Source organism: Pagrus major, chromosome 10 (assembly GCF_040436345.1).
Source record: "Pagrus major chromosome 10, Pma_NU_1.0".
Taxonomy (NCBI): Eukaryota; Metazoa; Chordata; class Actinopteri; order Spariformes; family Sparidae; genus Pagrus; species Pagrus major.
In genome coordinates, this window is record NC_133224.1 from 6821981 (window position 1) to 6890519 (window position 68539).

General features: G+C 41.1%; 9 protein-coding genes across 11 annotated transcripts in view; 1 reads left to right on the forward strand and 8 right to left on the reverse strand.

Annotated features, from left to right (window-relative positions):
* Positions 1-4285, reverse strand: part of LOC141003886 (protein mono-ADP-ribosyltransferase PARP14-like) — an 11151-nt gene extending 6866 nt beyond the window's left edge. The window contains exons 1-3 of the mRNA XM_073475360.1: positions 4077-4285; positions 2269-2402; positions 1-2117 (exon numbers count right to left, since the gene is read on the reverse strand). The exon at positions 1-2117 is cut by the window's left edge and continues 22 nt beyond it. Of these exons, the coding sequence (XP_073331461.1) occupies positions 1-2117; positions 2269-2402; positions 4077-4251 (2426 nt within the window). The 5' untranslated portion in view covers positions 4252-4285. The remainder of the gene's footprint in view (positions 2118-2268; positions 2403-4076) is intronic.
* An 8388-nt stretch (positions 4286-12673) lies between these two features.
* Positions 12674-23521, reverse strand: slc12a10.1 (solute carrier family 12 member 10, tandem duplicate 1). Its single transcript, XM_073475592.1, has 27 exons — positions 23340-23521; positions 22839-22995; positions 22558-22689; positions 22345-22420; positions 21904-21999; positions 21243-21382; positions 20987-21097; positions 20740-20851; positions 20262-20392; positions 20095-20179; positions 19436-19593; positions 19233-19340; positions 18857-18980; positions 18545-18646; positions 18253-18408; positions 18025-18124; positions 17702-17813; positions 17430-17564; positions 16697-16803; positions 16342-16424; positions 16155-16223; positions 15795-15899; positions 15524-15635; positions 14981-15067; positions 14371-14503; positions 14192-14259; positions 12674-12812 (listed from the first exon to the last, which is right to left on the reverse strand). Exons 1-27 carry the CDS (start codon positions 23519-23521, stop codon positions 12674-12676), a joined length of 3120 nt encoding a protein of 1039 aa, XP_073331693.1.
* A 3462-nt stretch (positions 23522-26983) lies between these two features.
* Positions 26984-31546, forward strand: LOC141004096 (kelch-like protein 22). The gene is made up of 6 exons (XM_073475593.1): positions 26984-27716; positions 28458-28900; positions 29586-29828; positions 29917-30167; positions 30759-30929; positions 31018-31546. Exons 1-6 carry the CDS (start codon positions 26984-26986, stop codon positions 31544-31546), a joined length of 2370 nt encoding a protein of 789 aa, XP_073331694.1.
* Positions 31547-34256: 2710 nt separating this feature from the next.
* On the reverse strand, positions 34257-38508 carry ltb4r (leukotriene B4 receptor). Of its 3 annotated transcripts, none has more exons than XM_073475083.1 (4): positions 38405-38508; positions 37081-37585; positions 36485-36761; positions 34257-35903 (listed from the first exon to the last, which is right to left on the reverse strand). In XM_073475083.1, exons 2-4 carry the CDS (start codon positions 37572-37574, stop codon positions 35517-35519), a joined length of 1158 nt encoding a protein of 385 aa, XP_073331184.1. In that variant the 5' UTR covers positions 37575-37585; positions 38405-38508; the 3' UTR covers positions 34257-35516. The 3 variants fall into 3 exon arrangements, with proteins under 3 accessions (XP_073331184.1, XP_073331183.1, XP_073331185.1); XM_073475082.1 differs by having other exon boundaries at positions 34260-35903; positions 37081-37613; XM_073475084.1 differs by having other exon boundaries at positions 34260-35903; positions 37081-37631; positions 38405-38444.
* Positions 38509-41964: 3456 nt separating this feature from the next.
* Positions 41965-43751, reverse strand: LOC141004169 (leukotriene B4 receptor 1-like). Its single transcript, XM_073475670.1, has 4 exons — positions 43272-43751; positions 42536-42736; positions 42334-42374; positions 41965-42208 (listed from the first exon to the last, which is right to left on the reverse strand). Exons 1-4 carry the CDS (start codon positions 43749-43751, stop codon positions 41965-41967), a joined length of 966 nt encoding a protein of 321 aa, XP_073331771.1.
* A 5180-nt stretch (positions 43752-48931) lies between these two features.
* On the reverse strand, positions 48932-53441 carry LOC141003960 (E3 ubiquitin-protein ligase TRIM47-like). The gene is made up of 7 exons (XM_073475456.1): positions 53164-53441; positions 52098-52463; positions 51929-52024; positions 50980-51213; positions 50239-50395; positions 50092-50151; positions 48932-49997 (listed from the first exon to the last, which is right to left on the reverse strand). The coding sequence occupies exons 1-7, from the start codon at positions 53386-53388 to the stop codon at positions 49468-49470; spliced, it is 1668 nt and encodes a 555-aa protein (XP_073331557.1). The 5' UTR covers positions 53389-53441; the 3' UTR covers positions 48932-49467.
* Positions 53442-54116: 675 nt separating this feature from the next.
* LOC141003665 (protein mono-ADP-ribosyltransferase PARP14-like) lies at positions 54117-61610 on the reverse strand. The gene is made up of 6 exons (XM_073475081.1): positions 61331-61610; positions 57704-59844; positions 57171-57407; positions 56856-57080; positions 56689-56758; positions 54117-55908 (listed from the first exon to the last, which is right to left on the reverse strand). Exons 1-6 carry the CDS (start codon positions 61503-61505, stop codon positions 54821-54823), a joined length of 3936 nt encoding a protein of 1311 aa, XP_073331182.1. The 5' UTR covers positions 61506-61610; the 3' UTR covers positions 54117-54820.
* A 210-nt stretch (positions 61611-61820) lies between these two features.
* Positions 61821-68539, reverse strand: part of LOC141004097 (E3 ubiquitin/ISG15 ligase TRIM25-like) — a 36963-nt gene continuing 30244 nt past the window's right edge. The window contains exons 5-7 of the mRNA XM_073475594.1: positions 63125-63287; positions 62972-63031; positions 61821-62860 (exon numbers count right to left, since the gene is read on the reverse strand). Of these exons, the coding sequence (XP_073331695.1) occupies positions 62319-62860; positions 62972-63031; positions 63125-63287 (765 nt within the window). The 3' untranslated portion in view covers positions 61821-62318. The remainder of the gene's footprint in view (positions 62861-62971; positions 63032-63124; positions 63288-68539) is intronic.
* Positions 64429-68375, reverse strand: LOC141003713 (tripartite motif-containing protein 16-like). The gene is made up of 7 exons (XM_073475145.1): positions 68117-68375; positions 67158-67532; positions 66920-67015; positions 66559-66792; positions 66180-66339; positions 66035-66094; positions 64429-65921 (listed from the first exon to the last, which is right to left on the reverse strand). The coding sequence occupies exons 1-7, from the start codon at positions 68351-68353 to the stop codon at positions 65749-65751; spliced, it is 1335 nt and encodes a 444-aa protein (XP_073331246.1). The 5' UTR covers positions 68354-68375; the 3' UTR covers positions 64429-65748.

Below are 68539 nucleotides of genomic sequence, written 5' to 3' on the forward strand. Positions count from 1 at the left end.
TGAATGATCTCTAGACGGACACCATCTCCAGGACCTCCAGCAGTGGCTCCTCTTGCTGTATTATCTTGGGCAGAAGCATCCATCTGGAAGCCCAAATCACTTGGTGTACTGTCTCTGGTATTTATCCTTTGGAGGAGCCGGTCACATGCCTCCTGCATGGCCCTCACCACCTCTCCTCTGTTATCAATCAGGATGATTCTGCTCAGACTTCGCCCTCCCTGACTACCAAACTTCTTAATAGCAGTCACAATAGCCTCTGAGCACACGTTGACAGGAACGCCAAACAAACCTGAGCTGATACAAGGCATAGCTATGGACTTGAGCTCAAATATTTCTGCTAAATCCAGAGCAGACTGGACAGTTTTTTCCAGTAAAGCCCTCTCTCTGCCACCTGATTTTCCACCTACAGGCCCAACAGCATGCAGCAGTTTCTTGCAGTTTAAGTTCCCCCCTGTGGTCACTACCACTTCACCTGTAGGTATTTTCCCAGTCTGCTTTACTAGAGCACGGCTCTCCTTCTGCACCTGAGGGCCACCTGCTTTACTCAGCGCAGCAGCAACACCTCCACCATGGTCAAGATCTTCATTGGCAGCGTTCACCAGGGCATCAGTATCCTGTTTGGTGATGTCACCCTGACACACCAGCACCTGGATGCCATCACGGAGGCTGTAGCTCGCAACTGTTGTACCTCCTTTAGCAAATGCTTCACCAGATGCCAGATTCTGTCGAGCACCATGAGGTTGGTCTTGAAACTGTATGAGACATTTCTGAGAATTAGCAACTCTCAAAATGTTCTCTTTTCCAGATGGATTTAAGAAATACCTTACTGCTCCGGGCAGGTCAATGGTGACTCTGTCCTGAACAAGGGAGTCCAGAAAAGGACCCAGCTTGTTCCTAACCTCAGTCACTTTGCTGGATGGACCTTCCAGTACCACCATGGGCCCAGAGGAAGATGTTAAAGCACGGAAGGTAACCCCTGAATGGTCAAACTTTTGCAGCTGCAACAATTCTGGTAAGGCTTGTACTAACTCTGGAAAAGGAAGATTGACTTTGCCTTCTATGCTACACTGGTCCAAAATAAACTGTGTGACAGCTTCACTCAGCTCTTCAACCTCATTCGTGTGGCCCAGTAAGGTAGCCATGTTGTCTGAGCCAAACACGACCTGAGCCCTGTATTGCCCTTGGTTCATCTCATTTGTCTTGGACTTGAGCTTTTCCTGAAGCTCAGATGGCACCGCAGAGCAGTTAGGAATATCAATCTTGACTTCCTTAAATTTTTCTTTCAGTTTTCTTTCTGTTTCATCCAGTTTATCATCAAAGAGGGTGAACAAACGTAGCTCTGTGTCTCGCAACTCTACTTCCACCTTGTCATCACCCCCTAAAAAGTCACCTAGCACCCCTGGACCTCCATAAGCTTTTCTTAGGAAGACCATAAAATGTGGACTCATGTCAGAAACTTTCCTTTCTAAAACCAGATTCTCCAGACCGGAGATCAACTCTCCAGCCTTCAAGATCTCCTCCACAGAACCTTCCAAAACTATCTGACCTGCATCTCCCTGTGTGACCTTCACCCCTGGAAAATCTCGTCCCAAACTGTGCTCAATCTCTTTCCAGAGCAGACGGAGTTTGGCTTCGCCAAGTCGACGGATCCTGGTTTTCTTCTCACTTAAACGTGACCCTCGTTTAACATGCGTATCCTCTAAATCTCTAGCCCTGGCCTTCACCTGAGAACGCTCCCCAACTACAACAGCCATGCCAAGCTCGCTGTACACCTTCACCTCGTCTGTGTTCTGAGGAGAGCTGCAGGACTGAAGCAAAGCTTTGATTTTGTGAGGGTCCAACTCATAGTGGCACAGGTAGCCATCAAAGAGTTGATCTACTTTGGCTTTCCGGTTTCGACCTTCATCTACAGAACCTGGTTGGGCTAAAGTCCTGACTAAAACCCGTCCCTCCTCTGGGTAAAGATGGGCAGAGCAGGACACCAAGGTGAGTTCTTTCACTAGTTCTTTCTCCGCCTTCGGACATTCCTTTAGATAACGAAGGAGGTAGGGATCAAGTTGTAGTTCATACTCTTCACCACCTGGTGGAGCTGTTGAGGCAGGAATGGACTGCTGTCTCTGTCAATGGAAAGATATAGATTATATCAATTTTGATTTTCAGTACATCAGAACAGTTTTAAAGAGTGGTGCAGACCCGGTGGTGAGCAGAGTCAGCTAACAGCATGTAAAGAAAGAGGAGACACTATTCAAGAAGACTTTCCACACTGACCTGTAATGAAGCTGAGTCCAGTTTTGGGCTAACTGACTGGCTTGTAGGTCCCGGGCTGCCTCTCACAGTCAGCACCAGAGGACCACCTGCAACCTCCAACACATGTTTAGATTTCTGCAGGACTCTTTGCTGAGCTGAAACAAAAACGGGGACATCTTAGGTCTCATCTTTATCAGCACTAGTTTGTTTCTTTCCCCAGGTTTTTTGCCCCTCCACCCTTCACCCTCTGTCCCTGCCTCTGTGTTCATATAAATGAAATGAAGAAAGTGAAAAAGTGTGTAAAATGTTCAATCCTGTATTCTTCCCTTATTGTGTTCCTGAAAACATATGCAACTGTATATTATGTGGTAATTAGAATTATATCTGTGTTTGTGTTTGTGTTAGTGTTAGCGTGGATCTCCTGGAGGCTTCCCGTCAGACAACCTCTCTCATATCCAATGTCAACTAAATACTAAATTTGTATGCTAGTTTTTGACACCTGAGAGTTCTGCTTTACCTGTAAATTTCACTAAAAGTGATGCAAAACTAAAAAGACATGCAAAATGTATGGAAGCCAGTTTCCTCCAGTTAAAGACATAAAATCTCTCATAATTCTGACTTTTATTGCCTAATTGCTACCTTTTATTCCATAATTTAGATTTTTAATCTGATCATTTTGATTTTTTTTGATAATTTTTACATTTTATTTGATAATTCTGACTTTTTATCTGATTATTTCGATTTTTTATCTGATTATTTCGATTTTTTATCTGATTATTTCGATTTTTTATCAGATTATTTCGATTTTTTATCTGATTATTTCGATTTTTTATCAGATTATTTCGATTTTTTATCCGATCATTGGTCCTTTTTATTTTATAATTTTTATTTTTATTTCATGATATCACCTTTTTTTCTATCTATTTTTTATTATTTATATATTTATCAAGGTTATGTCATTTAAAGTTTTTAACTGGCGGAAAGGGGAAATGTAAACAAAACAAAAGAGACATAATACAATAATTAAAAAAACTACAAAGAGTAACAAAATGACCGCATATATACGCAAAGGGACCACAAAGGGTCAGAAAATGAGCACAAGAAAACGCAAAACTAGAAATAGATTGAAAACCTCTCCAAAAATGACCAAAACAAAATCAGAGATGCAAAAGAATTACAGACAGTCTTGTCTTTAGGAGGTCTGGGGGTCTTTCACATGTGTGCTCAGGGATTTATCTTGTCATAATCCATACATGTTTTCAACCAGTGCGCAGATTTAATTTCAGCTAAAGAAACATGACAACAATTGTCATAACTGCCACACCCTGAATTTTTGTGAGTGCAGTGAATGGCTTTTTATTATGGAGTTCACAGACTGTTATCATGTCGCTTTGACATGTGCTTCTGTCACTCCAGCAGTCATGTACTGTACAGAACTACATGTTATTTAACAACCTATTATATAAATACAATGTTGCATCATCACGAAGAGTCCAAAGACTCACACAGGACTCTTTGTGACGTAATCTGATCTTTATGAAAGTGAAACTAGAATTGTATGTTTCTAAATTTAGATACAGGCCTCGATAGATTGGCTTAGTATACAAAAACACAAAAAAAACATCGACAGTGGAGTATTTTAGACGTGGGTGTGCAATAAAATGTGTCTAATTCATAAAAGAAAAAGAGAAATAATCGAATGAAATCAACCTTTTCTTTTTTTCTGTCCAGGCAAACTTTAACAAGACATTTTACCGTATATGTTTTCAAGAAATCAACAAGTCAAGGATCCAGTTCAACAGATACACATGTAAAACCAAGCGTCATACCCTCTCGATCTTTGAAAGCAATGCTGAAAACTTGATCATGTATGTGTGTCACCGAGCCGCAGTCTCCTCCTCCCGACTTTCGGCGGATGTGGAAGAAGTTTTCTATCCTTTTCTTTTGCTCTTCGTTCAAACCGGGACACTCGAAGAAAACGGGATACTGGTAAGTTTCCCCCATAGCACACAAACTTGACTCAATGATCAAATGTGCGAGCGAGGAGTCAGCTGAGCGGTGCTGGAACCGGTTGGAGCAGCAGTGCTGTGCGCTGTGCAGGCTGCAGGCTCTGGTGCACCCTCCTCCGGAATTGATGGGAGACGTCACAGAGCACCGTGACTTCCAGGAAGACCTCTTACTGTAAATTTCACATACACAACAGTCAATTTACCAACTTTTCCCACTTAACTCTGTAGGTTTCCTGTGCGAATTTAAAGAATATATCAAAAATGTGGCAGAAATTGACTGTAAAAAAATAAAAAAATAAAAAAAATAACAATAAAATTAAACAAAGAGGAATGTTTTTTTTTTTTTTTTACCTTTTATTTCTTCCTTCTTTCTTATTTTTCTGATCCATTATATGAAGTACATGTCTGATGTTTTTGTATATTTGATTGTTTTTCAATAAAGTTTTTTTTTTTTTTTTAAAAAAGAAAAAAGGAAGACTTCTTACTTCCTCAAAGCAAAATGGCAGCGAGCCAGGGCCTCTTTATCAGCGCTGAGGGTAGCCTTCATTTATGCAAATAAGCAACTGAACAGAGCAGAACAGGTTTACAAACTTTAATTTAAAAAAAAAAGAGTTATTTTTCTCATATGGTGCAGCAGGACATAGTGACGCACATAAGTTACACAAGTAACTGGCACAAGCTGAAGACCAGAATGGACTGTTGCTAGCGGTTAGCATCGCCAGCTGCTAATCAGGAGACACCGCTGACGAGGTTGGACATTGGACGTTGCCAGGTGCTGCTGCAGGACCAAGCATCGGGGACAGGACCGAGCCTCGGGACGGGTCTCTGGTCACGTCGCCGCCTCTGGGAAGAGGTCTTGGAGGAAATTGCTGGATTGCTTTTCCGTGGTTCGGGTGAGTATCCTGACCTGCGGTTTCAACGTGGATTTCTGTATGAGCTCCAACATGTGCGCCATCACTGGTACCAACTGAAACATGGGGTATGGGGTAAAACGAAGGAAAAAGATATGAGCCACAAGGTTTAGTCATTAAAACTGTTTATTATTGCTAAATCCTTGTTTGAAGGTGTTTTTCACGCTGATGATGTTTATATTGAATAAGAGTTATAGTTACGGTTAAAGTAAAGTAAATGCTCAATAACTGTATAGTTGCAATTAATAAACTAACCAGGCCTCCCTGCAATTTAGCCAGAGTCATTTTCAATGTGTGTTAATTGTTGTAAAACATCCCAAATTATACATTTTAGTAGCTCTCACCAAAAGACGAATCATAAATCATAATTGAGTGAGAGGGCTACAGTTATTCACTTCAAGCAAAAAGTCGGAATGTCGAGAATAAACTTGACATTTCGAGATTAAAGTCGAACTTTTGAGGCGACATCACACAGTGCATACGACTGCCTCATCAAAATGCCTTGTGTAGATGAAGTGGTGAAACTGTACTTCAGAATCGGCTTTAGTAACAAAGAAATGATTTCTGTTTAAGCTCTTAAACACAGTGAAGTTGTCAGTATTAGGATTTTGACGGGATTGCTGCACTACACACATCATCACACCATCAACATCAACAATCCTGGTACTTTTTTCACCACTGCAGTTTCTCGACTTGCATTTAAAGGGGCACCATGTAGTTTTGGAGAAGAAAGTGTATTTTTCTTTAACTTCAATGCAGGACTTTTACCTGTTATGCAATATTTTTATAAGTTGTATTGGTACTTTTACTTAGATAAAGTATCTGAGTACTGTCTCCTCCACTGTTCTTCATGCAGCCTGCAGGGGGAGACACATAACTGTCAGGAAGTGAAGCCAGGTCTCTGCAGTCGTGGGTCACATGGACAAAACAACAGTTTCAGTGTGAAAAAAGAGGAGCTCTCCACAGTTTAACACTTTATTTAGAATAAATGAAGCAAATTAAATGTTTACACAAAAATGAGATTGTAACAGAAATATGATTTTCCATATTATTACCATCACCAGATCTTAACTGAACTTTTAGCAATTAAAGATAACATATTCAACAGTGATTATACCACACAGATGGAAGTAAAAACATAACTATGATATACTTTACTAATGATTAATATGATATAATGATGCTAAAAGAGCCACACACAAAAGAGAAAAATCAACTTCAAGGAAAAACAAATGATCACTGCTTGTTGTTGGCTGTCATGTTCGGCATCCAGCAGTCAAGAGAGTCATTCACATGTTCCTGATTTTAGAAACAGCAAAGCATTTTTGTATCATAACTTCAGATTTTCACACTAGATAATAAACATCTTCAGCAATCCTGCAGCACTTTGTAACTGACTTCGTCTCAAGCTGAATAACCCCAGAGAACACACACAACGTAAGCTTGTTTAAGAGAAATACACCACCAGAAAACAGAGAGGCTTCACAACTTAGAGCAGATGAAATTAAACTCCCTCATATCATCCTCTTTGGACCACTTGTGTTTCCCTCCTGTGTCCATGGCTCCAGACATGTTGCAGTCGTCCATCTTTACACCTGAGGCCCAGTTCTTATAGTCGACTCTCTCGTCAGTGACCCAGAACCAGGCTTCCAGGATGCAGGTGAAGCGCAGTCCCAGCCAGACGTGGGAACTGGAGGCGTTCTTGGCTCTCTCCTGGACCCATCTCTGCTGCTTAGCGTCAGTAATGGAGATCAGGTCGTTGTAGTTCTCTCTGCAGTGATTTATGGCCTCCTCCCAGGTCTTGTTCTCTTTGATCAGGATCACATGGTCTGTCAGGGAAATTAAAACGCACACAAACACACAAATATGAATTCAGACAGATCCTCGGACTGTCTCTGGTGATATTCCTGTTGACCAAACTGGAAAACTCACCTTTGTAGCAGAAGAAGGGTTTTGTTGAGTTACAGTTGTCAGTCTTCCATGAGCCGTCTTTATCCAGCGCAGCACATGTTTTGTTGCCTTGCTGATCGTCACGAAAGATTTGGTTCCAGGGTCTGAAAAAGGAGCTATTCCCATCAGTCCACCTCCAGGTGTCTTTGAACAGGCCGATCCAATAACTATTGCCCTGAGGCTCACTGGTTAGTTGTAGCTCTTCCAACTGTTTTGTTCCACTGATCAGGTCTGTGTGATTATCTCTGCAGTACTTTCGGGCCTGTAGCCAGGTCTTCCCTTCTTCAATCACATAGAATTTGTGAGATGAGTTCTTTGCTGTGGAGTAAACAGAGGAACATGTTCACAGGTAATACTCTGCTTAGTTAAGAGAACAGATTGAATTTTCTTGGTTTCAGTGTAATTCAGAGAGATTCTTGAAGCAAATAAAAATATGTTAGAGTAAGGTACTGTATACATATAAAGGTGAATCATTTAAAAGAATAGTTTGACATTTTGGGAAAAAACACTTCATTCACTCTCATTTCTGTACAGTAAATCTAAAGCCACTAACAACTTCTCAAACTCATGAACACATTGTGTAATCTTTACTGACGTTGAAAATTGAAGGTTAAGCTTTAATACTTGTGACTTGGGAATCATTTCTGACCCTGACGACCCAGATAGTCACTTAGTTTTTAATGTTTTTTAATCTAAAAAGATACATCAACATATAGTGTTGTTACACAGGATGAAATCAGAATGTACAAAACTGGGTTATAGCAACATATTCTTACCATCGTAGCAGATAAATGGATAATCCAACGTACAAGGAAAGTCCTGCCATTTTTTTGAGGCAGTCTTCATCCCCACACAGTACTCATTACTGTCACCATTATTTGGTTCTCCAGAACTCCAATTTGCCTGATTTTCAGTGTACTCCATCTTTGCCTGAGACCAGCGCCACTTCAATTCAGTTGTGTTTCTTCCTGGTTCGTTGTACAGTCCAATCCAGGCTTCTTTGTCTTGTTTCTTTGTAGATTGACGGAGTTTGTTGATGTCTGTCTTTTCATACACTGTGGCCAGGTCTGTATAATTCTCTCTACAGTACTTCTGGGCTTCATACCAGCTCTTGTTCTCCTTAATGAAGTGGTATTTATAGAGTTGACATGTGAAGAGGGAACACTGACCTAAAACCAGAGAAAACACTGCAGTGATGGAGCAGAAGAGCAGCAAAATCACGAGTAGTCAGGACACCTGCTACTTACAGATGAGAGTCTGTGCTCAGACACTTGGATGTTTCACCTTTTTATGTGATAGTAACAGAGAACAGTGAAGCTGCTTTATGAATCCAGGTGAAGCTGTAGTGGTTTGTGCACTTGAGATCACAGACAGTCTTGGAAAGGACATTCAGACGTTCTTTTAGAGTATTCAGATTACATAATCACACTTGTATCGGTGCTGCACTGTTAATCATCTTTGTCTAACTTTAAAAACCGTTCTCTGCAGTGTCGCTTCTTATGAATGGAACCTGTCTGAGTCTTGTGTTTTGCTCAACTTTCAAAGGTTTACAGAGTAAAATATGAAGAGAGAGTGAAATAAGAGCCTGAAATAGCTTGTCAGTGAGAATAAACACTTAAACTGCAGTTCCAGCTCTTCAGTTGTGTTTGTGAGTGTGTCGTGCAGTAGAAGTACTGCAGTAGTACTGCAGTAGAGCTGGTACACTGATGCACTTACCCATCAGAATGAGCAGAAACAGACTCCACGGCATCTTTGCTCTGCGAGATGAAACTGATATGTGAGTGTGCAGTGAATAAAACACAAAGATTTTAGCAGCCGCTCTGAATGTGAGTAAACACACATCACTTACTGTCTGCTCAGGCTGAACAAACTGTAGAGCTGCTCTCACTCAAGGTTTGTGCTGCAGTCTAATAAGACACAGGAACACGAAGGTAAATATGCAAATCATAATCAAAGCAGACACAACAGTGGTTCAATGCACCGGGCATGGACAAAATAACAGAAACACCTGTACAGTAAAGTGTAACCCTGCTGGAAATACTTCATTTGGAAGCTTTGTTTGATCTTTGTTTTATTCTCGTGTAAGCAAAAGGAAAGAAAAACAGCCAGATTTTTCTGACTCTTCCTGTTGACACTCAACAGTTGACACTCTTCAACACCATCCAGTGTTACCGTTTGTCACCACCAGAGTGCAGTGCTGCACCTTGTCTTGTACTCTACAGGTGGATCACCCACACAACCCTGCAATGTGTAAATACGATTCTGTATTGTCTAAAAAAAAATCCAGACTAACACATTAAACAGTGAACACACAGTAAAGAAAAAGAAGAATGCTTTTCTTACAAATACATTTTACTCATGAGAGACACTACGGGTGAATTAGTATGAAACTATGATGTGTAATTATGCAGATGGTCCAATTAAATGTGTGCAAATTTGCATAAATTAAATGATCATAAATCTGAACTTTGGATATACATTCACAAGCCTTTGTCATTTCATTGACATGTCAGAGTCAAAGAGTTTTATAGAGTGATTTTTGGATATCTCTTATAATCACTCCATAACAATAAAATACATAAAATAATATATAAATCAGGCTGCTAATGAAATCAGAACAAACCTGTAAAAATGTAAAGACCTTCATAAGATAGGAATAAAACTTGACAGTTTGGTGTATGTACAGTAAGTGCGACTGAAGAGATTTCTGGCTCAGATTATGAGGAAAAAAACTCATTTTCAGAAAACAGCCTTTAAAGACATGTATTGTAAAATTCCATACAAAGTGAACAGGATAAACATTTTAACCTACAAATCACCACACTGTAAAGTCTGACAAAGTGACTTTACTTCAAAAAATCAAGATAACAGATTACCTCAAAATAAAGTAAAGTAGACGAATGATGTTAAGTTGTTAAAACTTTTTAGCTCGTACAACTTAAATGGATTAGTCTACTTTACTTGGTAATATTGAGTTAATTAGTTTCCTCAATCTTTGTAAGTTATGTCAACTTGATTTTTATTACATTTTCTTCTGCTTTAGCTCTGATTTTGGTCTTCTCCTACGCACCTGTCGATCCACAGCTGTGCAAAAGTTTTTGCTCTGCACTGCAAATTTTTAAAAACATAAAGAAACAGACTACCTCAGAATTACCATTTCTGAACTGTAACACCAGAAAAAAACCTAAGATTTTACAGTGTAGAAGACCCAGCGTCGACAAAGTCAACAACAACAACCCCAGCCTTTCAACAGTATTTTTTATTTTTCTTCAAAATAACCTGAGCAATAACCAAAACGTTATTATTTTGTTCTGACTGCAGGTGAAGTGGAGAGTGTGCAGAGTTTTGTGCTCCGATTAAGTCGACCATTGGTCTTCTCCTACACTTTACTTTAAAAGAAAATCGAGATAACTGATTACCTCAAAATTACCAAGTAAAGTAGACTAATAATAATTTCAAGTTGTAAAAACCTTTTAGCTCATCCAACATAAATTTTTACTTGGTTATTCTGAGGTAAAAGTGTTCCTGACTTTTTTAAAGTAGAGTCAACTTTTAAAATTTACAGTGTGAGTCCAAAAAGATTTTAAAAATGCAAACATGCTCATTCGGTATAAACTGAAAACACTCATTTCCTTATATGAATTACATTTCATACACTCTAACATCATATCTCAAATAATACAGCAGAGTTTTAACTTACCTCTTTTACGTCTCTGCTGCTCTCTTCAGCTTCACTCTGCTCTGGCGTCTTTCCCCTCTGTGCTGACTGAGACTGCTCACAGCACTATATTAAACCTTTTCACACGCCCTGGTTTCCATACTGACATCAATATTTGAATATTAAAATATGGAAGTTTCAGATCTCTATCGTTACCAGAGTAAAATGTCCGATGTCAACATAAATAGTCCACGTCTTCTGGTAAAGTTTAAATTGTATTTAATGATAAAGAAAACAAACATATTACAGTAAGCAGACAAAATGTACATTGCACAAAATGCAGCCTGTACAAATAAAGAACATTAATGAAGTTTAGTCACACGTGGGAAAAATATTGGATTTGCTTTACATATACTAATGTTTGAGCCCTGATGATACAGATGGAAATAAACGGACTCTTATTCAAAAGTAATCCTACCCACTGAGTTATTATTAATGCCAGCAATTATTTCAAGGGCAATTTGAAGAGTTGAATAAGTTAACAATGTAAAAATCATGAAAATATGAAACAGTGTTGTGTAAAAACAAACATTATATCGAGTTCATGTCCATTTAAGTTTAATCCAAATGACTTTAACTATTCCTCAGTAACATCCAAAGAAAAATCCTGATACACACAAACAAAATTCCCGAAGGTCAAAGGTACTCAGGCATCCATACTTAAGTACCTGAGGCTCCCTCCATCTCTTACTCAATCCCTACTACTCTTACAATAGACACTCACTAGTTTACTTCATAGTTTACTTCAGATTGATACTTGGTACATCATTATTTTACATCATCACAGACAGGTGTTGCGTGGCATGACTTTTCATTTGCGTGCATCTACAAAATCCGTTGGCAGAAAGCAGAGCACATGTTATGTGTGCTACCTTTCACTGATTTGTTGTGCTATTGAGATAAAAGGCATAAATTTCATACTTTTAACGAGGAGATTCAAATAAAATGGCAGTCATTTTTTTAATAAGCATCTCAAGCTTTGTAAATTGAGCGAATCTTACAAAAATACACTACTAAAGCTTGTTTCTAAAAGAATTAATAAAAAGAGGACCAAGAGACCCTTGTGGGATGCCAGTACAAACTTTGAATTTACAATACGTAACTTCTTTCAGTAGGGGGCTCTGTATCAAAACAGGACCGGGCGGAGCTGGGTGCAAGAGCTGCTGCTCAGCTGCTTGAAGCCGGCTTGAGAGTCTGGATTAGAGCAGGACCCTCTGGAGAGTGAACACCCGGAGTAACTCGGATTCTGCTCTGATCCGGAAACCTTACCGACGGGAGGAGAGCTCAGAGATTACTTTAAAACATTTGGGATTATAAAGTGGATTTATCTTCACTCCTGTCTATCAGCCTGACTGCTGCAGTTATCCTGCAGAGCTGATCCATTTTCAGATGTTTATGTTCTGTAATGTTGCCTGGAGCTGGAGGGGAAATGTACTTTACTTCATGAATGAGAGCTGGCTGTTTGGAGCAGATGAACACTCTATAAATAACTCTGGCTCAAATGTTCTCAGACGAGGTAATTAAAGCTTTAATCATTTTGAGTTTAGTCTCGTTCGCTGACTTCCCTATGCCAGAAGTAGCAGCTGCCACTTAATGAAATGCCGTTACCTTGAGTAAACTTGTGGATTTCTCTGGGTTTGAACATTGTTGTACACAATGCATTATCTCTCAAAAGACTGAAATTACCTGTTATAGTGATGTTTTACTTCTTTCCTTCAATAATGGCTATTTTAACACAAATTTTCTTTCACTGATTGGGTTTATGTGGCATTTTTCTCTTAGTTCCCAGGGTACTGTTTTCATTTACTGTCCCTGTATCCATCCCTGTAAGTCAACATTCACTGGCAGTAGTAAGTGAGGACGTTCTGCTGGTTTCCTCGTATCAGCACAGCAGGGCAGCGGAGGCCACAGGTCAGCGTGTCGAGCCAGGCCATGTACAGAGCACTGGGGCAGTCACTGTGTGGCACAGGAAGGCTCCTGGAAAATCCATCACATTTACATGAACATAGCAAAACGGTATACGACGAACAAACGCTGCTTATCCAAAAATGATACTAACAAAGTAGTGCCTCTGGAGTTTGCAGCCAACCTGAAAAAAACTTATCTCTCACATCTCTTCCTGTTATATCAATACGGCTGTTTTGGAAATAGCCATGGTCTGGTGGCGCCTTGCAAATAATTTGCATCCCAGTGGAAATCAGACAACAATTAGCTTTTCATCTCTGCCAGAGAGGCCTGTAAACATGTTTTCACCTACAACCCTGATCCCCAAGACAGTAAGTGGTGAACCACGCCCGATCCTTGCTTGTAAACCACTGAGCCTTTCAACAACATACCCAAAATTCATATACAAAAATCAATGTTTAGTACGTAAAACTTTAAATATATTGTAAATAAATCTTAATCAATCACATTCTGAATTATACACATCGTTTTTTTTCAAGTACTGATTATGGAAGTAGCTAAGGAGTGAGACATCCCGCTTCATCCTCATCTCTGTTGAGAGTTGTACATGCACAGTGCCGTATTTATGTATATAAAAAGGCATTATTTCCCTTTTTTTGCTGAAATCTTCACTCTAGCTGCTAAGCTAAATGCTTGAGCGTGCACTCGTTCTGAAGTGCACAAGCTGAAGTCCTTTCAAATCCATTTGAGATCTCGGGGCTTCCAAAGACTTGTATTATGCCTGACAAGCTAAATGGAGCCATTTAATGTGTTTTTGGTTGTTTTCTTTTTTTTGTTTTTTACATTTTAAAACAACTCTTCACCTGCTTCAGTTCACTGTTTTACTGTGAATCTCCAGAAATGTTTTGTGGACTACGAAACTTCACCTAACTATCCATCGGCGTTGGGGTAAGTATGGTAATGACTGACATTTCATTTTTGGGTGAACTTACCCTTTAAAGTTGCAGCATGTAAGAAGTGGTCACCTTTCAGATTCATATCCAAAACAAATAGGGGGCAACATATGACGTGAGTAACCGCTAACTGTAGCTGCCCTTAGCGAGTTAGCTCAGTTAGCTGTGCAGCTAGCAGTTTGGACTGGGAGCTCTGGGAGTGTTGGTGTTTTCACCGCTGGAACAGGAGCTTTGGACCACGATGAGCTGTGGCTAGCTGGTTAGCATGCTAATCTTCTGTTTATTCACATTCTGATAATTATTTTAGTTAACTTTTGACTGTACCTTTCAACACTTAACTTTTAGAGACATCCTACCGAAGTCAAAAGTGCAGGACGTCAACTATTCCACGTTCATTAAATTAGCTCTATTTGCTATGAATCTAATGAGCCTTTATATATCATGTTCGTTAAACTGTTATATCCTGACCTGAACAAATGATGTAAACGTGGTACTCACACAAGCACAAGAGCAGCGTGTTGTGAATTCCTCCTGATGATTTCATTCAGCCTCACTTTTCTCTCAGACTGTAGAGGGGGAAACAACAAATAAACTGATGGGCCTCAAATAAACATCGAGGTTATTCTCTGTGGAAGACATCTAATGGGACAGAATGTCATTGCACATGTGTGACAAACCTTAGGTTTGAAGGCCTCAAACTCTTTGTCTGATATTTTCCACGGGGTGCTTTGTCTCAGCTCCTGAAGTGAGACACCGTCCTGTTCATCATACAGCCTGAAGGGGGCGACACTGTCAACAAACCTGCTCAGGCTGAGAAGCAATAAAAACAAAGGGACAAAAGTCAGCGAGCCTTGAAGGACTGAAAAAAAAAAATCTATTGAAATTACAAAAAACTTGAGAAAGTTTAACAAAGTGTCTGTTGATCCTTTATAATGGACACGTTTTTGTGAAATAGGATCCACACAGCACAGACACAGGCAGGACTTTTGCATGAAAGCAACAAAAACAAACATGGAGGAGAGTTAATGTGACAGAACCATGACAAAATGAGGAGCTCATACCTAAAATGAGGTTTTTTTCTGTTACGTGAAGCTAGATATCAGAGGAAAATTGCCGCCGTGGGAATATTGATGGACAAAATCAAATGCCATTTTAAATGTTCTTCAACACCTAAAGCTTGTGTTTGTGCAAGGTGCTGGAAATGGCAACCTGTCATAATAGACTGATGCCTTCCTGTATCAGGAGCTGTTCAGTTGTAAGCACATAGTGTGAACTCTGCGGACATACTTCTTGTCATGTGGGCGCCTCTCGCTGTCCGTCATGACTGTAACATCATTAAAATCCAAACGAAACCTCTTCAGCAGAGCGATCATCCTACAAGAAACAACGAAATCTGAGCAAATCAGTTTCCATGAACCATCATGCACCAGATTGTGCTGCAACAGAAAAGTGTCCATGAACTGAAATTTTACGTATGGTGCAAAATAGTACAACATACAATCCAACAACCTGAAAAGTACATAGGATTCAATATAAACTACCTGGTTTAAAAAACAGACCCAACTGGGAAAAAGGAGATCATTATGGTCCAAATTAAGTATTAAGGACTCCTTACCTTTGCCCAAAATGAAATTACTTTGCTGTAGAGAGACGCACTATGAACAAATTTTGTCAATTAGGAAAAGAAAAGGTATATGACCAAGAACTTTTTATGATGTTCTCGGTGTGCTCTATCTTGTGCTCACAGGAAATGTGAGAAAAGTTAACTTATTATTTTTCCTGAGTACGTTATATTTACTACAATTACTTAAAGAAACAGAGCAAACCTACTCGTTGCGTCCTTCCTCCATGTTTTGTTCGTCACCCACGATGAAGACCCTGACCTTACTGCGGTGCCAGTGTTTCCTCCTGGTGAGCAGGTATGGCACCAGCAGAGTCAGACCTTAGAAGAGAAGAAGAAGAGGAACACTGCAGCTATGAAAGAGAGAAAATAAGAAGGGCACCAGCTCACACAGAGAGAACACTGGCAGGGCACCCGAGAGGGCACTTCATCACGTGTTCGGTGATTGTTTCGTCAGATTCAACCCCTCTTTTTGCTCACCTCCATCATCAGCTATCCAGTAGACATCGATGGTCTTCTTCCCCTGGTCATTCTGAAACACTGTTTTGATCTGATCACTGTCGCCTTTATCAGATAAGTCGTCAGCTGTAACAGAAGAAGAGCGAAGAGTCAGTAATGTTTTAATATCTATTATTAATTATTGACTACAGTAATTAGAATAATGTTTGAATGATATTTGATAATGGTGATAAAAGAGTGCACAGAAGCTAAAATGGATTTTTTTACAATGCAGATTGTATAAAATTTAACAGCACTACTAATTCACCAGGAGTGAATGCAAGTCGATACAAGGTCCTCAAAATATTGCACTTTGTATGTGTGCACACAGCAAGTGCTGACCTGATTCCCTCTCAGGAGATTGCTGGTCATCGTTTTCAACAGTCTCGTCATGCTCAAAGCCCTGGTTCACTGCAGGACAGACATCACATCCTTCAGCAGTGTTTTGCTTCAAGTTTAATTTTACATAAATATGGGATGTTATAGGTAGGTACACAGAGAAAATTCAAACAACATCTGGATTTCTCACCTTCAAAATGAAACTGGTCAGAGATGTCCAGCCCGTCCATCATCCTCAAGATACACAAACAAAAGTTGGAGTCGAAGGTGTCACTAGAGAAAAGAAGAGCAAGAGAAGAAGAGTAAGTTATGCATATTTTGTTAAGGAAGCATTAGCGTTATACACTCAGTTGCCAGTTTATTAGGTACACCTACCTAAAAAAAAATAGAATACAAAAGTGAATCAGCATAAAATAGTTAGCCAGTTAGCAAAGCAACGCTTAATTTTTAAAGTTTGCATTATTTCCTCACACTACAGAGAGCTGTGTAATACTTCAATGCTGGTAAAACTGAAAAAGCCTACAATTCTCTCTAACTACACTTACTATATGGTGTTGATATAATCTTCAATACTCTCGGGCGAACTGTCCCTCCAGTTTGCCTTAAAGCCCAGGACCAGGGTATTGGGCTTCAGCTTGCCAAGTCCAGAAGCCTCGAAAAAAAAGTGCCACATAGGAACAAAATCGTTAAGTCTTAGGTTAAAGGTGCAATATGTAAGACTTTTAATTGAAAACATTTAAAAAATATCAAGTATCCGTATGTAAATAACAGTTCTGACGTTATGACATCTATTTATTGTGTTGCAAAGATATATACTAACGTTAGCATGCTAACCAGCTAGCCTCGACCCATCCCGGACCAAAGCGCCTGTGCTAGCAGTGTAAACAACAACACTCCCGAGCTGTCCAAGTCCAGACTGCCAGCTCCACATCTAACTGAGCTAACTAGCGAACGGCAGCCACAGTTAGCGGCAGTTAGCGGTTATTCTGGTGATATGCTACCCCCTATTTATTTCTAATTCGACAGGTGGTCCATTCTTACATAAAGCACCTTTAATAAAATACAAATAAAGCACATTGTAAGTAAAAACAGAGAAGTGATACAAAAGGGGTGAAAAATTATCTGTGTGCATTAAAGCAAACTACAGTATTTACAATCAGCCAAAATTGCAAGGGTGAGATTGCATAACTTGTGTTAAAACCAGATAAATTCCCTTTAAATGAGCTTTGTACAACTGAAGCTTGAGATTAAAAACTGTTCAAATATGAGTTGTTTTACCTGTAGCAGGTGTCGGGCTCCAAGTCTGAGGCTGTCAGCAGTGAAAGGTGTATAAAAGGAGCGCACCTTTCTCTGGTTCAGCCACTTCAACAACCAATCCGTGGCATCCTGAGGCCGACTCTGCCTGTCCTCCGCCTATAGAGGAGTCATTCATTAACATCATTACATAACAAGGAGATTTATAAAAGAGTGTTAAGAATTATGATAGTTTCTTTAACACAACAATATAAATCCTCTCTCTTTAAGAGAATTATTGAGACTGATTGACTGACCATGATTATGTCTCCACAGATCATGAGGCTTATGTGTTTGGTGAAGGAGCCGACAAAATCCACCAGGGCTGGTCGCTGGTTTGGTGGCCCGGTTAGGACGAGACACTGCGGTCTGAAAGAGAGTTACTGCATAAATCAAAACTATCACCATTGATAATCCCTTAGCACTACTGAATGAGAAGAATAATATTAAATTGTAGTTGAAGGTGTAAATTGTGAAATGTGGCCAGAATTCGAAGGTAGCTAAAAAAATATTAGTGTGTTCTCGCACGTGTGATAGAGGGATTATTGATGCATAATATATCAGATTTTTGGTCACTCACCTGAAATTCTTGACATGATCCTCAACACCAGACAGAGCGACGGAGTATGACAGAGCCATGTTGTATGTACCTGCCTGGACTGATGAGCCCCAGTTTACCTCTGTGGATGTCAAGACACACACAAGTGAGGAAACTATGAAAGAACTAAGACAGGTAGAAAAATCACACAGTTCTGTCTTATTCTACTCTTTAATTCAGGCCATGTTACATCATTTGTCTTGGACCTACTTGGCTTGTTGTAGTTGACGTGTCCAAACAGGAAGAAGATGATACAGAAAGTGGTGAGAGCGGCCCACCAGGTAAACAGGAACATGAGCACCACAGAGATCACTGCTCCAAATAAAGCTGTCCATTTACTGTAGTAGTGAAATGACGGCCTCCAACCTAAAGGGGAGCAACAGTGAGAAATACAAGGCTTTCTGGTGGCATAACCGCAAAACTCACAATATGGCAGCTTGGCAAAAGGCCATCTTCCAGTAGTAGTGTTGGCTGTAGTGTAGTGTGTAAGCGGGTAACTCACCAGGGGAGTTGGTAATTGAAGCATGAAAGCAGCTGAAGTTGATGAGACTGTAGGAACACAGGAAGAAGTTGGAGATCAAGGCTGCGATGGTGTTCAGCTCAGCTGTAACAACGCAGGAGAGAGAAATCAAAAACACATCACAAAACCAGAGCAAACAAACTGAAGGAAACTGAAATGAAAACTGCTTGAACTGTTTTGTCTTTACATACAAATGAAATCATTCAAACAAGAAAACACAGTTGTTTGTAAAGAGAGATTAGTATAATTAAGCAAATATGTGAATCAATAATCCACGTATGAGATCACACCCACCAATGAGAATGAAGGCAACAGCAATGACGTAGCAGAGTAAATAGGCCCGCAGTGGCTCATCATTTTTCCCATACCCCTTTGCAAAGAATCCAATGTATGGGTATAAATTGTCTCTGCAAAGACACTGGCAGATAAGGCAGAAAATGTAAACTTATAAAACAAAAAATGTGCATCATGTTAGACTTTACTACATTTATACATCATGTTTTTCATCATGATACTCAGGAGGACTATCATGCATTCACAATGTTTAAAAACATTACCAAAAATTAACCATTCTTTTTACAAAAGAATGGTATATTTTTGTTAAAATAAAAGAATGATTTAGATAGATGTGACAAGAATCTTATCATCAGGGTGTGGCTGTGGTTCTCACCTGAAAGACTTTAGGGGCAGAGATGAGAAAGCCGAGGGCAGATGACAAGCTGGCTGCAAAGACGCCTGCAGTGATGAGGTAGTAGAAGCCTGAAATTTGGCCCAGGACCTGGTTGGAGTAGTCATCATTAATATATCTGTGTTCAGGTATATGAACACCGATTATACATATCAACATTTAAGGAACAATGAAAGACCTGGTACCTTTGAATTGTTGGCCAGACCGTATTTACAAGTCTGCGACTGGATGCACTCGGTGAAGTTCCAGCCAAGGTGACATCCCAAACCCACACAACCTTCTGTGATGTTTCCAGTCAGAATGTCAGTTATATTACCAGAGGCGTCCCGCAGCACACATGACGCTGGAGGAGAATAAAGATGAAAACATTACACTGTGCCCCATCTACAGATGCTGTGTCTGTGCAACAGCAGCCCAGGGTTTGAAGCTGATCTGTGGCCATTTCTCATCCTGCATCCTACCATCTCTCCGTCTTTCCTATCTAATAAAGCCACAAAAAAGTGGCTGTACAAGAAGCAAATATGTGCATGTTCATGTGCAAGTCATTCACTACTTGTTTATAAAATGAATGACAATTAAACTTCCTGTGTGATATCATGAACTGTTGATGTCACAAAGACAGTCACACCTCCCTTTTCTACCATTTCGAGCCCATCAACCTCTCCCACTCATCAAGTACGCTGATGACACTGCCCTTATCATGAGTCATAAATCCTCAGCCCCCATGCCTCCCGTCTGTCCTCCTGAAGTACTCAGCACCACAAATAATCCCTGCCAGTTCTAATAATTAAACCAATCAAATAAAAGCAAATAAATTCTAAACACAAGCTTGTTAAATGCTTACCAACAGTTACAGAAATAACGAGATAGCTGAATGTTGTCCAGAAAATGGCCATAAGGGTCCCTTTGGGAATAGCAGTAGCAGGGTCCTGCAACAGGAAATAATACACAAGTCATCATTCTTGTTGTCCTTTTAGGCAGCTGTGATATAAGAACTTTTTCTCCTCATACTTTAAGGTCTCCAGAGATGTTGGCTCCAGAAAGGATGCCGATGGCAGAGGGGAAGAAAATGGCAAACATCTGAAAAAAGTTGCCTTCTGGTCCTCTCCAGTCTGGTTTCAGGTTTGATACTAAGATCTCACCTGGTGACAGGGAACAAGTAGCAGTCAACTGTCCACTAAAGAATGTATTTTGTATTTTTTAAAACTGATAATAACATTAGTGACAATGACAATTAGTTAAACCATTGGCTTTAGAAAATAGTTTTCTGGTGACAAAGACAAAATAATTGGAAATGTGTAAACTTTTCTTTGCTCATGGCCTTGATTAAGTAAAACAGATGTCTGAATTTTCTAAATAATGTTGCTTTAAAATAATAATGATAATAATAATAATAATAATAATAATAATAATAATGATTTCTACATGAATTATTTACACAGCTGCTGAATTTAAAGGCGGTAGCTTATTCTGAGGAGCGTGAACTCACTTCTGTATCCAAAGATGCCTTGGGCCTGTTTTTCTACACTGGGAGGGATGATTGTTCCTGCCAAGTAGTTGGAAAAGGAGACCAGGAGAATGATAAAGAACAAAATCTGTGTCTGAGAGATGGAGACAAATAAGAGAGAAGAAAAAAACGAAACAAAGTAAGATATAAAGTACAAGTTAGTGAGCGGTAAGTAGATTTTTAGGCCAACTCCAAAAAATAAATTGATAATGTGGCAGGATGTGCCCACCTTGGACTCCCACTCCATTCCAGCCAATGAAATGAGCAGAAGAATAGTCACTGTGACCACGCCCACGATACGGACATCGTTGACTGCGTCGACCATGACAACGCCAAACTCCTACATTAGCACGGAATTATTCACACATATATAACAAACCAAATGCAAAAAATGTGTGTATACAATCTAAGTTCTGGGTAGACATTGGTTATGTAAAACAATATATCATATATATGTTTTTAGAGCGTTGAAGCCAAATAAACACCTGCAATAGATCACGGACCACCTCTGCAAAGCCAACGGTGTTGAGGGCGCATGCCAGAGCGTTGGCGAAGGAAAAGACCATCCCAATCGGTCCACCAATTTCAGGACCCAGGGAGCGGGAGATCAGGAAATATGCCCCACCTGGGATTGATGGTCAACCACAAAAAAGTGACACAGAGACAAGGTTGTCACCACAGAACACTGTAGATGGAGGAATAACTGAATAATTATCTTATTATATATTTGCATTTTTTTATTTCCTTTGTCCTTCTGAGTGCAACACCAATGTCGTAAATACAAACCCAGGTCTGTAACAATTTGTCAGACGTAATGTAGGTGCTAACTACAAACAAAACTCATAACGTCATAACAGTGTTATGTATATTGTATGTAACGCTGTGCTCCTACCCTCTCAGTGAAGTTACATAGTGCAGAAATAAGTGATAGGGGGCGGAGTGGCTGAGACAGAGACACCATTCACCCTATTACAAGACACTGTACTATCAAAAATGATTCTGAAGCTGTTATTTTAAAGTTAAAAGTTGCATAATATTGCTTTAAAGTTACATTTATAACGTATAAGGTAAGTCTAAATAAAATGTTAACACAGGAAATATTTTTCATTGGTAGATAATGATTGAGAGACACAGGAAGTGACTGACCTGACGTCACCCTCCCGTTGGTGGCTATGGCAGAGATGGAGAGTGCAGTTACTGAGGTCACCGTCACCGACATCAGGATAATAAGCCAGGTCAACACTGAGATGAGACAAATAAAGGTAGTCACCAGAACTATGATACCAATAGTCACATCACTGTTCATTGTACCCTGGAACAGGTGTCACCTGTTTAACTTTCTGTAGTTTAAGACATCCTTGGGTTACAACCACCTTATGTCTATGTGAATGTCATCACATAAATGGAAAATGTTCTATGCCTTTCACCTCCAGGATTATTTTTTTTCCAATGTTCCCCAAAGTCTTCAGGTTTTAAAGTCATGTAAGAGGGCAAAAGTGAGGCTTTGGCATGTTACACCCACAAGGAGCCACACAGAAGAATAAGAATGGTCTACTGGATGGATGAATGAGCGACGTGATAACTTACAAACCCCTGCTTGAGAAGTGATCAACGACAGGCGGAGGAAGAGGATGACTCCCCAAATATTCAGCATGCAGCGAACCTGTGTTGACAAAAGTTCAGTAAAAACCCGCTTAGTGAGTGTTTTTTTTTACTGTGATTTTTAAAACAATCTAATGAGGGTAATATGAAGATTTTTTTCCATGTTGTACACTCAAATACAAAAAAAGCCTTCCTCACCATGACTCCAGTCACCCAGCCAAATCTAACCGGAGCTTTCTCCTCATGAGCTTGTGGCTCTTCATTCCCAGTGTCTGTCACTGGCAGGCTGCAACCTCCAGAGTCTGTGGTGGTGTTTTCCACCTCCACCTCCTGAGAAAAACACATTTTATACACAGAAGAGGTAGACAAATTATAGATGATGTAAGATATAGGTACAGACTACATTAAAAACATGAGGTTTATACACAGTGTGATTTGCTAAGATCGATGATGCAAGTTTCTTTGAACTGTGAACTCACGTCAGATGCCCTGCGGAGAGCTTCGAGAGACGGTCGGCTCCTCGTCCGTTCGTGTGGCAGTGTGCTGGCGTAATGCTCCAGCTGTGGCACCAGGTCTAAAGTGCTGTAGAAGGAAGATCGCCGCACCTCCATCCTTGAGCCCTGGCACTCAGATACACTGTTCAGTAGGAGTTCAACAGCAAATATGAAGATAATCTGTAATTGTCATGGGCTGCAGTTCATTTCACTAGATGTCGCTAGAGTACAGTGCAATTAACCTGATCTTATTCCTGGAAATGTATGTAAAATTATCCTAAATGCCTTTCCCAGTCAAGGCCAAAGTAAATTTAAAGCTGGTGTTGAACCATTTAGAGTATAGGCATGGTTTTGAACACACTGAATTATATTTTTTTTTTCAGCAATCGCAGTTTTTTATGTAATAATGGGATACTGTGTTTTGAGCTAAATATGTTTGACAGAAATAAAATCTGATTTGGAAATGATCACTAGAACAATACAAACCTTGAATCCGCGTCAGATACAACAATGGTTGGAGGAACTTGGAGGTTGCCATCTTGTTGCTGGCTGTTGGCGTCCGAATGCTGTGAAGAGTATCTGGGAGGTCCTTCCTCACCGGTCGAGAAGCGAACACGAGGGAGAACGCCTGGGACCAACCCGTCACGCTTAGATGTGATCTGCCCCATCAGCAAATCGTACGGATTCCTGTTAATATGGGGTAAAGGGCTGATTAAATGTTAGCGTCTTTTAGGATTGTTTTCTTAATCTTTAAACTTAGTTTTAGAAAGCTTGCGGATACAGAAATGATGGTCACGACTCCTACAAAAACTGAAAAGGGACATTATGTGTATTGAGGTCAGTGCCATTTTTTATCTAGTGTTCAATTAAAGCTGCCTTCATTCATTTTTTGCCACCAGGGGGCAGTGGAAGGAGCTGAAAACATAACATCTGACATATTTTCATCTTAAATAAAACGAATGTATAGACTGTGCACTATATTTTTTTTGTAGGTTTGTCAGTATGAGCAGCTCCTTTTGCGTTACAAATATTGCGTTAATCTGATTCATTGTTAAAAGAGTACTGCAGAGATTTAGCATTGCAGTCAAAACACTGTTGGACGTTCATCTTCTTTCTCTGTCACCTACATTACCCACAATGCAACTTGAACATTCACAGTTCCAGTAGAGATTTTGGTGTGTTATGCTAGCAGTGGCTAATGTAGCCCCTAGCTGCTAGCCTCAAGCCGAGACCATCACATCTTTTTATCGTTGCACGCCCACATTTTTTCATTTTCAAACTCGTCTTCATCTCCAACTGACGATGACTCAAGTGACATCACTTGAGGCAATTTATCAGATTTTTTAACATTTAAGATCTTTTACATGCATAAGAACCTATGTAACACTGAAGGAAAAGGGGGGAAAAATGAAAAGGCTCCTTTAAATTAGAGGTTCACTGATGCATTACTGATTTTGAATATAGGTCTGATGTTGACTCAGATAGCTGGATTGGGAATCATGAAACACATCGTGAAATTATTGATTATGATGTTCAAGTCTATGTTTTCAAAGAATATATATTTCTATATTTGTTTATACTACTTTTGTGAATTGTGATTTAATTTATCCACTTTGCTTTTGCTACTTGATGGCGCATGATTAATATTATCCTAACCGTAAGTAACAATTCAGTAAATTTACATCTATGTATATATTTGTTACATCTTGTTTTAAAAAGTTAGGAAAACAACCTTCAGGTCGAGCCTAATGTCAACTTACACAATTTTCATTTCTGATATTGATTTATAAAGATAAAATAAAGTCTTGTTTGGCTGATTAATAATTAAAATAAGTATTGGATGCAGAGGCAGCGTGTGGGAGCCATACTGAGCTCATCTACAATGCACCCGCATATGAAGTAGTGCACGGCCCAGTATTTCATCCATCATTTCTGTCCAGTGAGACCAAATTGCTATGTTATAAATTATGGCAAATATTAGTATCAGGTATTAGTATTAAAGTATTTAACTCAATATATTGGTCATAATATTGTAATAAAAAGTCGGTGTTTGGTTTCTGTACATAAAGCCTGTAAGATGTCAAACGGTACAAGGAAAGTGAGTATCAACAGTCATCATAATACACATTTTAAATATGAATAAACCTTTTAATGATTCTGACGCATGAAACCATTTTAGCACTATGATGTGATGTAGAAAATGTATGGCATAAACAGATAAAGTACTCACACAGGTTCTTCTATCCCAGATGAAAACTGAACCTTCTTTCATTTCACACTGCGACGCCTCACATTTATACCTTCACTGAGGTAGATGACGTCTCCTCCCATCTTCCTCAGCTTCCTAACTCCCCCTCACACACACACACACCTCATCATCATGTGCACTAAAAAAAGATAGATACGAGAGATAATTTCATACAGTTGAATCCATAAATTTGCTATGTATTAAACGACTACATTTTTATTAAAAATATACATTTTGGGACTTGAAACAACGCTTTAGCAAAATTGTTTCGAGAATAAAAATAAATTTTTTAGTGACATTTATCAGAGCTAAAGTTTTTGCTGCCAATATTTGTTTCCAACTTATTACTAGTGTTACGACCCCAGAGGTCGTATAAACCTGTGCTGTAATGCCCCTCTGTTGTGTTACCTGAGTGTGTGTGCGATTGGTTGCAGGTGTGTTTGGTTAATTGAGTGAATGAGTGTAGGTTGTCCAGGGAGCTGATTGGTCCAGCCTCCAAACCAGACGTTAAATGCCAGCTCCATCCGCTTCCTGTGGGCTCTCCTCTCTCCGCTCTCAGCCAGACTGCCAGCATGTCCGTTTGTGTGCCAGATGTGTTTTTGAATAAAACCTTTAAAAATACTTTGCTGCTGGTGGTGCTGTGTAGATGGGAACACAGACATCAAATGACAAGATGATGCTCAAAAAATGCGACTAAAATAAGTGTTATTGCAATTTTCTCAAAGATAAATGTTTTTTTGTTTTTTTTAATTCAAATTAACTTACAAAATTGATACTTCTTTTTTCCAGATACAACAGTAACCAAAAAAAGACAGTACATAGTTTCAACTTGTTAATGATGCAACAGAACTGATGCATTCTTGTTAGATGACTCAGTTGTCACCTGTTGACTGTACAAGATTTAGTATGTTTACTACGTCACTGATGCACATGACAAACTGCAGGTTTTCCTCTGCTTTCACAAGAGACACACTAAAAATAGTACACCAGTCTATTTCTCATCTTAGCCAACTCTTCAGTTTGGACTTCCCTTATTGTAAAAGACCATTTTGTAGAAAAAAATTATTAGTGTTATTAGTTATTTAATCAATCTCATGCCTTGCAATTTTTTATTTTAATATGTAATATGTATTGCATTACATATAGATTATGTGTGATTGAATTGAACATACATTATTTCCTTATCTGTAAAACTTGACTCAGTGGGTTTTCTTAACAAAATAATGAAATCTGACACACATTTTCCCAGTGGTCTCCGAAAAATAATCTTTTAAGCCTCCACGGCGCGTCACTTCTGTAAAGGTGGAAACTTCTTACAGTGTATTATGCATAGTGCCAGCACCCTGCTATTATTAAACCTGCTCCATTGCCTCCTGCACCCTACATGCTCACAATGCCATTGTGCCCTGGTCAAAGTCGCTCGTTACACCCACGCTGGTTGAGGAGTCACTGAGGTAAGTTTCTACGCAGAGTCTTGCTCCAAAATGAGATATTAACCGTTTACTTCACTTAGTAGAACAGACTGTGAGGTGCTGGTGTCTCAAAGCAGGCAAATTGTAGAAATACTGAGTGTGTTTCGAATATTTTTAATTACAGAACTGTATATTCCTTGACCTTCGTGAAATATCAGGATTGTGCAATAGAGTGACTGTTTCCTTTTGAACTTGTGAGCTTCCGTCATAATTACACTGTTTACAGATCATTTTGTAGGTGAAGTTTAAAAGCTTAAAGACACCTCAGGGGTCACAAGGGCAATCAATGTCTGATGAGTGAAATTTCTAGGATTGCAGCATTGACAGTTCCTCCCTACTGTCCCTGTTCTTTCCTTATCTTGCCTCTCCCTTTTTGTCCCTCCTTTCTTTCCATAATACTCTCACAGGAAATGTCTGGTCGTCTGCAGCGTGACGAGCGAGTTGGCCAGGTGACACGGCAGCCGGTTATGGAGAGAGACCCAAAAAAAGGAGGAATGACAAGAAGTGGAGTTGGACAAAGAAGAGGAAGTGAACCACCAAGAACTCACCTCCAAAACCAAAAACGTGGCGCTGATGTAAATTTAAAGCACGTGCCAGACTCTAAAGCCCGTCACCTTCATCACAAGCCCCTGTCATCTCTCCCCAAAGACCTAGATCTCATCCCTTACACCCTCTCCTCTCACTCAGACACCCTCTTCACTCACCTACATAGACTTAAAGAGGAAAAACTACTCCTGGACTGCATATTTCCCTTCCAAGGAGACTCCTTCCAGGCTCACAGACTTGTGCTGGCAGCTGCCAGTCAAACCCCTGATGCATTTTTTGGCTCAAAACAAAAACCTGGACCACTTGGAGTGGATGAATTAAGCCATCGTTTGACCCCAGTTGGGTTAAGGGTTGTTCTGGACTTTGCGTACTGTGGAGACGTTGTCGTGGACTTGAGTAAAGAGGGGGTGATGGAGGAGGTGCTGAACGCGTGCAGGTGTCTGAAGACGGACAGGCTGAGGGAAAGGTGCTCGACAAAGGCCGCAACACCTGCAGCCGCAGAGAGAGAGAGGAGCTTGGCCATCATCAAGGACATGTGGGAGAGAGGTGTTGGTTGTGACGTCACAATACAAGCAGAGAGCGGAGAGAGATACTCAGGTACAAGAAGTTCTCCTAACTGCCGTCACCAGAAAAACTGCAGCATTGGTTGTTTGTCCAAATGGCTTTAATGACAAACTACATTTTTATGACTGATATTGTTACCTCAAAGAAGTAGTAGAGTAGAAAAGTATGAAGCAGCTTAAAATAGAAAAACAAGCACCTCAAAACTATTAAGTACAACACATGACATTCCACAGCTGCCAGCCTGTGTTATTTTATTCCTGGTGCACCAACACCCCTGGACTGTATCTTTCCCTGTCTGTCACCCTTTCCCAGAATAGTTCATAATCTCGTTTCCATCAGTTGTTGATTCTGCAGGTAGGAGAAAAAAGTAGTGTCACTGATAAGCAAGAGTGTGAGAGGATAAGTCGTGAGTCACTCCTTTTGCTCGGTGGATGTTTTGCATGCCGTGACGCAGGCTGACCCAACGTGTGCCAAAGAAATGCCAAAAGCATCCTATCTTTTAACCGTACGTCATAAAAGGAATGTAAAGAATTTAGTCTGAAGTGGAAAATGGTCTGTACGTGTGCAGTATGAGATACGCTGGTGATTAAGGTGTACACGTATTGTTCAGATGGCTGTCATTGGGTGGCGTCACAGTTTGTGGCTTGGGTCCAGTCCTGCTGAAAGACATTTAAGGCATTTCTGGAGTAGATTTGGTGAACAAAACCATCCATTTGTTCCCTCTCCGTGCCTCTTTTTCTCATCCTGTGTGTCTATCTGTCTGTTATCTCTCAGCACACCGTGTGGTGTTAGCAGCAGGTGGGGACTATTTCCGGGCGCTGCTCTGCGGAGGGTTACGGGAGTCCACGGAGGACGTGGTGTGCCTGCGAGGTGTGCCATCCCGGGTCATTGAATCCATCCTGGGCTTCATCTACACGGGTCAGCTCAGACTGGGCTGGAGCCAGATTTGGGAGCTGATAGATGCACTGTGTCAGTTCCAGCTGCAGGGGGCGCTCTCGCTGTGCATCGACTTCCTGTGGAAAAGAATGGATGAAAGCAGCTGTCTAGATGTGCTGGTCCTTGCCGAGACCCATGGGCTGGTCCAGCTGGGGCAGGCTGCAGAGGAGTACATCCTAGCCCACTTCCAGGGCCTCTCTGCAGGGGAGAAGTTCAAAGACGTCCCCTGTTCCCTCCTGGGCAAGTGGCTTGAGAAGGACTCATTGTGTGTAGAGAGTGAGGTAATGTTTCCAGGAGTTTGGCAGATTAACCTCCTACTTTTTACTCCACTACATTGATTTGACAGCTGTAGGAACTTGCAGATTAAATATTTACGTTTAAACATACATGATGAGCTTACAGGTAGCTGTAAAAAGATTTAATTCATGGAATCTGTGAGTTCATTGACACAAAAGAGAAGTTTTCTACAAACTACTGAAGTAGTGGGTCGTAAACTTATTTGGGAAGTTAATGGCCTGTAACTCACAAATGTTATCAATCATTAACAATTATGGGCGAAGCAACTAATAAAAAAAGGATCCAAGTTGAATTGTCTGCACGATAGCATCAGCAAACTCTTGTTTGTTAAAGTCAGTCATTCAACTTTGTTTCACCCTCCTGTGGTCATATATGCCTATAGGGCATATTTTACTTTGGCGCCATCTAGTGATATGTCCAAGAATGACCCTACAGCAGGCAAAAGTTCCTGGTTACAGCATCTGAAACTGAAGGATCTCCTTTAAATTTAATAACACTGTTAATGAGAAAAACAAGTCTTCTAAAAACAACTTGGAACTGACTTTTTCAACCATTTACAGTTACACAATCCTCATATCATCAATAACCCCTGGGTATCCATGTATCATCCCGACTTATGCCGATTTTTAAACCTGTAAAGCTTCATGCTTTTCCCTTCTTCATACTCAGATAGTGGTGTTCAGGGCAGTAGTGAGCTGGGTAGAGGACAACCCTAAAGAGAGACTCCCACTCATGCCAAGTCTGCTCCACCATGTCCGATTCCCGCTCCTCAGCTCCTCTGAGCTTCAGGAGGCCCTGAGCTGCAGCCTCCTCCACAGGAGCTCCAGGGCCAGAGGGTCACTGGAGGTGCTCCGAAGCCTCCTGGAGGGGGAGTACAGAGGGCCTGAATGCAGACCCCGCACCCCAAACCAGGTACTCACAATAGTTACCTTGCACATTTTCTAATCATATTACTTTCTTAAGATTTACATAACTATAAATCTCTCATTCTTTGGTTTAGGTCCTGGTTCTGGTCTGTGGGGACACTGTGGATGATGAATTCATGAAGAGGGTTCCCAGCCGGACCTTGTGGTTCGCTCAGCAGTTCCACCGTGGACCAGGTCTAATAAGAAACATAGAGTGGAGGCAGTTCGCCAAGATCCCTGAACCGGCTCGGTTCAGACACTGTGTCTGTGTCCTCAACAACAATCTGTATGTTCTGGGAGGACGCAAGTACTACGGAGCACTTGATATCCTCAAGTCTGCCTTCAGGTATATTTTAATATATAAGTATTTCAAATTTGTAATAAAGTCTCTCCTGCAGCAAAATAAGAAAACTAGGATTAGTCGATACTCATACTTCAATTCGATGACATGCTGTTATTATTGTGTGTCCATGCTTGGAAGACCGGTTGAACGAGAACATCTTCTCAATTACAGGAAGAACTTTAAAGATACTTGTACTATAAAAAGATTAAGACACTGCAGGAGGGTTGGTGTGCCTGCATGTTCGAAACTTGGCTAAAGGTGTTGCTGTTTGTCTCTTGAGAGTGCTTTCTGTTTTCCTGGCCTGGGGGCGAGGTAGGGTTGACTCATGCGCGCTTACAGGACTGGGGTCTGTTTCACACATATGATGCAACACCTTGCTGCAAAGCTGGTGTATGACTTTTCTTTTTCAAATCGGCTGTTCGGGTTTTGATTTTATTGGTACAACGTGACACAACACCACCTCTCAACTGATGATTCTTGTGTCTCCCAGGTGTTTTTGTGGCTAATTATGAGTCAGAACCATCTTTCCATGTGTGACATCAGAGCTGTTCCTACACAAACTCTGTGAACGTGTCACTCTCGTCCTCTCTGCAGGTTTGATCTGTCTCAGTGTAAATGGGAACGACTACCTGACATGCTGTGTGAAAGGGACTACTTTTCTGCTGTTTCATTGGACGGTAAGGTATTCGCCCTGGGTGGTAACCTTGATGACAGCCATTACATGGATGCTGTGGAGTGCTACACTCCTGAGGAGAACACCTGGAGGTACAGTATAAGCACTATAATGTAAACAGTATACGTCATATATCAATTTTCTCTGATGCAGTACTTGCCGCGGTCTCCTCCCCTGCAGGCGGGCTCACCCTCTGGACACAGCTGTCTGCGGCCACGCTGCAGCCGTTCTGGACGGGCAGATCTACGTCTCTGGAGGCTGTGACCCCCACCAGAGCTGCCTTCCTTACATGTGGCACTACCATCCCTCCCGAGGCTGTTCCACCAGAGCGCCCATGACTGTCGGAGCGGGTCGTGCGGGCCATATCATGTTGGCCTTGGGGAGGGGGTTGGTGGTAGCTGGGGGGTTGCATCCCCTCTGGATGGGCTTCGGAGACCAGCTCCTCTGTGAGCTGTACGACCCTACACACGACTCCTGGTCCTCCATCCCCGCCCTGCCTCGACCTCATCTGTCGCCAGGGGCAACTGTGCTTGATGGACGGTTGTACATGGTGGGAGGGTCTTCGGCGAGCACAGCAAGGGATACCAAGTGGGTGCATCGCTATGACCCCATAGAGGGGTGCTGGGAAAACCTGGGGGCTATGCCGCACCCATACACAGATCTGGCAGCTTGCTCCCTGCCACTTCCTGACATTGTTGATGTGCACTGAAGTCTTTTGTTCCAGCACTGGTTGTTTTAATGTTTCTTTCTAGCAGAGCAGCACCTGGAGGCACTGGATGAAGCTGGAGCTAATAACAAGCTTACAGTGCATAGGGTGATGAAAGCACAACGCTCCCCAACAACAATCTGTGTTCGGAAAATCTGCTCCCACAAATGGACTTTTCTGCCTCTGTTATAGTAGTTTCTGTCCGATAAAGCTCAGGATAGACAGACACAACTAGAACAAGCTTCGCCTCCATTTTCTTGGTTACCAGGGCAAGGGGCGCCCCATAGTCTAACCAACTACTGCTTAGATTTAGATATACAATATTCACACTTTGCCTTGTCCTCTCTTAATGTTTTACTGTCTGTTCAAGGGTCATTTCTTCCCGTTGGAAGCAGCAGGAAACAGTTGCGAACACGTCTTTTTATCAGCAGTGGTTCAATCATCATTCATTCACATCTCGCAGCTATGAAGCAACATTGGCATTCATTTGGTTCGTCTTTCAATATAAATTCTGCTTAAGCTCCGTTTTCAGTCTCTACCAAGTCCTGAGGGAAACGTCTCGCTCTTTCGCTAACAGCTAAACAGCGAAAACAAAAAACCCACAGTCAAGCAAATAAAGCTAAAGTTCAGCATATATTTCTCTTTAGATTCATCACATTGTTTTCAAGTCGTCATTTGATATATTATTTTTAAAATATCAAAAAGAGGAGAAAATGTTCACGTTCCTTAAGAATCACACCATGGTTACGGTATAAAAGTACTATTTTAAAATAAACACTTGGCCCAAGAACAACATGTTTAACAGAAAACCATTGTTGCATTTAGCTTCCCACCTTTTTTTCCCTTACGATCTTGTCATATAGTTGTATAAAATACCTCAGACAGACCTTAAAGGGGAACTCCACATATGAAAGTCAGTAAACACTTCACTAAAAGCATTAACCACTCTGTAAAAACAGTTGTGTAATGTCTTTCATGGGTTCGAAAGATGTCCTTAATTCTGAGTAAGTAACCCTCAGTGATCTTGTCGTGATGTCATCGTGGTTACACCTGCCAAGGCTTAAAACTTTAAATTTATAACAGAAAGCCTGCAGTACAAACTGGAGGCGTAGAGTTTGAAAGATGTGGGAAGAAAGGTTGGCAGGGTCGGATGTTGAATGAGGCCAAAGCTTTCTGAACATCAGCATAACCCCAATTAAGAAAAAGAAAGAGTTTTGAGTGATACTATCAACTTAAATCATACTTAAGTGATACTATCAACAATTAAATAAAGGTAGAGGGGACCAACATCAAATGAAATTAGGTGACTTTTCAAAAATTTTCAAGAAATTCCAAATATGTGACACATTTATTTTTTGTAACCCCCAACACGTCAGTAGGACGATAAATGAGGTCACGTAACCCGCAGCATTGAAACAATGTTCTTTGCAGAACAGTGTTGTCCTATTTATTTGAAATGTTAATGCTTCCTGTCATCAGTGATTCGTTAGAACTGAGTGTGTGTGTGTGTGTGTGTGTGTGTGTGTGTGTGTGTTATTTTCCTGCTGCTCTTTGACTCTTTGTCTTCCTGCATTCATTTTTCTCTTTGAACATGATGTCCTCAAAAGGACAACACTCTAAAGTCAGTGATTCAAACAGTAGCTACATTTAGTGGTCATGCCAAGTTACCCTTTCAAAGTAAAGGCACCAAAACTACTTGGTTAAGTTTAGGAGAAGATCTTGGTTTGGTCTAAAGGAGCCACATTATGCTCATTTTCAGGTTCATCATTTTACTTTGGGTTACGACTAGAACATGCTTTAATGCTAAAAGTCAGTTTTCTCATACAGCAGCACTGTATTCCCCCTCTGTCTGAAATGCTCTGTTTTAGCTCCTGTCTCTTTAAGGCCGCCCCCCCCCCCGCTGAATACCCAGTCTGCTCTGATTGGTCAGCTCGCACACGCCTGAGCCAGCACCCTTTGATGTGTCTCGAGTCGGCTCTGTCTTGTTTTTGGTTTCCAGTTAGCTTCACTTCGACCGTGAATGTAGGCATAAATTATGCAAATGTGTGACATGGTGACATAGTGTGATGTCACAAAGTCACAGAATTAAAGGCGGGACTACTGACGAGGCGTTTTCAGGAGCAGTGTTTTCTGTGGGAGAGAGTTAAAAGTTGTTATCAGGTGGCGTCAACATGAAAGTTTCAGCCGAGAGTGAACATTCAGGCTTGAAATGTATGATAGTATGTGAAGGTTTATAACAACTCTAAATGGTTGTAAGAGTCTTATTAAACATCTGTGGCAGGAGGCCTCTCGGTTACTATAAGTAGGGATTTTCCCCTCTTACTGAGTCACCAGTCAATGAAGATAAGACTGATGGGGAAGCATTTTGTCATCATCCTGTAATATGTCTCTGTCCACAGAATGGTCTCATTCAAGATGTCCTGACATCAATTTAATATGAGTCATGTTTCCTGTAAGATTCTTTGCTTTTCGCCCTGTGATACTCACAGGAAATCTAGCTCTGCAGGGGAGCGACCACATAAAATGTTGTAACTCGGCAGTTTCAGTCAGGTGTTATGAAACAGTGGATGAAATAGAGTGAAGGGAAGGACACTTTGATGAAATGTGTTCTCGCAATGTTCTGTTCGTGCTGAACATGTGAGTGATCTTTGACTAGGACAGTACTTCATGTACTTCCTACCGACCTCTTGTGAAAGAAATGCACTTTTATTTTATTAAAAAAGCTTTATTAAATTCAACACATTTTGACAACAAATGACAAATGACCATACACAATACGATTAAATGAAAATTATAATAATTTACATAACTTAGATTATGCATACTTCACTGCCACACAGAGTTTTAGGCTTTTAACATATTATTTTATTTATAAATATACAAACGAATCATGACTAGTTTGTAGATTTTTTTCACCAAAAATGGTTTAATTAGAAAAATACAATGTTTGAATGTGATTTTAGTCTTCCTAGCTAGCAGCTCTGTGAGGCTTTACTTGAACTAAATGCTAATACTAACATGGCAACATTTTCAAAATGACAATGCTAGAAGGCTGACGTTCAGCAGGTATCATGCTTAAGATGTTCACCGTCTTAGCTTAGCGTGTTAGCATGTATATTCCTGTCATATTTCATGGTGATCAATTCATCTCCCAAACTCATGGTGATACTAGCGGCCATTCGTCATCTGGACACCATGAATGTCTGTACAAAATGTTATTTCATTGGATTAGTGCAACCTTGACCCTCTGACAATCTCATTAGGATTCATCCTCTGGGGACCAAGATTTTAAAATTTCATGACAATCCACCCAGTAGTTGTTGAGATATTTCCAGATTTCAGGACCCAACTCACCAACTGTCAGAGCAACATGCCATGCTGCAAGCATTGCTTAAATCTGCAGCCATTTCCCTTTTTAATATACAAATTTAAAGGATAAGCTCACCTAAAAATGAAAATTCACTCTTTATCTACTTGCCCCCATGCTGATGGAAAGTTTCGTAGCCCACCAAACATTTCTGGAGCTTCACAGTGAAACAGCATCGCAGCATCATCCTAAACAACTGAAGTAGATGGGGCCTTTAAAAGGGGCATGAATAAAATCTGTTCAAATCAATTTGGGATCCACTGGGATGGATGGAGCCTTTTTATGTTTTTTAGTAGTTTTTTTAATTTTAAAACAAGTCCTCATCTACTTCAGTCATTTAGGAGAGTATTTCTTTAAATCGATTCATACAGAAGTACACACAATCTCCAAAGAGATTTGACCAACAAGCTACAGCCTTTCTTCTCCTAGGAATGAGATAAGGGTTCTGTCGACAGTGTGGTGATTTTATGACTTGATAGGGCGACACTGACTGTCTAATGTTTAACAGAAGTAAAAGCTTAAACATACAAAATCCCCCCTGTGTTGATTCATACAGAAAAGTAGTCCAAGGCAACTGGCGTGGGTTAGGAGTGTATAGCTAAAGCGCTACTCTAACTGGTCAACGCTGGCCAGAGTCTTGAGCTCAGGCACGTTGACCTCTTTGCCCGCCACACTGCTGTTCCTCTCCTTGTTCTTGCCTTTGAAAGGCTTCCCCAGCTTGGTCGACAGCGTGTGCAGCACAGAGCTCTCATCCGGTGAAGAGCTGCTGCGACCGCTACGGGTGAAGGTAGACGTGGACCTGCTCTCGGAGTTGGTGGCCTCGAAGAGCTTGCCCATGAAGCTGATGCCGGCCTGGCGGATGTGGGAGCTGCCGGCGAACACGTAGAGAATGGGGTTGACGGCGCTGCTGAAGTAAGCGAAGGCTGTGACATTTGGACGGGCTGTCTTGGCAGCCTTGATCACTGACTCGCTGCCCTGCAGCAGACCGACCACCTTGGGGAAGGAGACGGGGAGAATGAGGTTAGAGGAAGGGAGGAAACAGCAAATAAAGGTCCCCTGTTTCACAATAAATGCTTTGAGCAAAAGGAGGATTATGTCCTAGTTTGTGATTTGCGATAATGCAGCTGTGTAACCTCATCATATCCTGTATTGTGATTAAATCTCAAATCTTAACAAGGTTTGTGGTGTTACAGTCATACCTCAGAGTCATCCTGCACACATCACAGACAATGTTGTTGCTATTCTGAGAACTGAAAAAGCTCCACACACGAGCCATCATCAATATCAACTCCCTGTCAGTGTAATTTGCATCATGGTGCAATAAGCGGAAGGAGAAGTAGTTCCAACCAGTTGGGTGTTATTTGAACTAGATCCTGGAGATATTGTACTTCTCCTGCTGTGTTCCTCTTGATGATAAAGCTCAGATTCACCCTTAATTACTGAGTTTAAATACAGGTCTTTTAATATGAAAATCGATCCGACAGCAGAAATGTTTCTATTTTGCGACAGATGTTTTGCAGGTTTAAAGACAGTGACGTGTGATCCTGTCAGAACAAAGCTAAATCAAAAGCCACCTCTATGATGTTGACGATGTGATAGGGCAGCCAGAATATTGCAAAGGCGCAGATGATCATCAGGATGAGGCGGCTGCCTTGTCCCTTGCGCTGGAACTTGGCGCTTTGCAGGCGGCAGATGACGGAGGAGTAACACGTGTTGATGAGGGAGAAAGGCACCAGGCAGCCCATGATGGTCTCAAACAGGTACTGGAAGACCTGGTGACCCATGCTGCGGAAGTGGTACGGGACACAAAAGCTCAGAGTGATGTTGTTTGGTAGTGTCTTCTTCAGATTACTGTCAGAAAAGAAGAAGAAGAAATAGCCGAAAAAAAAGGGTTAAATTGGCTCCAAATATACTGACCAAAGATCGCGTTGAGTCAAATCTGCAAAAAAATGTTATTCATGTTTTAATTAATTTATAAGAGCTAATCAGCCCTGTTGTTTTTGAATTTCTTTCTTGCTGGTGCTACTGCCATGTTGAGTAAGGGAAAAAGCCATATCAATACATAAACTGTATCTTTAGTTTGCTTGACTTCACTCCAGTTACCGTCATGGGAAACGTGCCACGCAGCAGCCATTAGAAAGTCAAAGGAACAACGGAAATTTAGTCTCACCTGCGGTAGAAAGGCATCGGCAGCGACAGGACGAAGGCCAACACCCAGATCCCCAGCAGGAGGATCAACAGGGAACGCTTGGTTCGCATTCTCTGGGACAAAAAAGGCCTCGTCACCGCCAACCAGCGGTCCATGCTCATCAGGCAGATGAGGTAAATGGACACGTACATGTTCACATTCGACAGGTAATGCACCAGCTTGCACGCTGCCGAGCCAAACTCCCAGCCCCGGCCTCCAGCCAGGTAGCGCAGGAAAAATGGGGCGCTGAGCAGCACGAAAGCATCCGCAGCGGAGAGATTCAGCACCAACAAGCAGGTCACTGAGCGCTTCTTCACCCGGCAGAGCACTGACCACACCACAAACAGGTTCCCGGGGAAGCCCAGCAAAAACGCCAGGGTCAGGATGCCGATGCCGGCCTGAGCTGAGACAGAGATGGGCATAGAGAAGGAGGCAGGGTGCTGGGAGGAGGTGGTGGTGGTGACGTTGGATGCCATCAGGAAATCCTCTGAAGAAGGCGAGATTGGTTTTGACAACTGTGAAATTGACACAACCTTTCAAACAAACAGGCAGGAAACAGGATATGTTGTATTAACGTTTGTGAGAGGTGATTGTGTCTCAAAGGTGTGAAACTTTGCACAACATATATGTTGTTTTTTATCAGCTTTGTGGACCGTGGTAGACAAAACTGTAGACTAATTATCAAACAAGCATATGAGAGGTCAAGGCCTGTCTCTGCGGCGATGATAGTAACTGATACGGTCACTGATATCTTCATAAGTTCCTTGAGAAAAGTGTGAAATGTTTATTGCGAAAGATTTTTGTGCAGCAAAGAAATGGAAAATTACATAACACTTTTGTCTAATTACGCACTGACATATTAACATTTATTACAAAAGACTGATTGCTTAATTTCCTGCATTTTGTCTATGGTCTTTTCTGACCAAATATGTCAGAACACTTCAAATTTTGAGTTTTATTTTCTAAGTTCGAAAGATCAGAGTTGATGTGACATCAGGAACATGTGCTGAATAAATCTGTACTGAACACAGGTGTGTGACACAAAGCTGCAGTATCTATGTTAAAAAAGCAAAATATAACTCACCAGTATTCATAAAATGTTCATGAGCTGTTTTTAAATATCAAATTTAAGAACTTTTTTTAAACTTTTATTTTAAAAAATCATTAAAAACTCCTCCTGAGATTTGAGTTCCTTCTTCTTGAAGAAGTTAAAACAGCCACACTCTACGACCTCCAGGAGGAAATTCAATGTGAAAATCGAGAATTTTTTGTTATTAAAGTATTTAAATAAAACTCAAACACTGACCTTCAACTGCTGATCTCTTTTTGAAAGCCGCAACGGTAAATCCACTCAGATCACCTTGCTTGATCCACTCCTACCTCCCCAGCTTCTGTCTGTGCTTTGACTGTGAGTGGAGGAAAAAAAACACAAATATATATATATTGTGTAATAGGGTCATGTGAGGGGAAATCCAGGACCACAGGAAGCCAGTTTGAGCTCAGTGGGTTGCGATGTCGCCGTTGTTCCTCCTACATGTTATGTTCTGCTGTTGCAGATTAAATTCTTGCATGATAGTGACATCCATGTCAGCTTTATGGAAAAATGTTGATCAAAAAATGTGTGTGGCGGCAAAGTTGCTTCACACTCATTATGAATGTGAAATTTAAGATAGTGCTGTTTTATAATAAATCCCAGACAGGAACAACACAGCTTACTAGTGCAGAGATTTAGTACCTCATCATCTAAAAGACTGCGTTTACCTTTTTTTTTATAGTATTTTATGTTATTGTATTTTCTATTTATCTAGTAGTATTTGCTCTATATTCTGTTTCCAGCTACAGAATTAAAGTTTTGTTGGTTGAACTGACAATAAAGATGAACCTGTCTGAAACATGTTGTGTAACTGATGGCATCGTGCAGGAACGAACAGCACAAAAGACTGTTGGATAGGTGAGCAAGTCAGGGGGTGAATATTCCAGTAAACCTACAGTCCTGTTGACACACGAGCTTTAAATCAGACTTCTCTCGTGTGCAGTGCGTGCTCTCTTGCGTCAGACATTTTGGCAGCTTTACAGCATATTCCTCTTTCAACATCATCGACCTTTCTCAAGTTACTGACTGTATTAGGGGCGAGACATAGTGAAAATTGTGATGCGTCACATTTTCAGGAAAAGGTGCTTTACATCATTTTGTATTTTTCTGTATTTCATATTCTTACAGTGTAAGCTCAAAGTGAAATATTTAAACATTCCTGTTTGGTTTTTCTTCTCTAAGCTGCACCATTAATGTTTCCTTATGAAACGCCAATCATGGAATGTAACTGAGTACATTTATGACTGTACTTAAGTACAATTAATAGGTACTTGTACTTTAATTTTATAGTGCTATTCTTCCATTTTATAGGCAGAGTTGGGGACTCGAGCCTGCAACTTTGACTCAGAGATGATGATGTATGCTGCAGCAACATCACACCTCAAAACAACACCATGGTGAGCAAGGCGGCAGCTGCTGTGCCGTTTGTCACCATCTTTGGCTACATAGACTTCACACAAGGCCCAAACAAAAGACTCGCCAGATGCAACGTCTGCAGACTCAAAATAAAGGGCGCTGGATCGACAACTTCAAACTTTATCAGGCACCTAAAAGAAGAAAAAAAACACACCCGAATAGGCCACTTAGTCTGTTTTGAAAGTTAACGTTAGCATCTATGGATGGTTAGCAAACATGTTTAGCTCAGCTTCATAAGCTATCTTACGTTAGCTTGCTTGATTAGATTGGGCGTTGGCTTAATATTTCGAAAAGCAGAGTCTTTGCTTGACACACTTGTTCACAAAGTGCTGACTTTGCCATGACTGTAAAAATGGTCAGGTAAGTTAATAGTCCACGTTCTGCTGCCACCATCTGCTGGCTAAGTAGGTGAGTAGGACCTCAGTACTCACTCTGTATTGTAGCTGTATGTTTTTGAACTCTAAAATAAGTCTAACTAAGGAAAGCTCTCCATTAGCCTGTTTAAAGTGATCATATTGTATACTAACAGATAAAGGTGTGGAAATAACACAGTACATGCTTTGAATTAATTAGATATAGTTATGCAGTGTTCGGATGGCATACAGCAAATGATAGACGGCTCATTACAGCCATAAGAGACTTGAGACTTGACTTGGACTTGCAGATAAAGATTTGTGTAATCAGTCAACCCCAGTATTAAATATTTATATATATGTTTATTTTACTTTTACTTGCACTTTTGGTATTTAAGTATATTAATTGCCAGTCATTGCTTATGACACTTAAAGGTATAATGACGATTTAGGATTGTAGGACGGTTGGCTGCCGTCAGTTTTTGATGAGTTGGGAGTGAGACTCAAAAATCAACTTTTCTTTCAAATAGCACCTTTAAGTAGATGTAATATCAGACATTTTTGGCAGTTGTGGAGTGCATTTGTTTGGCTGTTTGTTTGTTTGTTTTCTTTTTTGTTTTTTTGTGTTGTTTTTGGCCTCGTTTCTAAGGTGTTGTTACTTATTTGGGCTTATTCCCTATAAACATATATTTCCTCTCTCTGTGTACCTGTCTAAAAAGTTGTTAAAACACATGATAGTTTGTCCTGTTGTAGGATCTGTCCACAACCCCATTCCCTCTGCAATACCTCTGGTCGTGGCCGTGTGCAGTTTCTGTAAGTGTGAAATATGTGCATGTCATGCAGATTTTGTTTTAAATCCCAGCACTGATGAAGAAAAAGTAAAAAGGTGCATTGTTTATAACATCTTAACTTTCAGCTTTATTCATTCATTTCTCATTTTTTGTTGGCCAGAAAGTTTTTCTTTCAACTTCTTGAAAGTATTTTTGAAATACACTCTCTCACATTTGGGCATGATGGCACTTCCTTTCAGCTTTTTTTTTTACAAAGACCTCTTGCAGTATCTGGCAACACTGACAGACAAAGTTAGTGCCTAGCTGGTGACCACAGCTGGGCATATAATAGCTAAAGAGCCAGACATTCCCTTGGGAGTTGGTTGAGACCAAAACAGAGCTAAAAAGGAAGTGAATATTGGATGATTGACTCAATGCTCTGTGTCTGCTGGATGTGTAAACTTGTTTACTAACCTTAACAACTTTAAAAGGTGATGATATTGTTGGTGAAGTTTCTGTGTGTTTACAGCTTGTTCTACTGCCCTCTGGTGGCCGAAAATCAATTCATGCAGCTTTAAAGCCAGTAAAACAATGTAGGAAAAAAGCATGCAAAGCAAACATGTGAATATGAAAAAAAAGAAGTTCAAGTGCCACCATCAAACCATCAAATTAAACATTGCATCAGAATTATACAGATAAATCTTATTTAAAAAAGGTCAACGTAACAGTGAACATGCACAGTAAACTTGAGGCACCATCTCTCTTTGAGGGTTGCATCTTGAATCAAACAGTGTTAAACATCGGTTGGTGAGGAGAGTGAGCGTCCTGGATTATACTTCACAGTTTTTCCTGCCTCAGGGCTCATATATCATCAAATATACAGGTCTGATGTGTGGTGTGGTTTCAGCACCATCTTGAAATCAACAGTGTCACTTTAGGATGCATTAGGCAGCAAGCTTTTCCAGGATCAGTAGTCCAGTTACATCCCTTTCCAAGTTTGTAACAGTCTCATCTGGAAGAAAGATTCACGCGGCAGCTGAATCTGAAGTACTGCTGAATCTTTTTCTTGTACCAGCTGTGCACTGGTCCAAATTTTAAATGTTTTTGTGACTGGACGGAGATTTGAAGGCCTGGGTGGTTTAAAAAATTCCCCTCCAGAGGATCAACACCACCACCTGGTGTCCTCCACTCACCATTCTCCACCGAGCTTGAGTCGGCAACAGAGTCTAGGTCGCTATCCCTTTAGCATGACGGCGTCCGCCTCCTTTTCTTTGTCGCGGCTGTTCTGGCTGTTCTGTCGACTCTTCCTGCTAGCCGAGTCCAGCCCTGTGCCCTCGAACAAGCGGGCCATGAACGCCAGCCCCTCTCGTCGGATGTAGGACTTCCCTGCGAAGAAGTAGAGCACTGGGTTGGCACAGCTGCTCATGAAGGCTACGGATGAGGTGACAGCGCGGCTCCTGTGCCATATTTTGTTCAACCTGAGGAAGTAAGCAGAGAATTTTGTTAGATACATCTAACAGAAAAAACTTTGGCTTGTTTTATTTTATATATATACATATATGTGTGTGTGTGTGTGTGTGTGAGTGTGTGTGTTCTCACTTACGTTTCTTTTACTTGACCTTGTGGACACAAATCCCATGTAACCTGATAACAAGACAAACAGGTTTAGTTAATAGCAGTGAAAAATTCAAAATTCAATAATCAGCATCTTTTTATGCTTTTTAAAAAAAAAATCATACTAAACCTTAACGTATGGTTAATACATTGGACTACAGCCAAAATACTTGGAAGTATGTGTTACTCACTTGCACCATGTTGATGATGTGGTAAGGCAGCCAAAAGAGGCAGAAGGTCAACACGATGGCCAGGATGAGCTTCTCACTACGAATGCGACGGCCGAACCTGGTCTTTTGGATCCGCCGTAAGATGCGAATGTAGCTGAAGACAATGATGCCGTAGGGAATTAAAAACCCCAACGCGAGCTCCAGCGTGTACATGACGACAGCCTGTGCAGGGAAAATAGAATTCAGTATCCTGATATTAACATATATAACATCATGTGATATCACACAAAAAACATGACAGAGATAATACGTTTCAAAAACCCTGAGATGACAATGCAATGAAAATGTTTTATTTAGGTTAACCGCTAAAATCATAGTTAGTTTAGAGCACAGGTAAACTAAATTATCCACACAATGCAACTATACTGCCAGCAGTTGTCGGAGATTTGAGACAACTCTTTTAAATAATTTTGAATACGACGGGCAATGTCGTAGATATGACTTCCCTTCACCCGTAGGTGGTGCTACAACAAGATGTTGACACTGTGGCCATGGTAAAGTGGTAATGACTCCATCCATCCATGTGTCAATATGATTGTATATTAGCATTAGTCTGTTTTGCTGCTCATTCAGATCCTGATGTAAAATGAAACTATAAAACTGACACATTTAGAGGATTGTGCAGCTGCAGCTGGTGGAGAATGCAGTATTATTATGGCATTATGAAGGTGATATATTCAGGTTTTGGTTCACTCACATCATGGCTGTTTTCATCATGGACTGGATCACATGCTAAATTATCAGTATTCCCCCTCTTCTTCACTTTCCTGAAGATCATTGCAGGAACAGAGGCGGTCACCGCCAGCACCCACACCACTGCCAGCACCCGCAATACGGTCTTCCGTCCGGCGATGCGACCGAGGCTCTGCGGCCACAGCACCGCCACCAGCCTGTAGACGCTCATGAGCATGATGAGCCAGATGGAGGCGTACATGTTGAGCAGACACAGGTAGAAGAGGACCTTACACATCACATTCCCAAATACCCAGTGCTTCATAACCAGGTAGACGATGAAGAACGGCGTGAGAGCCATCAGAGAGCCGTCGGCGATGGCCAGGTTGAGGATGAGAAGGGTGGTGACGGTCTGCTTTCGGGCACGTGCCAGGATGCTCCAGATGACGAAGAGGTTTCCAGGGAAACCCAACAGAAAGACGATGCTCAGGATGAGGGCGCCCATTGTGGTGGCAGTCGGGTTATCCACAATGGTCTCATTTACCGCAGGGGAGGATACGTTATTGAAGGCCATCTTTGTTACCTACCAAAGAGATAAAAAGTTTAAGTCAGTGCATTAATTGTACCGTTTAAAGATCCAATCAGCAAGATAGCTGATCCTCCATCACTCGGGTTGGTGGCCCAACTATCTTCCTCAAAAGTGTCCTTGAAATAATAATAAACAAGAATATGGAGACATTTCTCTCCTGTGACAAACGAATCTCTGACTAATAAATAGCGTCACCTCTGACTCCTACTCCATGTTTTATCTGGCGCATGCAGGCCTCAGTCTGACAATACAAGTATGTTTTTCTGCAGGGAAGCGTGGGAGTGTGGCGCAAGTGTAACAGGTTTTAACGGGGACTCCTAATTCCTGAACAACGAGACCAGACACGAGAGGAGAGCAACAGTCAATGTGTATGAGCAATGATCGAGTCTGAGCTTCATATTCTTAGCTAGTTAGTTAAAAGTAGTTAAAAGTTTAATCAATTCAGTTAGGACAACAGGAAATAAGCAGAAATACACCAAAAATAAGGCACAAGAAATATACACATTCTGGCCAAAAGTATATAGACACCACCCTTTTACCTTGTACTTCACTTGAGTATTTCCATTTTACTTTCAAGTTACTTTTACTGCACTACATTTCAAAGGGAAATATATATTTTACATGTAGAACATAATCTTAGCACTTTATATTACAGTGTGGTAACAACATGGTAATCAAGGGGTAATAGATTGATAATAAAGCGGTAACAATTAAGTAATACCATGTATTAACCAAAGTCAGAACAAATTGATAGCGTAACAGTTGGTGTATCTGGGTGATATTAGACCAAAACATTGTCATAAACAATGGCTTGTAATATGGAAACATATTTAACCCTAACCCATTTTTATTTAGCAAATTAACAATTTGGTAACAAAATGGTAATATGGTGGCATTAATGGGCAAATAATCTGATAACAATGAGCTACCCATAATCACTTCATAAATATGATGCTTGTCCATTCTGTTGTAAAGTGTGCTTTAGTTCTGATATTTTCTGACTTGTGCATGGATGAAAACAAATGCCTGCAGCCAGGATCTAAAATCTTGTGTAAGTCCTTGCAGTGAGAAGTTGTCCCACAGCAATCGAAGGTAGTAAAAGTTTCCAAATTTAGATTTAAATGTAGCTGAGGGTGCCGCGTCAGGAAGTCGGTTCCATCTGTGCATAGTAACGACTGCGAAAGCAGCATCGCCATGTTTGGTAAGTTTCAATTTCTGCCCGCAGATCTTCCTCAATCCTACAAACATGATCTTCAAGAGATTCCAGCAGCACTAAAAAATCTATATATGCTCTAAATATATCTCATAAAATAACTGGAAGTCAAGACAAATCTTTAAGAAGAGAATTATGTGCTTGGTTCAGACGTTTGCTTTAGCTCTCATCCACTCAATACATACATAATACAGGTATATGCTCTTGTATGCATCCTGTTGGCTTCTGCAGGCAACATTTTTACTATAGTGATTTCATATTACTGGGAAATGTTTTAAAAGGTGACATGTCATCACTTGTTCAACATATCTTGACGGTTAGCTGCAGAGCACACCCTTCGCTGCAGACGCTCAAAACTATGCAGTGCCGGTACTCCTGTGCACATAATCAAATGCTCACACTCACATCTGCTAACCAAAGCTGTTCGATATTTCCAAGCAACTCGCGCTGTAATTATGGATTATTATAGTTTAAATCAGTGTGTAATTGGCTTTCGCGGTTAGCAAGGTCACACAATGTTATATTACAGGTACAAACACTGAGATATTACAGTGCATGCTGTTGCATGCTGTTGTGAACTAAAGAGGATGTTCTGAGCATGTAATTTGTGTAACATCCAAGAGGTCGAGACCTCAGAAGCTGGTATTTGGCACTCTGTTTGTTGTGTTTTGGGGTTTTTTGGTTTGTTTTTCGTTTAATTTTACACAACAGACCATTTAATGTTAAGTTAAGTCAATTAATTTATATAAACCGCATTTAAAAACAGCAAAAATGTGCTTTAGAAATACAATTAAATGCAAGTTGATAATGAAAATGAAACAAATTAATAGGTAAGTTGGTAACATATAATACATCAACAAATAGAAAAGCAAAGGACTATATGGTGATGAGAAGATGTGATTTAACTATTTTTTAAATAAAAGATGAAACATATAGACACTGACAGCAATAAATAAGGAATTATTTGCATTTTTCTTTAAAAAAAACTTCAAATGTTTGTGGTAATGATGTGACAGGGAATATATTTTAACACTTGACAACACTTTAATATAACAGTCATTAATAAAAGGTACATTTATAGTTAATCAAAAGTTAAAGCAGAACGCTTTGCTTAATAACTGGGTATAAAGCATTTCATTGTTTGTTAACAGTGAAATAACTATGAACTAAAGTTTAATTGAGTATAAATTTACCATTTTTTAATGACGGCTATGATAAAATGTTACCAAACTTTTGTCTTCTACTGCGGATGGAGTTGCAACATGAATTGAACTATTGTTGAAGAAAAGCATTTGGTCCAGGTTTCAGTAGAAGAGAGAGACACAGAAATGTGACCACATGGCACATTGTTTACTGAAAGCCGGTCAAACCGCACTGACTGAGGCATCAAAGCAGCAGCAGCCGGTGAACGGTGTCACATTGTGCAATGGTCCAAAGATGAGACGCAGCTATAACCAGTTAATCGGTGTCATTGTCATGTTGGAGTCTTTTTTTTCTGTTTCCGCTCCTCTTGTGGGCAGCAGTGTTTGTTTTTCAGCCCTTGTGTTTTTTACCTTTTTATTGTCATTTGTACAAACGGAGCTCCCAGTAAAACAAGTTACCACATCTGAGACTATTAAGCCTCACTGACTCTAAAGGTGTGTTTGTGTGTCTTGTGTGACTCACACACATACTTGCTAAAACACACCTGTTGCGCCTACAAAGAAAATGAATACACAGAAACTGTACAACACGTAGATTCGGAGCAAAGCACAGTTAGTCGCACATGTTGTTCATGTGTTTAACAAATTGCAGCTGTCAAATGAACTACAAGGTCACAAAGTCACATGAAAACAGTGTATATTCTTAAAGATATACAGCAATAAATGGTAACTCAAGTAAATCCTCAAAAAGAAACACAATTTCCTAGCTTCTCCTCCAACAGTAGCAATATCTGTGGTTGACTGCCGTGTTTTGTTGACAGTTTTTACCACAGTGGTGGTGTAACTGACAGAAACCAACACAAACGCATGAATGCCTGACAGGAAAATTGAAACACTCACCAAGTCATTAACTGTAAATCCCAGCAGAGGAAAGAAGACACCAAGAGCTGCAAAAGAAATCTGAATCTGATGTAAACTTATCTTTTTTCTTTTGACCCTTTTTACGTTTTCCCCCCACCCACTCCTTCCCACTCTCTTTCTCTCTTCCTAGTGATTGATTTGTCATGCTTGCTGTAACATGTAGTGTAGTGAAGAGGTGTGTCCCCATTACCTGGCGGGCCTCTGCCCTGGCAGTCTGTCAACACTGTCACATGTCAAGTGAGGAATTCCACCTAGTGTCCCTTAAAGGTCTAGTTCACCCAAAAGATTTTCCCTGATACATATTTCCAATTAGATCTCTGCTTTGAGGGTCAACAAACAACCTTAGGATATTAAAAAACCCTTTTGCACTATTGGCCACAAGTATGTGGACACCCACACATATGCGCCTGCAGCTACAACATCCTCCGCTCCTCTGGGAAGTCAAGATTAGGGAACCTGGCTGCAGAGACTTGCTCTCACGCAGCCACAAGAGCCCTGGTGAGGTCAAGGTTCGGGCTCACAGCTGACGTTCCAGTTAAAAAAAAGGACCTTCCCTGAAGCACTGTCACAAAGTTTGAAGCACACTTGTCTAAAATAATGTTGCATGCTGTAGCTTTAATATTTCCCAATCCATGAAAAAGAAGCTCCAGACAAAAAGCACCTGAAGGCAACTGTGTCCACAAACTCATATAGTGAACATTTCTTGTCTATTCTGATTTCATTCAATTCTAATTCAATTGGTTTCTTATTCAATTTTCAGTAACACATTTCAGGAAACACAAAACATTTAACAAAACACAACAACATTTGGGTTGACATAACATTTAACGAAACACAACAACTTAAGATCACAGAAAAAGGAGGGAAAGCACTTCCTGTTTGTGATTGGACAGAACCCATGTCTCTGGTGACTTTGTGTTTTCTGAAATGTTGTCGTTTTCTGGCCCTCAAGGCCACCGTAGTAAAGTGCTACACATGTTAAGTTACCTTGCTTGGCTGTAATAGAGAGCGTAATAGAATAGAATATAATAGAATATAAAAGACTGCAGTTAAGTGACCAAACCCAAACAAATAATGAAGACATAAAATATGCATTGGAAAATAGTTTTTGTGATTTGGGTGAACTCACCCTTTAAACAATAACATTAACACACAGTATCTGTGTGCTTTACAAGCTGTGGTAAAGCTCTATATTGACACATTCTTGTTTTACTTTGTTATTTGTTATTCTGATGTTGTCTTTAACCAACCATACTGGGCAAGGGGCCAGCTACAAACTGGGTGTGTTGCCACTGTATGACGGGCCTTACAAATACTGTGCAGAAAGACAAGAGTCCTCCACAAGTAAACAGACATCTAGGTCATCTGTGCAAGCAGCTTCTTACAACTCGGATTTATGGTAATCATTAGGCAGCGACCTGTAGTGGCCATAATAATTATGACGGGAGCAAAGGAGGAAGTCAGGACGCACCCTGATGCCACCCATTGGTTTGTGGATGTCAGTTTTGAAGCCTTGAGTTTGGAATGTGACCATATTTGGACATATCTGTAGCCAGACGTGACCATATTTGGACAAGAGGTTGGAGCTGGGGAGGATGCCCTGATTAGATCGGACTGAGTGCTGTATTTATTTCAAACCAAACCATGAGTAGTGTTCCCAGCAAACTACCCATTCTGTCATTTAGGTATGAGGACGTATGGCGAAGGAAAACCAGAACACCAACAGAAACCCCAAGCAGATTTGGGGAGGACTTAAAAACTCCCCACAGAAACTTCAAGCCCAGGATGCTCTTGCTAATGACAGGAACAAACCAGATGAATACAAACAACGCTATTAAGTTTATTCTTTAAGCACAATACAAGGTACATTTTACAATCATCAAGGCATTCACAGGTGAAAAAGTGTGTCATCCCCGGCGGGCATGGAATATTTGTTCATTTTTCCAAGTAAAATTACCACATATTCCAGAACGAATCAATTATTCAGGAGATGCATGAACTTGCAAGTTCACATTCTTACTTGATGAAAAAAAAAACAACTCATGCATTAGCATTTTGACTAATGCCACGCTTGAACACAAACGAAATGCAAACAAAGCTTTTTCTCAAGAAAATAGAAACAGTCTGAAGTTGTGTGGATGACTTCACTCAGGGTGAAGCGGGCTTTGTCACAGCTTGAAAACTCTGTTACCTCAACATCTGACTTATAAAAACAGACTGATATCAATTTTCTGATGCAAAAACTATTACTGAGCCTTGGAAGGGATACGTAAGAAAATAAATATCCGGTTTTGGGTCGCTGAGGACGCTAAATATTTCATGGTAAAGTGCAAAAAACTTCAAATTACGCATTTTTCTACCATAACTTGACCAGCTGTGCAAACACTCCAGCATCGTACCATTCATAGTTCAGCCCAAGCCCGGGATAGAGAGGCTGGGTGAACGTCGTCTTGACTTTGTGGAGCAGAACCATCGGCTCAGAGACCTGATAAAAACACAGAATGCCCGCTTTATAATCCAGATACACTCCAATTTTGTTGGAGCTGGTGCCCGACACCGCCGTTTCCACGTTATTGTGACGGAACGAGTAACCGTTCTTTGCGCACTCTAGACTCCAGGACTTGTCACTGTTTCCGAAACGCGACTCGTCTGACGTTCGGCTGATGTCCTTGTAGGCCACTGCTGCGGACAGAGTGCGAGCGTACCACTCCACCTCCCAGTAGCATCGCTCTGATAAACCCTCCTCGCACAGCACCTGCGCAAACTTAGTGAACCTGTCCGGGCGAGCGGCGTACGGGCTGGGCGAAGGCTTCATCATGAGGTTCTTGCTTACCAGGTTGAGATAGGGGTAGTTCGAGGTCACGTCCAGTGTGAGGGGACGGCAGTCTGCCAGGAAAACAAAGTGAGGATAAACAATGATTCAAATCACAAACGGTGATGATTACTGCATTAAAGTGAAGGAGTCAAGTGAATTTCTTACAGCGTAGAAAGTCTTCTCTGCTTTGAGGTTCCGGCAGTAGCGAGAAGTCAACATAAGAGACTGTAAGAAAGAAACAGTCTTAATCATCACTGGACACGAATACAGCCAAAACACAAGAGTCAGAATCTGTATATTTACAGATGTTACCTGTGGCAGAGATCCTGGGCCACGTATCATTTAACACGGTCTCTAATTTGTCTCTCAGCTCAGACACGCTCTCGGTCACATCCTTGAAACAGCGCTGAGGAGCAGCACCAGGTGAAAAGTCCGGAGAGTCACAGGAAGGGGAGAGAGACTGGAAAACCTGAGGAGAAAACGAGACAAAGACATTAAAACGATATTGGCGAATAGGGAGAGTTTGAGTCAGGAATGTCAGCATCTTGCAGCTCATTCAGATTCATTGCTGGTTTGTACAGACATTTATTATAGTAACACGTTGTCACCCATTAATGACAATAATAAGATTTAATAATAATTTCTGTTCCTATTCCATCTATTTCTTATTCACCCTTTAACTTTATATGAAAATATAACTGTGATCCCTACAGGTTCATTTTTGTCATACATTGCAATATCCATTATGGCCAGTAGATGGGACTGTTTTCCATCATCTCAACTGGGCTCACTTAAACTTAAAGACTTGGGAGTAATTTGGCTGTAATGTATAAGGGACTAATACTGCCTAAAGAACAGAGTTTGACAAATTTTAAAAATTAATTACATTTTTTAAATTATTTTCAGTGCATTTAGTGCCATTAATTAATTTATTAAGCCGTTTATTTATTTACTACCTCATGATTAATGCAAAAAAAAAAAAAAAGGGATAAGAAAAATTGAAAACAACAACTTTAAAAAGTCAGAGACAACACAAATAAAGTGATCTGGCACCTGAATCAAATGGATGTGATCGTCAGTGCGTAACAGACGTTCCAGTTCGGTGTCTCTCCTCCTCAGCTGGGTGACCTCCTCCCTCAGCTGCAGCCGAAGCTCCTGAGCGTGAGCGACGGCAGTTTTCTCCTGGTCTGCGATCAGCTGCTTCAGCTCTCCGTGTCTCCTCAGCATGGAGGCGATCAGGTCGCCGAAGATCTTGTTGCAGTCCTCCAGCGCCGTATCTGCAAAGCTCTGTTTGAACACATCGGCTTTTTATCGTTTAAAAGATTCGTGAGCTAGCAACTAATGATTAGTTTTTTAAAGAATGGTAAAAACACGCTTAGCAGAATTTCCCTGAGCCCAAAGTGACGTCTTCAAATTGGATCAACAGTCCAAAACCCAAAGACTCTTCATTTATTATCATAATTGACAAAGAAAAGCAGCAAATTCTCACCTTTAAGAAGCTGGAACCAACATTTTTACATTTTTTTTTTACATTTTTGCTTGTAAAACGACTGAAATGATAAATCGATCACCAAAATAAGCTTTTCAAAATGAGTGTTTCTCAGGTCTGAAGGTCAAAAAGAAGAAAACCGACGACTAATGAATGCTAATGTTGCTTTGTAGCTGCTGGATGTTTAAACAAGCAACTAATGCATCTGCTAAAAAAAAACTTACCATATCGACTTATAAAGTGGTAATACTGTATGTCAGTGTTGCGATCACAACTTCTTTCTGCTGCCAAGAAGTGGTGAAAAATCACAATCAGTTATTGCAGGTTTACTGGAAGAGCTGAGAGCCGTTAATCAGTGTGGAAAATTGGGAGTATGTTGAAAATACTCCCTGAATTCTTGACGCCAGGTGCCAAAGTTAAAAAGTCACTCCAGGTTAAAATGGGAGCTTACAAGCTGCAGCTACACCCCAAACAGATGACGCTCATACGCCTCTAAATTAATGTTTTTCACACCTCGAGATTCTCCTCAGCTTCTTTCAGCCCCTCCAGCTCCTCCTCTCTCTGCACGACTCTCTTCTGGATTTCCTTTTGCCTGGAAACCAAATGTTTCTGGAAGGAAGAAAGTGGGATTATTTCCTGTGACGCTGGAAGGGCTCAGATTTTCAAAAACCAAACATGCTACCTCTATGTCAGCCCTTTGTTCGGAAACAGAAGTGGTGGTGTGGCTCTTGTGCTCATCTACAGCGCACACAGAGCAAACAAGCTGCTCGTCCGTCCGGCAGTAGATCTCAATCAGCTTGTTGTGCTTCGTACACATCTTCTCCTGCAGTGGGACTGTAGCAGAGACCAGCTGGTGCTTCTTAAACACAGGAACACTGTGTCGAGACTGGAGGTGAGCCGGACAGTACGATGCCAGACACGTCAGGCAGGACATGGTGGCTTTGTTGGGTCTGGTCTCAGGGCAGAAATCACAGGCGACGTCTGACGGGTCGGCACAGGCCACAGGAGCAGGGGGAGAAGCCTGCTGGACGCTCAGATTCTCCACAAGCTGGGGATGAGAGGAAAGAAGTGATGATGATATTTGGTCGACATATTCACCAATACCTATATACTGTATGTGCAAAGGCTAATTTATCAGTCTAGCACGAGTGCATACATCTGCCAAGTCTATATTTGTTCATTTAATGTTAAAAAAAATGGCAACATTTTTAATCTACATCAAAATAAAAATGTGAAAATTATTTTTTTTTATGGGGGAGAAATTTTAATCAGTGCAGAAAAATCATCACTGGTAATTTTTCATGAATGAAAAAAACAAATAAACAAACTTGACTGAACAAACTGTCTTAAAAGGACAACACTTTGTTTACATGTGGCGGACCCTGCCACCTTTCCAGCTTCGAAAACAGTGCTCTGGGGACTTTATTCTCCTCTGTGGGCGGTTTTTCTATTCAGTTTTTAAAAAAATAAATACTTCTGAGTTTGTATTATTACCATAGTGATATTGTAAATATTAAATTTCAGAGTTTGAATTTTCCTTCCAAAAATACACCGTTCACCTTTAATTTATGGAGAAAAATAGAAGTAAATATGACCTAAATTTACTGGTTACACCAAACCTTAGTCAAATTTTGTCAACTTTTGAAACATAACAAACTATTTCGACTGTACCACTCCTTCTTGCACTACATTTTGTATTTTAGCATAAAAAGACACTTTTTATTCCTAGTCTAGTTCACCTAGTTCACCTCAGCCAGCATGTTGTTCCTCCTCAGGACAGGCCTCGGACTGAACGTCTCCCTGCAGTAGGGACAGCTGTACTTTCCCCTCTGCTCCTCCTGCGTGTCCCAGAAACCCTCAAGACAGCTTCTGCAGTAATTGTGTCCACAATTTAAAGAAACTGGATCCTTCGGCCGGGCCAGACACACCGAACAGCAGAACTGTGGCTCGTCTCGCTGTTGCTTGTCAGCCATGTTAGTGACAACTACTGACAGATAAAGAGGTTCATGTTGTGTATAAAAGGGACTTCGACTCCTTCTTCTCCTTCTTCTTCTTCTTCTTCTTCTTCTTCTTCTCTTAATGGCAGTTTTGCAAACACCTTTGTGGCTCATTACCGCCACTTTCTGGAGAAAATAAACTGTACAGTGTTCAATGTGGAGACAAATACTACAAATACTTTTTTAAAATATGAATCTTTTAAGTCACAAAAGCTGCAGTTTGTCGAAAATGTTGCCAGGCTGTATCCAGAGGTCGTTTTAAATAAGAAAATGTCAATATGATCTGAGAGGGAACTGTATATTTATACAAAAAAAGAGACCAGAGAGTGTAATACACACAATAGATTAAAAAAAATATTTAAACACATGATTAAACCAGAAGTATGAACACCAGAGCGTACATAAAATGAGATTTTTATATATAAAATATATATTCTTAGTTAAATAAAGAATAAATTGACCAAGTGAACCATCCAAAATTAACTTGCAGGAAAAGACAAGTTTGTGCATACAGTGTATCTAATTCTGCTTTCTGTTATCTTTTTGATTTTGCTAAGCTGTGTGCTGTGAAAACCTTGCTTTGGGGCTCCCCCTGCTGATCAGAGCCTGCAGCTGCAGTGTAATAATAGACATCCCTTGTGAGGAGGTACACCAGTCAGCTGGACACGCAGAAAACATAATAAAACATGAACAAATGAGAAAAATTGAGCAATCAATGCTTTTATTGTTGAAAAAACAGATTTGTCACACACAAATATAGAGAATAGAGATCAGTGGAAAAGGCAAATCATCGTCAAACATCTTAAAATAAATTAATCTAGACAGAATTAAACATGAAACACCCTTAATCACTTTATTTACATTTATTTTAAGACATTTCCAACATATAAAGATTGCACGAGCCCAGTGTTCTTATGATTATGATTCTTATTACAAAATAAATCTTGTCAAAAAGTAACTTACAAATCAGTAAAGACAAACTTGACTTTTCCCTCCACCTGTGTCAGAGCCACCGCTTATCTGGTTTTGATTCTGTTGCGGTTCTTCTTCCCTTTAATCAAAGCTGAAATAATCACCCTTATCACCCGATCCTGCAGTTCCCTTCAGCTCTATGGATCCTTTTTTAACCTCTTTAAGATCATTGTTTTGGTTTTCTGGCTCTCAAACTCTTATCAATCATGTCAGTAGCTTCATCAAGTAGTTGTTTTAGCAAAAAGCTTTTACAATACCACTGTGCACTTCCTGCTCAGCAAACAGTGGAGGCGTGACATCCGGGTAGACAAGCTGATTTTATATAAAACACAATGCTATGATTGGCTCTGTGGAACTTCTGTGTTGTGCTGAAGGCTGGTAGTTTTAGTGCCGAAACCCAAGGGCCTCAAAAGGCCCCCCCCAAAAAAAAAATCAGTTACTGCTTAAACATCTTTTTTCCTTTGTTGATGACAGCATTCGCTGCCATCTCTACTGCCTCCAATGGCGTTTCTGCTTCTTCAGCTGCATCATGTCCAATCATACCTCCTAGAACTCCTCCTGCTGCTGCGAGAGTCACGGCTACGACACCTCCGGCAGCGACTACTGCCACTTCTCCTCCTCCTGCTGCTGCTGCTGTGGCGGCTGCTCCTCCTAGTGCTGGCATATTCTTCAGGAATTGCACTGCAACTTTTGATTTCTGCAGCACTGTGATAACTAATCCAACCATTGCTGCTACGCCGCAAAAAGCTCCCAACAACACTCCCGTTGTTGTACCTGCCAGGTCGATCAGAAACCTCTTCGACACTGTGCTTTTAGCCTGTTTTCTGACCTCTTCCTCCGGCATGTTTTTTGCCGACTGTCTAATGTGATCTTCTTCATTCTGGATTTCTTTCTCCACTGCTTCCAACACCTGATTGACGTAGTAGCCTCCATCGTTTTCCATCACCATCTTGTCTACTGTTTTAAGTAGCTCCTCCACCTGGAACTGGTTGCTCCTGTAGTTATTCTGCACTTTGTTATTCCAGTATTCATTATCAATGACGTGGCATCGACCTCCGCACCCCTCTACCAGATCACTCAGATTCTTATTCTGGCTGACAAACTCCTCAATTGTCATCCCTTTAGGGAGCTGGTCACCGTGAGTGAAGACGATCACAGCATATTTTAGTGCATCTTTAGAGAAATACTGGCATATTTTGTCGATGACAGCCTGCTCGTGCTCTGTGAATTTCTCCACCTTGAGTACAATGAGGAAAGCATGAGGCCCAGGAGAGCATTCTGTGATACAACTCACGATCTCAGGCTTCAAATCCTCTTCAGACCTCGCCGCATCAAAGAAACCAGGAGTGTCGATCAGAGTGATGCTTCTTCCATTGACAGACTTGGTTTCTGCTTGACATTCGCTTGTTCCAGAGTTGGGAGAATGGTTGGTGGTGAATAATTTCTCCCCAAATATGGTGTTAGCTAGGTTGCTCTTCCCGGATCCAGTTTTCCCCAGCAGGACGATCCTCTTTGTAGTTGACACTAGAAGAGGACAATGACTCTGTTAAGTACAATTTCTCTTTCTTGCCAGCCTTCCTTAGGTGGTAGCTTTCAACATTAGTATCTTAATACATTTTGGGAAACTGTAACCTGTATATGTCGTAATTTGTAAAATATGGCCAGAATTCGAAGCAAGTCCAAAAACATAGGGGACAGCGTATCATCAGCATAACCGACAACTGCTGCCCTTTGCTAGCTACCTTTAACTAATTAGCTCATGGCTCTGTTGGCCGTGGAGCCAGTGGCCCTAGAGTTTGCCTGGACTGGATCAAAGAGGGATTCACCGGGTTTAGCAGCCTGAGATTGAACACGGAACTGGGACTTAAAACAGCCTCAAAGACCAATGGGGGTCAATTTAACATCAGGGGATACAGTATGGAGGCGATTTACAGTGACTCCGACCAGGACAATGACACATTTCATTAATGTTGAGTTGAGTTTTTTTGAGATGCGTTTACCGACAAATTAAGCTCATCTTAGTTTGGTAAAAGAGAAAAACATGAATTCAGAGGATATAACGCCTAGAATAATATCCTTTGTTGACATTTTGTGAGTTAATTTTGTTCATTTAGTACACTAAAAGCTAAATAGCTTGTGAAACATAGTAAACTCGCTGCTGGCAGATGATGCTATCTGAAACTCATATTTGATATCTGATTGAACCTTTATCGGATTTTCTTTAAAGATCAAATGACAAATCAGTTAAATGGAAATAGAAATGGTAATTTGTTGCAGCCCTATCGTCATATAGCAACTACCCACCTTCATCTGGTTGGTGAACATCTTTTGTGAATCCTTTCAGTTGGAAATCTTCCTGGGCAGACCTGAAGACCTACAATACATGTAGAATTTAATACCAAACCCATCTGATGCTGATAAAATGTGGACATATAAACAGGTTGGTCTGTGCACAATGCATTTGTCATTACCTCATAAGCCTCTTCGTCATTGGGGTGGATGACGATGTTGATCAGCATTGGTGTTCTGCTGTTTCGGTTCTGTTCAAACTTACGAACTTCCTCCAGCAGAACCCTGGCTACCACGCTGTCAGGAAAACGCAGGGCAATCCCAGCTCCGAGGACCGGGAGAGCAACAGAACCAAACCCTCTCTCCTCACAGGAAGTCAGGATTGTGTTGATGCCCTGTCTCAGAACCTGGAAAAGGTCAGAATTGAATTAATTTAGAAGGCCAGACATAGCAAATACTGTATTATGATGTAGAGAACTAGAAAACATTCATTTCACCTGGACTGCACCTCCCTCTTGGTCATCATCCCAGGGAGAGAGGTTGAGGAAGAACACCGCATTGGATGGAAGTCCTCTCAAGCCTTCAACCAGGATGGCGTCACCAGGCATCGTTTTTCCCCCTGCTTCCTCTCTGAACCTTGCAGTCAGGTGACGTCCGACCATCTTGAAGAAAGTGTTTCCAACGCGGGTTGAGAGAGGATCGTGGCCAACCATGGGCGATACCACAGCATCGGCCTAAGAGGAGAACAGAAGAGGGGATTGGAAATCCCACAGATTAAATCAGATGACTTCCACAAGAAGAAATAAAAGTTAACCCCCCTAAGAAACGTCTCCTTATTGTCTTAGAGGTCATATTGATAACATTTGTATGTAGAGGAATCTTTTTTTTTTTTAACTAATACATCTACAGAGCTTGTAGAAAGGAAATTATAGTTTTGTTTATATATGTAAGAATTCTGACTTCTGACTGACTCTAACAAGGTTTGTGAGCCAATAGTATAACGCCATTGGTATCACGACAGGTTTCTTACCTGCTGGGTCTCGATGGTTCCCTGAATGATCTCTAGATGGACACCATCTCCAGGAGCTCCAGCAGTGGCTCCTCTTGCTGTGTCTTGGGCAGTAGCATCCATCTGGAAGCCCAAATCACTTGGTGTACTGTCTCTGGTATTTATCCCTTGGAGGAGACGGTCACATGCCTCCTGCATGGCCCTCACCACCTCTCCTCTGTTATCAATCAGGATGATTCTGCTCAGACTTCTCCCTCCCTGACTACCAAACTTCTTAATAGCAGTCACAATAGCCTCTGAGCACACATCGACAGGAACGCCAAACACACCTGAGCTGATACAAGGCATAGCTATGGACCTCAGCTCCATCATTTCTGCTAAATCCAGAGCAGACTGGACAGTTTTTTCCAGTAAAGCCCTCTCTCTGCCACCTGATTTTCCACCTACAGGCCCGACAGCATGCAGCAGTATCTTGCAGTTTAAGTTCCCCCCTGTGGTCGCTACCGCTTCACCTGTAGGTATTTTCCCAGTCTGCTTTACTAGATCACGGCTCTCCTTCTGCACCTGAGGGCCACCTGCTTTACTCAGCGCAGCAGCAACACCTCCACAGTGGTCAAGATCTTCATTGGCAGCGTTCACCAGGGCATCAGCATCCTGTTTGGTGATGTCACCCTGACACACCAGCACCTGGATGCCATCACGGAGGCTGTAGCTCGCAGCTGTTGTGTTTGCTTCACTGAAACTCAAAGATGCCAAATTCTGGGCAACATTTAGGAGTTCATCTTTCCCAGTGGGCCTTCGGACATATTTTACGACCCCTAGCGGGTCAGTAGTGACACGATCCTCAAGAAAGGGGTCCAGAATTTTTTCCAGCTTGTTTCTGACCTGAGTCACTTTGCTAGGTGGACCCTTCAGCACCACAGCGGGCCGAGAGGAAGATGTTAAAGGATGGAAGCTAACCCCTGAGTAGTCAAAACCATGCAGCTGCAGCAATTCTGGTAACTCCTGGGCTAACTCCAGGGAAGGAAGGTGGAGTATACTTTGGAAACTAGACTGGTCCAAAATAAAACGTGCGACAGCTTCACTCAGCTCTTCAACCTCATTTGTGTGGCCCAATAAGGTGACTGTGCCGTCTGAGCCAAATACGACCTGAGCCCTGTATTGCCCCTGGTGCATCTCATTTGTCTTGGACTTGAGTTTTTCCTGAAGCTCACGTGCCACAGCAGAGCAGTTAGGAACATGAATCTTGACTTCCTTGATCTCATGCTGCAGTGCCTCTTCTATTTCATCCAGTTTATCAGCAGAGAGGGTGAACAAACGTAGCTCTGTGTCTCGTAACTCTACTTGCACCTCGCCACCGACTCGCAAAAAGTCACCTAGCACAGCCGGACATCCATAAGCCTTTTTCAAGAAGGCCAAAAGACGTGGGCTCATATCAGAAACTGACCTTTCTAACACCAGATCCTCCAGATCGGAGATCAACTTTCCAGCCTTCAGAATCTCCTCCGCAGAGCCCTCCAAAACTATCTGACCTGCATTTCCCTGCGTGACCTTCACTCCTGGAAAATCTCGTCCTAGACTGTGCTCAATCTCTCTCCAGAGGAGACAGAGTTTGGCTACTCCCAGTCTACGAATCCTGGTTTTCTTCTCACGTTTAACACGCGAGTCCTCTGCATCCATCAACCTGGCATTCACCTGAGAACGCTCCCCAACTACAACAGCCATGCCAAGCTCGCTGTACACCTTCACCTCACCTGTGTTCTGAGGAGAGCTGCAGGACTGAAGCAAAGCTTTGATTTTGTGAGGGTCCACCTCATAGTGGCACAGGTAGCCATCAAAGAGTTGATCTACTTTGGCCTTCCAATGCCCAACTTCATCTACTGAACCAAGTTGGGCTAAACTCCTGACTAAAACCCTCCCCCCCTCTGGGTAAAGCTGGGCAGAACAGGCGACAGAGGCGAGCTGTTCCTCTAGTTTTTTCTCGGCCTTGGGACAATCCTTTAGGTAGTGAAGGAGGTAAGAATCAAGTCCTCGTTCATATTCTTCACCACTTGGTAGAGGTGCTGAGGTGGAGGTGGTGGAGGGAGGGTCCAGGCTGCCTCGCACGGTTAACACCAGATCATCCACAACATGCTGAGACCTCCGCAGGACCTCCTGCTGATCTGAGTCAAAAAGAGTGACATTAGTGATTCTGAGCTTTAAGGGGAACTGTCTAGTTTTGGAGAAGAGAATTAAACTGAGATGGTTAATGGTTACAATGTTAATGAGATAATAAAACAAAAATATTTATGAATAAACAAGCTGCTCTCAGAGGAATACGAGGTCCCCAGAACACTGTTGAAACTGTGTTTGTTTATTTAGTTTATTCAGTTGTGAAAATAAAGAGAGTTTGTTTATTTAGTTTGTCTCTCTTCTGATTAAAATGTCTTCCTCAAAACTACATACTGCACCTTTAAAGAGGAGAACTGCTGCTCCACAGGCTTTATATCAGATGAGACTTTACTTTTTCTGTCACTTATTTGCAGCGATGAAATGTACATTCTAGAAAAAGTACATTTACTCAAGTACATTACTTAACTGTTGTACTCTACTTAAGTATGTCCAGTTCCTGCGACTTTATACTTCCACATTTTGGAGGCAAATATTGCACTTTTTACTCCACTACATTTATTTAATAACTCTAATTACTTTGCAGATCGCACGCTGCATCAGAAGCAATCATTGCATATTTATATTTTATATTATATTTATATGATATTAACTTATTCTATTGACAAAATATTCATAACTGTCTCAAAGGAAACATTCTGACAAAAAGTACTGTGACTGTCATATTTAAAGGATAAGTTCACACATAACTGAAAATTCAGTCATTGTCTGCTCATCCTCATACTGATGGAAAGTTTTGTAATCCACGAAACATTTCTGGGGCTTCGTAGCAAAACAACGTTGCAGCGTTCTCCTGAACAACTGAAGTAGATGGGGACTTGTTTAATACGTCAAACACATAAAATGGCTCCATACAGCTCGATCCATACTGAATTTTCGTTTTAGGGTAATTATCAAAATCTTGAATATAACATGAAATACTCAAAATTAGGATAAGACCAATTTTTTTTTTTTCCAAGACTCAGATACACCTGATTCTCCATTAGCAGTGTAGTTTTAGCCTTCTTAAGTAAATTATGTTTTTCTCCCAATACTGAGTGGGGGGACAGCTGATTCCACATCCTGCCAGCTGTTGCAGTAAATAAAAGCAGATGTTTGACTCGTCTTCAGCAGTGGATTGCTGTGTCCCTGTGACATGACGTGGACTGTGCTTGTAAACTCAGCAGCAGCACTGATTTGCGTTTCCCTTTCCGGGGAAAACGAAACTTAAGGGTTCCACTGTTTGTGTTTATGATCCGACCTCACATACTTTCCACTGCATCTGTGTGATCACAGGCGATGCTTAATATTTCTATAATAACGCACCAGAATTAAAAGCTGACATTTTGCTCTACAGGACAATAAATTAATATAATGCAGTTTTTCATGGATTCAAACAAAGGACATTCTTTAACCAGCATTACAAGACAATATAAGCAAATCAGATATTAAATATGAAAATGAATTTAAAACATGAGTTAATGTATGGTGATGGCCTACCTCTCTGATGTTTGAAAGCAACGCTGTAGACTTTACCATCCACAGTCCTCAGTGGTCCGCACTCCCCTCCGCCTGATCTGCGGCGAATACGGAAGTAATTCTCTATCCTCTTCAGCTGCTTCCCCTGCAGGCTGTGGCACTCAAAGAAAACTGGATGCTGGTAATTATCAGCCATGTTCGGGCTGTTCTGGTGAGACGAGATATCCGCTGTGTCCGGTTTGAAGAGCGTCAAGTGTGTTTGCTGTCGGTCCCGCAGCACGAGCTCCGCCCCAGTGCTAAAAAAAACCCAGAGAGGCAGCACATACAACACCAGCTACGGAAGCCCAGAAAGGAAAGGGAAATGGAAAATTTTTATTTGTTTTCATTTATTTATTTTTTCAGGTGTGAAACAGTGATTTTCTTTTGTTTTTTCACAATATTTTTTTTTTCTGTAGATGTACTTGGAGACAAATGAAAATCAGAAACAATGGGCTGTGAGTCAAGTGTGTATTTATTTATTTATTCTGAAAAAAAAAAATCCTAAACACACTGTTACACATGTACAGAATTTGGATAATGTACATAACTGAAAATAAACATGTATCACATGTCCGCTCTTCATCACCAAACAGTCGTAGTCGGGGAAAAAAGCACGAGTGGATAAAATAAACGTATAAAGTCTAACATGGTTTGAAGTATCTGCTGACAAGTATCGCAGGCACGAGTAAAAGCGAGAGAGAAACATCTGGAAACCCCAGTGAGGAACGAGTTTAACCAAAGTATGAACCACTTTACACAAAGCGTCAGTTTCAAGATGCAGAAATGCAACCTTTTAAAAGTTAAATGTCTTTTTATATGTGTTTTTTTTTTTAAAACTAAATTCTCATCTCAGTAGTAGCCACTATTTTTAGAAGATACAGAGAAAACTGGCACAAAAACTCTGCAACGAAAGAAAACACTGAGCACTGAATTTGAAATTTGGGCGACTCAGGATTTGATGTTTAATTCCTCATTTCCACAACTTGACCAGTTCTGCATAAGATCCACTGCTTGGCCAAGATGCGACATCCTTCAGCCCGAGGCCAGGATAGAGAGGCTCAGTGAACTCGGTGTTGTCTTTGTGGAGCAGAGTCATCGTGTCAGAGATGCTATAAAAGGACAAAGTACCTGCTCTATAGTCCAGATACACTCCAATTTTGGAGGATTGTGGTCCTGACACTGTTTTGCTTACACTTTTGTGCCGGAAAGAGTAACCTTGTTGGGAGCAGTCTAGACTCCAGGACTTGTTGTTATTCCCAAATGAGTCACTAGACGATCTGTTGATATCTTTGTATGACACCGCCACAGAACAAGTGCAAGCACTCCGAATAACCTCCCAGTAACATCGCTTTGACAACCCCTCTCTGCACAACACCTGCCTGAGACATGTAAACCTGTCTGAGTGAGTACCATAATAGTTCTCACTGCCTGAATTCGTCGCCCGCCGGTTCTCTTGTGAAAGGGACAAATATCTGTAGGCCGAGTTCACATCCAGTGTCAGAGGACAGCAATCTGACAAAGCAGAACAAAGCAGGAAAATATTATCATCACCCCTTTGATATTCAGATTATTATTAAAGCACGGGTATATGGTGAAACTGCATAGGATCAAAGTTTTACTCACAGTGTAAAAACTCTTCTCTGGTCTTTGGCACAGGTGGCAGCACAACATCTACAGTAGACACTGAGAAAAAAGAGAAGAAAAAATCCTAAATACAACTGGATTTGAAAAAAAACAAAACACTATGACTCTAGATTTTTTGTGGCATAGACATACATGTGGCAGAGATCCTGGGCCACGTGTCTTTCAGGAGCTTCTCCATGTCATCCCTCAGCTCAGACACACAACCTGTCACAGCTGCGAATGAATGCTGAGGACGGACCACAGAGTCAGAAGGCAGGTCTGGAGATTCACAGGAGGTGGAGAGGGACTGGAAAGTCTGGAAACACAAAATTTGCAATTTGTCCATTTGTCCTACTGTTTGGTCCAAAGAATAACAGATCACCAGTCATCATCATGGTCATCATGAGAGTTGCTCTGTCAGATTTGTCCAGCAGATGTCACTTTTGGGCAATGTGTTCAGGTCTGCATGCTCTGAGCCTCTACAGTTACAGTGCTATGACTGCACAGCACTGATTATTTAGTCATGTAGAATCGACACACAAAGTAGGGATGTTCCAGCTACATCACCATGTCTCTAGTTCTGGTTATGATTATTATTATTTCACCTTGCCTTGTCCCGTCTGCTCTGTTTCCACCTTACACGGACGCCTCATAAGTTTTATAAAGCTGCCAAAAACACAACTTGCGTTTTGGGGGATTTTTTTGTCTGTCAGGCGAGTGCGCAGGGACCATCTACAAAGTGCAACAGCTGAAAATAGAAAATAAATTCAAACCTATCCTGTACAGTTACTCTCTGGTACCTGAATGAAATGGATGGGGTCGTCCCTCCTCCTCAGCTTGGTGATCTCGTCCTCCAGCTGCAGCTGCAGCTCTTCAGCCTGAGCGACAGCAGTCTTCTCCTGGCCTTTGATCAGCTGCTTCACCAGAGTGCGTTTCTTCTTTATGGACACACATAAATCTACATTGTAGGCAATTCCTGTTCAATAAATATGACTTCCAATATTGACTTCCTGCGTGAGTTCACCTGGCTGAGGTATTTCAGGGAGACGAATTCAATGAACTGCAAATTCTGCTGTCGATACCCACAACATGCGGGGAACATGAAATTTGCTGATAAGACTGGCACTACACAATTAAAACACGACAATTAAAACACTACTGTTGTTGTCAGTAGAGCATAAATATTCACTTTGTGTTTTTAAGCTGTATAACTGGTGTATGTTATTAAAACTATTGCACAAGTTTATAAGATTGTAGTTTATGCATTTATTGTCAAAGTATTTATCAGTAATATAGTGAAAATGATAGGAAAACTTTGCAAGTGGATTTATAGTGTGCGCCCCTAAATTTTTTGCTTGCGCCCCTAAAATTTTAAGTTAGGGGCCACTGTGCTCCTAGTAAAAAAAGTTAGTCTGGAGCCCTGACTTAGAGACAAATGAAAATCAGAAACAATGGGCTGTGAGTCAAGTGTGTATTTATTTATTTATTGTGAAAATAATGAACAAAAAAAGAAGAAAAATCCAAAACAGACTGTTACACATGTACAGAATTTGGATAATGTACATAACTGAAAATAAACATGTATCACATGTCCACTCTTCATCACCAAACAGTCGTAGTCGGGGAAAAAAGCACGAGTTTAAATAAACTTATAAAGGCTAACATGGTTTGAAGTATCTGGTGACAAGTATCCCAGGCACAAGTAAAAGCAAAACACTAAACAAACTTTCAGCATTAAGGGCCACAGCACTCTGAGACACATCTTGTTTTTAAAAAGTGTGTTCAAACATTTTTGGAAAAGTCAGTTTTAAATTAGACAAACCTTCAGCATAGACCCACATCGTGCCTGGTGAGAAACATCTGGAAACCCCAGTGAGGAACGAGTTTAACCAAAGTATGAAAGTGTTTAAAGTTAAATGTCTTTTATGTGTGTTTTTTTTTAAAAACAACTAAATTCTCATCTCAGTAGTAGTCACTATTTTTAGAAGATACAGAGAAAACTGGCAGAAAAACTCAAAAGAAAACACTGAGCACTGAACTTGAAATTCGGGCGACTCAGGATTTAATGTTTAATTCCTCGCTATTGTAAAATCACATCCTCTCATCTGTCATATGTTATGATCGTATATTGATCATTCCACTATGTCACTTTGTTAATGTGGTTGAAATCTACAGAAGAGGATTATGGCTACTGTGAAAAAAAATGTGAGTTCTGGCGTTTTTGCTCAGAAGTCTGTGAAAAAAGTCAGAAGTAATTATTATTTTTACAATGGTCCTAACCTTCCGTAGAAATCCTCCCTGAAACTCGCCAGTGGATTTTCTGATCGCCAAACTGTCTAGATGTAGAAAAAAAAGGAGGATATTGAAGGGCCAATTACAGCCTGATCAACAGTGGCACACACCAACCACCTCAATATATGTTTCATTTCCACAACTTGATCAGTTCTGCATAAGATCCGCTGCTTGACTGAGATCCATCATTCTTCAGCCCAAGGCCAGGATAGAGAGGCTGAGTGAACGTGGTTTCTACTTTGTGGAGCAGAGTCATATGTCTACCACTGATGCTATAAAAGGACAAAGTACCTTCCTCATAATCCAGGTAAACTCCGACCGTGGAGGTTCGATTGCCTGACACTGGTGTTCTTCCATTATTGTGTCGGAAATAGTAACCTTGTTGGGAGCAGTCTAGACTCCACGACTTGTTGTCATTTCCAAACTCTGAGTTATATGAGGATGGTTGACTGATGTCTTTGTATGACACTGCCACAGACCAGGTACTAACTCTGGCTGCACAACACCTGCCTGATATTGTTCCTGACATTTACCCATGTGCCTGAGTATTTATCATAAGAACGAATACCATTATTTTTACTCGTCGCTCGCCGATTTTCTTGTGAAATGGACAAATATCCAGAGACTGTGTTCTGATCCAGTGTGAGAGGACAGCAATCTGACAGAAGAACAAAACAGGAAAACACATTTCAACGTCAACCTTTTGATATTCAGATTATAATCAATGCCCTGGTGTATTTTGGAACATGTAGCATCAAATGTTTTACTCACAGCGTAAAAAGTCTTCTCTGGTCTTTGGTTCAGGTGGCAGCACAACATCAAGAGTAGACACTATCAAAGAAAAATAAAACTAAATACTACAGCATTTGAATCAAATCACTGTATACCCCAAGGTTTTTATATTTCTGTAAGGTACCTGTTGCAGAGATCCTGGGCCATGTTTCATTCAAGAGGCTCTCTACATCACCCCTGAGCTTAGACACGCCGTCAGTCACAGCTTTGAACGAACGTTTCACAGCTAAAGGATCAACACGCACAGCTGGATTTTCTCCTGAGTTGGAGAGGGACTTGAAAGTCTGGAATGAAATAAAATAATTTTAATTTAATTATGCACTTTTTACACATCTGTCAAACTTTTTGGTCCCAAGTATAATAGATCAATCGACAGTTACAGACGATGAGTGAGTGCTTAGGCTTGTTTCATCAGTCGGGATTGACAGAAAAACGGAGTATTAAAATACTACAAAACAGACAAAATTGCTCCTCACTGGTCCTGTACAGTTACTCTCTGGTACCTGAATGAAATGGATGTGGTCGTCCATATGAGAAAGCTGTTCCAGCTCAGAGTCCCTCCTCCTCAGCTTGGTGATCTCGTCCTCCAGCTGCAGCTGCAGCTCTGCAGCCTGAGCGACAGCAGTCTTCTCTTGGCCTTTCATCAGCTGCTTCGCCAGAGTGCGTTTCTTCTTTATGGAGGAGATCAGCTCATCAAAGATCTTGTCGCTGGCCTTCACTGCAGTCCCGCTACAGCTCTGTTCATACAAAGACAGAAGGTTTTACAAGCACATCTTGCCAGAGATCAAAACCTGGACAAGACTACTTCTTTTATAGTGATCAATACAGACACAGGATCAAATACTTGAAGTCTAATTTCCACACCTTGTACTCCTTCAGAGCTTGGATCAGCTTATTCAGCTCCTTTTTGCGCACCTTTTCTCTCTCCTGGACTTCCTTTTGACTCGCAGTCAGTTGTTTCTGAAAGAAAATGTTGAATGGTTTTATGAATACAGTTATTACTGTCACATGTATAAGAAAAATGGACTCAAATAATAAAAATAACACATTTTGTTAACATTTTGTTTCATGATCACTGGTTCTGCTGTGTGTTTGCTTCTACCTGTTCCTCGGCCCTCTCTGCTGCAGCTGACACTGTACGATGGCCTTTATGCTCATCTATAATGCACAGATAACAGATGCACTTCTGGTCCGTCTGGCAGTAGATCTCCATCAGCTTGTTGTGCTTCTTACACATCTTCTCCTGCATTGGGACTGTAGCCGGGACCAGCTGGTGCTTCTTCAACACAGGAACACTGTAATGAGGCTGGAGGTGAGTCGGACAGTAAGATGCCAAACAAGCCAGGCAGGACATGGTGGCTTTGTTGGGTCTGGGCTCAGAGCAGAAATCACAGGCAACGTCTGACGGGCCGGCACAGGCCACAGCAGCAGGGGGAGAAGCCTGCTGGGTGCTCGTCTTCCTCAGATTCTCAACAACCTGGAGGCAATAAAATGAGAAGGTGGTGAGAAATATTGTAGATTATGACACCGAAGATAAACACAGAATAAGAACAAAATATAGAATATTTAAGATAAGGATATTTGGCAGACTCCTGCCTTTAACAGGCATTCAAATTTATCATGTTACTGCCTACAGGTGAAATATTTCGCAGGACTACTCAGAATTTGGTCGCGGTTGCAGGCAACAACAATATTCAAGAATCTCCAAGAATTGGGCTGTTTGTGAAGAAATGAGAGGGGCCTAAGATTACTTTACAGCCCTCATTGCTTATGACCACATATTGCATAAAACAAAAGATGATTAAAAAAATAATAATCTCACCATCAAGAACTAATATAACATGCTGGATTTTGACAGTTGTAGTAAAAATAGTGACCCAATAGTAGGTATCAGGATACATGGGTCCAACAGTTTGATAGATAGGCTAATAATCATTTTATTAAGTGCTGCAGTTTAGATCTACACGTTTGGCTTGCAGCAACTGAAGTGGCTCAAAGTGACCTAAAAACCTATAAGTTAACAACCACCCACTACCACCATCTCTATTTCCCCGCCATTACCTCAGCCAGCATGTTGTTCCTCCTCAGCACAGGCCTCTGACTGAACGTCTCCCTACACTGAGGACAGCTGTACTTTCCTTTCTGCTCCTTCTGGTCCCAGCATCCCACAATACAGCTTTTGCAGTAATTGTGTCCACAGGGAATGGTGACCGGCTCCTTTAACAGCTCTAGACAGACTGAACAACAGAGATGAGTCTGGTCCAAGTCCATGCTGCGCTCCTGCTGCAGCTCAGCCATGTGGATGACTTTCACACATGCAGTGAGTGAGGGGCACTCTTAAGTTTCATTTATTCTCAAGTTGAGGGTTTCAGGGGATTTTCTTCCCACTGAGGCGGGGCTTTTGCAGCACTCATCCAACCTTGTCAAAGTAACCACATTACATGCAGCTGCCAGTTTATGGCTAGTGTGTGGTTAGTCTTTGGC

Bases quoted from the DNA above. Each gene is read 5' to 3' on its own strand.
- LOC141003665 (XM_073475081.1), bottom strand. From the start codon at position 61,505: ATGGCTGATAATTACCAGCATCCAGTTTTCTTTGAGTGCCACAGCCTG. The intron at 57,408-57,703 runs GTAAGAAACCTG...TTCTCCTCTTAG, and splicing joins GAACCATCGAGACCCAGCAG to GCCGATGCTGTGGTATCGCC. The intron at 56,759-56,855 runs GTAATGACAAAT...CATGTATTGTAG, and splicing joins ATGACGAAGAGGCTTATGAG to GTCTTCAGGTCTGCCCAGGA.
- LOC141003713 (XM_073475145.1), bottom strand. From the start codon at position 68,353: ATGGCTGAGCTGCAGCAGGAGCGCAGCATGGACTTGGACCAGACTCAT. The intron at 67,533-68,116 runs GTAATGGCGGGG...TATTGCCTCCAG, and splicing joins GGAACAACATGCTGGCTGAG to GTTGTTGAGAATCTGAGGAA. The intron at 66,793-66,919 runs GTGTGGAAATTA...TTGTATGAACAG, and splicing joins AAGCTCTGAAGGAGTACAAG to AGCTGTAGCGGGACTGCAGT.
- LOC141004096 (XM_073475593.1), top strand. From the start codon at position 26,984: ATGTCTGGTCGTCTGCAGCGTGACGAGCGAGTTGGCCAGGTGACACGG. The intron at 28,901-29,585 runs GTAATGTTTCCA...CTTCATACTCAG, and splicing joins CATTGTGTGTAGAGAGTGAG to ATAGTGGTGTTCAGGGCAGT. The intron at 30,930-31,017 runs GTACAGTATAAG...CCTCCCCTGCAG, and splicing joins CCTGAGGAGAACACCTGGAG to GCGGGCTCACCCTCTGGACA.
- slc12a10.1 (XM_073475592.1), bottom strand. From the start codon at position 23,521: ATGGGGCAGATCACATCTAAGCGTGACGGGTTGGTCCCAGGCGTTCTC. The intron at 21,383-21,903 runs GTCAGTCACTTC...CATCAATCCCAG, and splicing joins CAACGGGAGGGTGACGTCAG to GTGGGGCATATTTCCTGATC. The intron at 17,814-18,024 runs GTGAGTGACCAA...ACTCTCTTTCAG, and splicing joins GATCATGTCAAGAATTTCAG to ACCGCAGTGTCTCGTCCTAA.
- LOC141003960 (XM_073475456.1), bottom strand. From the start codon at position 53,388: ATGGCTGACAAGCAACAGCGAGACGAGCCACAGTTCTGCTGTTCGGTG. The intron at 52,025-52,097 runs GTAGCATGTTTG...TCTTCCTTCCAG, and splicing joins AACAAAGGGCTGACATAGAG to AAACATTTGGTTTCCAGGCA. The intron at 50,152-50,238 runs GTAACATCTGTA...TCTTTCTTACAG, and splicing joins GCCCAGGATCTCTGCCACAG to TCTCTTATGTTGACTTCTCG.
- LOC141004169 (XM_073475670.1), bottom strand. From the start codon at position 43,751: ATGGGCGCCCTCATCCTGAGCATCGTCTTTCTGTTGGGTTTCCCTGGA. The intron at 42,737-43,271 runs GTGAGTGAACCA...TTCCCTGCACAG, and splicing joins ATGATGAAAACAGCCATGAT to GCTGTCGTCATGTACACGCT. The intron at 42,209-42,333 runs GTAAGTGAGAAC...TTACTTCCTCAG, and splicing joins CAAGGTCAAGTAAAAGAAAC to GTTGAACAAAATATGGCACA.
- ltb4r (XM_073475083.1), bottom strand. From the start codon at position 37,574: ATGGCATCCAACGTCACCACCACCACCTCCTCCCAGCACCCTGCCTCC. The intron at 36,762-37,080 runs GTGAGACTAAAT...CTTTTCTGACAG, and splicing joins CCGATGCCTTTCTACCGCAG to TAATCTGAAGAAGACACTAC. The intron at 35,904-36,484 runs GTGGCTTTTGAT...TCCTTCCCCAAG, and splicing joins ACATCGTCAACATCATAGAG to GTGGTCGGTCTGCTGCAGGG.